The sequence below is a fragment of the Prinia subflava genome, chromosome 5 (genome assembly GCF_021018805.1).
Source record: "Prinia subflava isolate CZ2003 ecotype Zambia chromosome 5, Cam_Psub_1.2, whole genome shotgun sequence".
Lineage (NCBI taxonomy): Eukaryota > Metazoa > Chordata > Aves > Passeriformes > Cisticolidae > Prinia > Prinia subflava.
The window spans coordinates 36,841,294-36,894,382 of record NC_086251.1 but is presented as its reverse complement, the minus strand read 5'-3'; the positions used below and the strand labels follow the sequence as shown (position 1 = coordinate 36,894,382).

General features: G+C 40.0%; 1 long non-coding RNA gene across 1 annotated transcript; it reads right to left on the bottom strand.

Moving 5' to 3' along the window:
• Nucleotides 1-12,715: 12,715 nt before the first annotated feature.
• LOC134550598 (uncharacterized) lies at nucleotides 12,716-50,941 on the bottom strand. Its single transcript, XR_010080368.1, has 3 exons — nucleotides 50,611-50,941; nucleotides 19,063-19,133; nucleotides 12,716-14,182 (listed from the first exon to the last, which is right to left on the bottom strand). It is a non-coding gene; the product is annotated as an uncharacterized LOC134550598 (long non-coding RNA).
• Between the last annotated feature and the right edge of the window lie 2,148 nt (nucleotides 50,942-53,089).

Here is a 53,089-nt window from a genome sequence, read left to right as displayed (position 1 = left end):
GGAAGAGGAGGGGCAGGCACTGATCTCTTGTCTGTGGTGACAGGGACAGGACCCGAGGGAATGGCCTGAAGTTGTGTTAGGGGAGGTTTAGGTTGGGTATGAGCAAAAAATTCTTCACCCAAAGGGTGGTTGGGCACTGAAGAGGCTCCCCAGGGAAGCAGTCACAGCACCAGCCTGACAGGGTTCAAGAAGTGTTTGGACAATGCTCTCAGGCACAGGGTGTGGCTTTTGGGGTGTCTTGTGTAAGAGTTGGACTTGATGATCATTGTTTGTCCCTTCAAACTCAGCATATTCTGTGATTTGGTGAAGTGTTTGTTCTCCTGTGTCAGGCAAGGTTTACTCCTTGGTTCTTGTTAGTTTTCAAAAATACCATAGTCATCTTCTTAATTCTTCTTTTAAAAATGCATTTTTAATAAATGTTCCAAAAGAATGTAAATCTGTGGTGTGTTTTGAAGCACGATGACCTTAGGGCATTTCAGTAACATATATACTGTTCTTATAGTCTTTTACATTTTAATCTAAATATCTGTAGTTTAATTCAGTTCAGACTGTTTCTTTCTATGCTATGGTCTAACTGAGCATTCTCCATTTCTTCTCATTCAGATTCTTTGACTCTTCATACTGCAAATAGAGCACTACCTTGATATGGATATCCAATTTTCATTTTATTTCTTTGAAATGCAAGCTTTTCAACTTTCTTCCCTATTTTCTAATTAGAATTCTCCAATATATACTCCCTGAGATTGAAGAATTAGGTCCAGACCTGGCATTAAAAAGTGCAAGTCCAGATCTAGACACAGCCAGGCTGGGAATTGCTTCAAAAACTCACTAGCACTTCCTCAGGACTCAAAATGGTGCATAATTCTGATCATTAAGCCATTCTGATAGTGGCACAAGTAACAGTGTAAATTATTCAGAGGTAAGACAAAGTATTCATTTACAAGAATATTTCCTGTTGCTGGGATATTAAAGTGAGGTAGTTCACCTGTTCACAATCTCTTGCTTCTCCCCACAATTAAGATTTTTTCAGTGAGTTCATGCACTTTTGATGTGCCCTGAAAATCGCAAAGGTTTTTCTAATATGGTGCATTTTGGAAATAAATTAATGGACAGGTAATAGAAATACAATTGTGAAGAACTGCTTGACTATGAAGGTTTCCTCGGTTCATCCCCCTACACGGAGGGTCCTCTGACTGTTTCCTGCTTTTGTACTTTAATATGTTGGCAGAGTTGGCAGAAAGTGCAGACGTGGTACTAGGGAAAGCCAGCACAAAGTAATGTAAAGAAACCTGCTTTTGCTGTAAATTAAACTTCCATTTTTCTGAAAATAGAAACAGTAGTTGCACTGATCACAACATAGACCAAAACCCTCTGATTGTCAAATCCAGGTCTTAGGACCAGAACTATTAAATTCATGGATCAATCCATGTATTACAAAGCAGCAATGACTTAAAGTTACGTGTTAAGTGTTTTAAGAGTACCATCAGACATCAGCTTGCAAATGATCACAAGACCATCCCTGTCATAACGTTTAGTCAATTTGGACTAAATTATCATTTCATTTTAAAAGATCAGATGTTACTGTAGATGAGTAAAATAAAGCTATGTTCCAAAGTTCTCTAAACAAATTTTAAAGTTTTTTCAACAAGTACTTCTTCTAAAATGCTAATAAAAATCGGATTTCTAGTGGGATTGCTAAAGTCCTTCAAGGATCTATGCTGAACAAAGAAAACTTATCTTTATAAAGAATAAACATATCACAAAAGGAATTTTTATCTTTGTTTTTTTATCACCTCCAAAAATTATACAAGCCTGTAAAATCACATTCTGATACTGTCACTACCATCAGGTTTTACCCAGTATTTGACATTGACATAGTTCTCACAACTTTATTTTCAAAAATAGAAATAGTGAAAGTCTCAAAAAAGAAAAAAAATTGGCTCAAGCATAACCTGCTAAAGACGGCAGCACAGAAGTACACAGGAAAGAGCAAAACACTTAACTGAAGCTTTCTTTGAACTCTAAGTAGGACAGTGTCCTTTTATTTGTCAAAAAAGTGGTTAGCACAGGAACTTACTATCTTCTCCTCATAATCTTCCAGGTAAATAGTATGGAACACTTCCTACTGTCTTCTGCTTCCTAGAAGAATGTGCATATTCTTTTCATATGAGGACTTTCCAGCCATGATGTAGAAATGTAAACTTTTTTGCTCCTACTTATGGTTTTTATCCAAGTTAAAAGCCTCCTATCATTACAAAATCCCCAGCTGCTGCTTTAGAGAGCATTTCACCTGGGTATTTTTAAGTTCAAAGAATTTTTTCATGCAGCCCCATGGCCTGGCAGTAGGGCTCTGTCTGTGACCTACTGTCACAGCAATACTTGTCATGTTGAATTCTTCAGTCTATTAAGCCTGGATTGAACGGGATCTCAAGGTGCAGAACTGACAAGGCTAAGGAGACTTTCTGGCCTTGTTCCAGGTACCCCCTGGAAGGCAGAAACCAACGGCTTCCCCTTCTTCCAGAAGCTACCTGAGGTCAAACAAGCCCCTGCACAAGCTAGAACTCTTCCACAAAAGCAGGAAAACTACAGATCTTGCAACTGATCGGGGAGTGAATGACATTCCTGGTTTACTCTTCCATCCCCAAAGTAATCTTGACAAGTCTCCTTGGCAGGGATAGCAAAGTGAGGTACAAAGTTGCCTTTGGGGCACCTCAGAATTTCTTCATGCCAAAGGTACCCTTAATAGTACATTTAGAAATGCATTGGAAATACTTTATGTCATTTTAACATGCACTGGGAATCTGTCAGGAAGATGTGAGGATTGCATCTGAAAGGTCAACAGACCTAAACCATTCCTCTTAAATCAAGACCTCCTTATCTGGCAAGAGGTGACTTAGAAAAAGGATCAAGGTTCATGGCAAATAATGTCTGAATACAAGTTTCAGTGCACTGGTCTAAGGTAAACTTGTACAGGCAGGGAGCTACCCTCAATTATCCACTCCAGCTGACCCTGCTTTAAGCAAGACATTGTTCCAGACCAGGTCTAGACACCTCTTCCAAACTGCATGATTCTCCAATTTTACAAATACGCATCAATATAATAACATTGCTAGTTCATCTGAACTCATGTTTGTAATGAAATTACTAGAAAATCTATATACCTGTTCAGAATTTGCATTATGAATCAGGAAGGCTTTGGAAATGCGTTACAAGCTTGGACAAAAGCCTGAAAACCTGTCTTGCCCTTGAGACTTCTCCATCAGAATAAGAGCCGTCTTGCTTATGCTCTCTACTTGCTTGCACTGGAGAAGACCTGTATAGTAAGGGACCCCTTAGTCAAGAAATTAGGAGAATTCTCAAGTAATCAAGAGAATTGTGATTACAGGTTGCTGATGTTTTTATTTTAGTTATCAATGCATTTGATGTGGTGTCTGTGCTATGAAAGGAGCTGAGACCAGATAACACCGCTTTCTGGTCTTAAAAAGTCAGTGAATCTGGCCAATACAATTCAACATCAAAAGATTCCCAGCAATCAGCCACAAGTGCTGAATCAGTTGTTGCAGAAGACTAGAGCTAGTGTTTCTCTGTTGATTTTTACGTCCACAGTTCACCCTGTCAGAATCATATCTCAAGCTTTCATTTCCAGAGAAGAACGAAAATGGAACACAGTGCAGATAGGAAATCACCCAGAAGAATAAAAGCTTTATTTTGTGACTAAGCATTAAAATAGTGGCAATAAATATTTACAATAGACTAGTCCTGCAAAGACTTGACAGTCCATGCCAGCTGGAGACTTTGCTTCACAGCAGAGTTATGGAATTTCACACTCTACTTCGATTTATTCATGCAAAAATGACTAACATTACCATTGCACCACAGGACTTCATTGTATTTTACTGCAGATATTTATATTCATTTTGCTTTGTTCATTATTGTGACAGTGTAATGTATACTTTTGAATATATTAATCACAGCTGTAATGGGACATAAAGGAAAGAGAATATGTTCCTGTAATAATGTATTGGAAATTTAATTTCAATTTAATATGCTCTAAAATCAGACAAATTATAGATACAAAGCATTTAATTAAACTGATAACTCTAGCTATACCCATTCTATCTCTTTTAACTGCACACAGATGCACATATCACTTGCCAGACTCAGTCCAGTGCCCTGGCCTTGGCAAAGCCCATAATGATGTCCATCTCATGCTTTGGAAGGAGCACCATGAACTGTCCCACAGGTCATTGCAATCTACAAATGCAAGCTTTTATACTGTGCAAGGCTCAGTAAATTCTGCTGCCACAGCTCTTGTGTTAAGAGAAAGGATAACTTTTCTTTTGTGTAAAGAGGAAGAAAATTTGATGGAAAATAAACCCCCTTGCATTCCAGCTGGTCCTCAGATGTTAGTGGCTGGGCATCACTGGGCTTACATTCTGAGTGACAGCCAATTCAACACTAAGCAACAGAAATGGAGAGCCAGTGTGGCCCTGTAAGTCTGATCATGTGCAATAAGAACTACCATGAATATGGATTCACAAATAATGTGATGCACTCTAAGCCTGATCGCACTCAAAGGACTCTCATAGCCAGACTAGAAGTCCAGTCACATTCCATATCTCTCACGTCCAGGTGCAAAATAGTGTAGTTTATTGAGCAACAGAAATGCAGGTTCTCACTGTATTGCTCATGATATACTCTCTGCAGAAACTCACATGAATACATGAAATATAAATAATCGAGCCAGTGACAAATACATTAAATTGCAAGGTGACTATATAGTACTGCAAGCTGGACCACAAACACAAGCTTGCCTTCTGAATTTCCTGAAGAAGCACTCAGTACAGCCAAGTGTTCAGGTCCCACCATGGGAAAGGAGAAAGGTACAGCCCATCAGCTGTCCCAGGACACAAAGGAAGAGCCCTCTCTGCTCCCCTTCCCCACTGAAGCTATATTTATATTGGGGTTTTTGAGAGAGGAGAAAATGTAAAGTTGCAATTGATGTAATTTCATGTTTAAGTGGAATTTTAGTGACTTTAGTCACACATAAAAAGCATGTACAAGTTTTTACTTCATTAGCATACGCAGGGCATAAAAAGCAACATGCATTTTGGAGTTATTGAAGCAACATTCAGCACTGGGTCATTCCTTTGATGCCATTACCTTCATTATTTTAAACATAGTATGACTGCAACACCTCCATGCTGATCCACCCTTTATTTCATGCCTCTTTCAGGGTGATACACCAAGCTCCTTCAGTGTTTCTGACCCTAAAGTGTGCAGACAGTTTGTCCCTGGCAAACTATAGCCAACACATGCATTCCTCCTTGCATACTTTGTTATTTGGTATTTTCCCAATAGATATCTCCTGTCATAGCTCCATTGTGCTTTCTATAGTCTAGATCTCTTTATTTTTGTCATCCTCCAGGCTCCATCCTGAAACTGAGGGACAGCCAACCTACCTTAGGGCCATCCTCCATCTCCATCAGATGTCTAGGCAAAGGGGAGGGATCCAGCATGCCCTCCCTGATCCATACCCTCGGGCAGGAGAAGAGCAGACCTGCCTCTCTCTGTATGCCAGGCTTTGGGTATAGTCCAAAGTAGTCTTACCTTTGCAGAGGGCCAGGCATGAACAAAAAAAGATAGCATGAACCATACAGCTCTCCAGCCTTGCCATGGCCAGAAGCCTTTGTTAGCTACTGCTGAGCCTGGACAAGGGTTAAACTTCCTCTCTGCAGAAAAACTGAGGAATGTACTTTCACATCCTACCACTTGAAAAGGTACACCTACAGCCAAGTTAGCAAGCCCGTAGAGGATGTCTGCTCAGGGTGCTTCAGTGTTTTCTCACTTTCAAGTGGCTCGAGTGCCATGAGCAGCTATACTAATCAAGTTCACCTTCTCCTGTCCAGCTATTCTGCACCTTTTCGTTGCACATAAGGTCACGCTCCTTTCACAACAGCACAGAGACATTCCTGATTTCAAGTTCTGCAGATAGCACAATTCCTGAGCTATGGACCATCAGTGAGGGTCCACACACCAAGTTACCAACAACACAGCCTTCCCAAACTTCCTTATTCTCAGAGGATACACATTCGTGTAATGGTACTAATGGAGTGCTTTACCAAGGACCTGGTAGCATGAGGAGCTAGGAGAAAAGTAGGTGGAACATAGCACTTATCTAAGCCTGCACATAACCCTGCTGTTGTCCCTTCATCTGAGATCCCTTCCACAGAAATAATGCAGCAGTTGCAAATTTGTCCTGCTATCCCAATGAGTGGTAGGAAACCCCTTTTTCCTCCCTAAAGCTATCAGATATTGTGCAGAACCATACCTTGTTTAATTATAAAGCTGTCAATGCAGAGGAGAAGTGATGAGAATGTGACAAAAATCGTGAGTAGATAATCCTCAGGGGGAATGACACTGACTTCTGCCTCAACAAGTCCATGAGTCGAGCCAAAGCCAGAAGGGGGAGGTGTCTGGGAGATTGTCTGCTTAGGGTGGGGAGGGCCTGATCAGAACCAGATCACGCCATGTAATCACAACAGAGTTCTGCCAGGTAATTGTTTACCAATCTGAATGGAGTGTTTGCTTTCAGCAGGTACGTAGGACAACTTGAGCATGCTGCCATGGCAGCTAATCCAGGCTGGTATAGAAAGGGGAAGGAAGGTTGTGTGTACAAGCCACTTGCAGATGCCTGGGAAGGTCTATGTGCCTTGAGAAAGAAATGCTTTCCAACACTGTATTTATAAACTAACTGGACACGGGACTCAAAGGTATGATAAGTTTGTTGAAGAAAGAGTTTTAAGAGGAGCTGTTGACTCCCTCAAAGGCAGGGGTCTCTGCAGTGAGATCTAAACAAATCAGAGGGCTGGGCAATCACCAACCATATGAAATTTAACAAGGGCAAGTGCTGGATTCTTCACCAAGGATGGGGCAATCCTGGAAGTACAGACAGACTGGGAAATGAGAGGGTGGAGACCAGCTCCACAGAAAGGGTGGGTCTGGAGGGTCCTGGTCAGTGGCAAGTTGAACATGAGCCAGCAGTGCCCTGGCAGCCAGGAGGGCCAGCCCTGTCCTGGGGGGCATCAGGCCAGCTGGGCAAGGGAGGGGATTGTCCTGCTCTGCTCTCAGCTGGGGCAGCCTCAACTTAAATATTGTGTGCAGTTTTGGATGCCACAGTATAAGAAGGACATTAGACAGTATAAGATAGAAAAGGATATGAGAAAGCATTTAAATGAGGGCTACAAAGATGGTGAAGAGCCTAGAGAGAGAGCATACAAGGAGCATCACAGAGGACATTTGGAAAAATGAAAAAACATTGCTGCTAAAAATATTGCATGATTTTTGCATGATTGCAAAAAAAGGTCTGCCCACAAACTTCAGGTCGGCCTTGTCTGTCTCTCGCCATGTGCCTGCTGATACCTGTTCAGAGTGGGCTTCAGGTTATGGATGTCAGCTGGACAGTAGGAAGAGAGCACATCCGATGCTGGATTATTTTGCTTTTCTGCTCTCATTCCTCATCATGAGAATGATTTGTGTTTGCCAGAAAGAACTGTCAAAGGTAATGAAATGTTAGCTTGAAACGAAATAACACAGGAACCTATTGCAGGATGCTGTTCAATCACAAGTGGAGCCAGAAAGGCCTTCAGAATAACTGTATTTTGTTTGAAAAAAGGCATGTTAATTTCTTGTCTACATGATAGGCAGAGCTGTAGTTGAGCTCCAGAAAAAAACAAATTTCTAGTCTCAGCTGATGTTATGTTCACAAGGTATCAAAAACACAACACCAAGAAAATCATGGCATTGTGTGAAACCAATCCATATAAATATTTTATATTGTATATATCCTCCCTGGGATGAGTAAAAAAGATATGTGGTATGTCTATTGTATTGCTGAATTGAATATTCTTTTATATTTATTCTCTAGCAGACAGGTAGAGCATACTGAATTTATAAACTGAATTTTGCTTTTCAAGCTTGTGAGCTCATAATATGTGTGTAAGATATGTCCACTGTAAAAATACTGGAAACAAACTTGTAACATGTCTTACAAATATGGCTTTAAAATTAAGAAAAGTGTGGAACAAAATCGTACCTTTTTCAAGTTCATCATTATTCCTTTTCACCAAAGTTTTTTTAAAGGGTATGAATAATTTTCTGGACATTGCAGAAACTGATATGGCTCAGCTGTATGACATTCCAGTTAGTAACAGTTATGGTTGGGGGATGGGGGCTGGTTCTTCAAATACTCTTATAATCAGGTAACATATTTATAACAATTAAAGTAGTACTTTTTGTAGGCTAGCTCTAAATAGCTGGCAATTGACACAGTAAACTCTTGAAGATGATCTTGAAATTTCCTTGAGGTTGGCTCTATCAGAGAGAAAAAAAAATTGAAGAAAGAGAGGGTTCAGAGAGGGGCTAGAGATAAGATACCAAATGAAAGATGAGCGATGGTTAGTGCAGGAATCCTCCAGAAAAGTTAAATGCTGGATTCACTGACCTGCTCCTCTGCTTGATTCCTACCTTTTCCCTGAAAAGCCCGAGTTTTGCCATATTGTCTACTGCAAAGACAGAAACCCCGTTAGCTTCTGCTTGCAGACTTTTCCTTAGTAACATCTTCATGACTGCATTTGCAGTACTTTTGTTGTGATAGAAGGTAGCATGAAAATGAAATGCAGAGGAGAGACTAACCCTTTGGCCAGGTCATTGTAGATTCAGGACATTAATTTTCTTTCTTCTAAGGAAAGCATTTTGTTTTTCAGATGGAGTATTTGATTCTTTTCTACTGAAATGAACTCTCACAAATTCATGTATTAAAGCAACGTTGAACTTATAGCCACACTGTCTGTACACCGTATTTTTTTCTCTACCACATGCCTAATTTTATCATTATGTTCACTGTTACTGGTGGGGTTTTAATCTTTGGTCAGATTAGAAAGTTTGATACAAAGTATTTTTGATTTAAATTGATTTTAAATGGACATTATAAAAAAATTTGCACTAAGTGTTGATTGAGAAAGTCATATATATCTCCCTTGGGAAATTTTTTGTACCATAGTCTATCAATAGGATGTTCTTAATAAACACGATAGTTTATTCTCTTCTAGGGATTTTTTTCTAAACTCTTCATTCAAGATGTTTCCAGAAGAGGAAGAAAGCTTTTAAAGCATCTACTCCCCCAGCACATTTATCATGACTAATATGCACCTCATGCTCTGAATGATAAAGAAGCAACTGCACAGTGATTTGCTCTTTTCTTCTAAAAATATTTGCCATATTTTATTTCTAATCACCTGTCTCTTTTCGTAATACTCAAACTATTGTGTCAATGGTAACCAACTACCCTCATTGACTTCCACCAGATTCTTTTCTCGTGGTGATAAAAATCATGCATATTTCCAGTTATCTAATTTAATATACATTTTTAATATCTTTATTGCATAACCACAACACTTCTTTAATTCACATGAACACTTTTTATTGTATTTTTTTTATTATTTTTATTAGAGTCTGATGGCCCTCCTCTCTACAGAGTGCCACTGTATTTACATTCCAAAATATATGCAAATTTGCATGCAGAAGATACATAGAATACATATCCCAGGGACTTCAGGGGATTGTATTCAAATAAACTTTTCTTCATTTCAGGGAAAAAAAATCTAATAATAAAATTGTTAAAAGGTCCTTCAGGCAGATAAGTGTCTTCTAATTACATTAATATGTATATTTGCATTGCTTTACTCAAGTGCAATCTATTTACGTAGGATTAAGCTCCTCAGTTAAGTAAAAGGTCTGTGAAAGATTGTATGTATCTCTTCTGTCCTATTTTGCACACAGAGAGAAAATACAAACTAGCCCAGCTTGTTTCTGTCACCACACTTGTAGGACAGGTGCCCAGATCTCGGTGAGCAGGGTGTCCCCCCTCGCTGCCAAGGGTGCCCACCACGGGCTGTGTGACAGCGCCGTGCTCTGCCACCTGTGCTGGCCAGCCCCTGTGGTGTGGTGCTACAGACGGGTGATCTGGCCTCACAGAAATGGCTGCAGACTGGAATTCAGGCCATGACAGTATTGGCACACAGGCTGAACCCAGAGCTCTCCTACTGCTCCCATCCTGGCTTGCCAAAGGGATGACTCAGGCACGTGTGGAGAAGATTCTGAGCTCAAAACCACTGCAACACACACCTGCTGCTACAGGCACAAGCACCAAGGAGCAGTGGACTTTGGCTCAGACACAGCCAATATCAGTTACTGGGACTACTGACTACTGTCACACCTGATCTCTATGTCTGTCCCTCCTTATTTACATCCAGCCTAGAAGCTCAGCTGTAGGCTGTAGGGTGAGTTGGGCTGGCTTACTGCTTCAGCAGATATCTGACTAAATTAAAGCAAGACCTAAGCACAAAACAACTAAAATACTGGCAAACCAGTGATTTGTACTAAGTCACTTTCCAGCCTAGACTTGAGGGATGGAGTGGAAACATATGGGGCAGGGAGACAGAAGAGGAGTGTTGTTTGTAACACCTGACCATAGGTGACCTGCCTGGTGTGTAACAGGCAGCAGCAGCGCCCACTGAAGGGGGCCATGAATGAACTGCACACAGGATGTTTTCAAAGCACAGTTCTACAAAATCTCATCCCCCCAAACGAAATCCTCTACGTTCAAAATGACCAGAAGTCAAATAGCAGAAATTTAGAAAAGCTATTAGGTTGAAAAATAACAGAAATGTATATATGCAGCAACAAAAGACGAATCAGAATAATTCAACAGAAGCTGTTATTAAATAAATAAAGTGCATTTAAAGCCAAATTCTCACCCTTGGACAAAGCTGAAGTAGACTTAATAAATAATCTGCTGAACTGCATCTTCCAACTATGCTGAAATTTTCACAATCTGTTGCAACCCAGAGAGAGAACCAGTAAATTTGTCCAGTGACATATATTTATTTACACAAACCACATTTTTTGCCTCATTCCAGTGTCTGTGAATCAATTTTAAAAGGAATGACCAAAAATAGCAATAAATGGCATGTATGAGTGCATCTTCTTTCACCATGGCATCCCCTACACATAGCACTCACAGTGCAAGGTGCTCCTGTCTCAGGGTCCTTGATTACATAGATAAGCTTTCAATCCCACTATACAGCTTTGGGTCACATGCATCTCACCATATTACTCAGAATTTTGATGAAACACCTTTAGCAATAAAAATCTATCTCTAGTCACAGCCCTGGAGAAGAAAGCAAAGTTCAATTTTAAAACAGACCTGGTAGAAGGTTGTTCTTTAGCTACTTTTTTTCCTACTTTTTGGTTATTCAGAATATTTCTTGTAGAAGCAAAGAGTTGTTACAGAGAGGAGCTCATAATAATTCAGAAGCTTTCAAAAAAAGGAGGAAGTGCCTTTCTTCTAAAACTGACAAATTTGGATCATGCAGCCTTTTAGTGTTTGATATTATCCTTCAGAGCAGTCTTTGTGCTGGAGAAAATATTCCATGAACACTGAATATTTTAAGATACTTCTAAAACAAAATAAAAATAAGTAACTGTAGAAATTTGCTACAAGCTCCAGAGCCACAGAAAAACAAACAAAAACGTTACTTCAATTCATGTTTACATCCCTTCAGTGGCAGGATAAAGAAACTCTCTTAAACATGTGTGGCTTGCCTTTTATTTCTAAACAAAGAAATTTTTAGATCTCAAAAATTACACCCCTTCAAAGACATCCTTGTAATTTTTCACCACAGTGGCTCCCCACTATGATTGTCAACATCAGAGCCCCAGTCACCAGACCCAGGAAAGCACTTCTGGCAGAAGGTTCTTGACTCATCTCCCACAGGAAGTCAGAGGTGACCTTCACCCATGAGTTCCCCTGTAGATGACTGCTCTTTGAGACCATTCCATCAACTTTTACCTGGGCAAATCTCCCACAGACTTCCCGTGGACACTGTTCTATCTGCATAAGCACTTCAGGCCCAGGATCTGGATACCAATATAATCCTTCACAGTGAACAGTGGCCAGTCATCCATTCACGAGTTCCCAGTGTGTCTTTCCTTATGATGTCTAGTCAGCAAGTCTAAGATCAATAAAGGAATTTGCTTGGCACTCAGTTTTACTTCTATCATCCTATGAAACAGTTACTCTAGTTCCCCTAACCAAACATATCTTGAAGAAAAATTGTGTATAGTAAAAATTTTGCTGACATAAAGGATCAATTTATAGGCATAGATAAAGTTTTATTTAGTCACCAGAGCGTGCAGCAAGGGTTTATGATTTTGGGGAAGATCTGATCCCAGGAGAAGTGCATGAGTGCATTAGCTTGCTTTTGGGAATTACAATCCCAAACTCTTCAGCTTTATTCTGCAAGGCCAGGTGATGTGAGTGGAAATGATGCTGTGATTCAGAACTGCATAACGAGACCTGGGTTCTGTAAGAAAGCATTGCAGACTCTTCCTGTGACAGCCTTGTGCTGTCCTGGTTTGGGGTTAGGCTGCCAGAGTGCACTGCAGGTGTCCATACAGCCATGTGCCACCATTGATACAGTGATGAATGTCAGCTCTTTGATATTTCCAGCCCTCATCTTACTGCCTCCCTTTTGTCCCCTGCTCTGTTTGAGCCATGAGCTTTGCACTTTTGTCTTCATGAATACAATAAACATATAAAAGGTTGCAAATAATCTGAGAGCTTTTTAAGGCTCAAATATAATTAAGATTGGGGTAGGAATACCCAATATATTGGTGCAGACTATATTGTTAAATGAGCTCCATTTCTAAAAAGAGTGACTATGCACACTCAGATTTGCTATATGCATCGTAATTTAAAAATCTATAATATTTGTGAATAATACCTTGATGATTAGAACCACTGAAAAAGAGAACAGGGGTGGAGGACTATAGTAAGCCCAGATGGAACTTCCCTTGTGACTGTGAGTATAGGCTCTAAGGACAAATTTTGGAGCCTCCTGAGAGGTGTGGCACCTCCTGTCCTGTGAAAACTTCACCACTGAGAAATCGTATATTTTGTACATTTTCTGTGTATATTTGTTAGGTGTGCAGCAACACAGGAAACAAAAACCACTATGGTTTTACAAAATGCCTGTGTGCCTACTTCCCAGTAAAAAAACAGTACCAGACATGCAAATGCTTTAAAACTATAATAGTACACTCCACAGTAAACTATTTAAGGCTTAAGTACCTGTAAAATCTGTCCCTTCCTGCCCAATAAATTTTAGAAAACCTTTTAGCTACAGAGATGGATTTGACTCTCTGTTGTAACTGTCAGACCAGAGCTGATATTCCAGCCATATTGCAGTAAATTTTCCCTCGTGTTAGTCTTTGTACTGACACTTTGATAAACTAGACCTCCAGCTCTGTTGAGAAGTGGTGTGATAGTAATCTCTGGCAAACATCCACAAATGAAAAAGAAAAGTAGGAACACTGGTATAGTGCATTGCTTCCCAGCATTAGACAGAGCTCCTGCTAGAGACAGCTGGGCAGTTCAGCATACTTCTGTCTCCTTTGCACTCTCCCCTACTCTGCTTCTCAAACACACTTTTAATTTTGGGAATCAGAAATGTAATGAGATGCAACCCATAATTTACCATAGCATTAAAACAGGAACTCTGAAATCAATGGTATCCCTCATCCTTTGTCATAAATCAAGAGTATAAAGCTGGAAAATCAGACCCTATAATCACAATGAACCAGAAACACTGAGCTTGATCAAATCAAATCATATATTTTCAATTTATTCTTATAAGTAATATACTTGATTTTTTAAAAATTAATTTAATTTAATTTAATTTAATTTAATTTAATTTTATTTTATTTTATTTTATTTTATTTTATTTTATTTTATTTTATTTTATTTTATTTTATTTTATTTCTCTTATAATGGCTGTTTTGGCAAATCACCTTCACCAATTATGCAGGATGTTTATTCAACCTGCTGAACTGAGGACCAGATCTAAAGTTATTTCTTTGGTTGACCCATTAGTAGTATTTTTTATTAAAAAGAAAAATTTTTAGCTGTCCTTTCCTCAATGTGTGGTGCAATCAAGCTTCTCAGGGGTCTTGTAGCTCTTAGCATGCTGTTAATTAAGGCAGGTGACAGTGATGACAGGTACACTCCCAAGCATCTTCCCATCTTCCTCTCTAGTGATGCACACAATTGAGGTGCCACCAACTGCTTCAAACATCAAATAGAAAAAAAGAAGGAAATAAGAAAAGAAGGAAAGAAGAAAATAGAAAAAAAAGCAAAAAAAGCAGAGGATTGTCTGGATAACTGTCTCAATAACTATACATTTTGTGTGTTTGTTCCTTCTACTGCACTTTGTAAAAGATGAGAATAAAGCCCATGTACAGATGATATAAGAACCAGTGTCTGTGGGACATAAGACTTACATTCTGAGTTTAGATTGATTTATGTATCTATGTGTTCTTTAAATTAGTTCCTAGCTTTTAGAAGTAACACATCAAAATCATGGAAAAAGTGGCTACAGAGTAAAACTTTATGAGAACATCTGAAAATTGACTCAGCTGAATTTTCAGTTCTCTGATGTTTAAAAATGTTTAAACATAACTGAAGATGCATGAAGGCACCTGTTACTGAGCTTTTAACTATCTACATCTGTTGAGCATTTTTAAGCATCCCACTTGGGTCCAGATTTCCAAAAGGACCACAACTGTACCATTTCTAAAAGAGGTAAAGCCCTCCAAAGAAGATATATCAGTCTGTACATGTGTGCATTCTGAGATGAAGGGATTCTGGAATTGATGTAAGTCTTTTAGAGCGTGTAAAGAAAATGCAGGTTAGTTACAACAAATCTTGATCTACAACTGAAAGATTCACCATTGCTAACTTCACTTAGCCTGATATTTTCTCTAAGTAACTTCTAACCATTCATCACTAGAACAATAAATGACAAATGAAAAAATACTTAAAAGGTAAGAAACATTTCATACTTACCTGCAGTTAAAAAAAATAGTATTAAAATAACTCAAATCTATTTTGATTGATAAGAATGGAATTCTTAGATAATCTTGCTCCATATCTTCTCTAATAGGAAAGGGGCCTTTATTAATATAACTCAGAAGAAATAAGACATCAAAATCTAAGATGCATGTCTCTCAAACTTGTTGCAAAATAGTTATTTTCCCCTGTTGAATCCTCAGTAAAAGCAGGATTCCCACCTCCTGCGTCTCCAGGTTTCAGAAGGAGTTGTGAAGATGCCAACAGAGGAAAATAGGAAGAAAAGGAGAGTCTAAGCTCCATGCCTACTCTTGCTCAGCTGTTCATCTCTTGTCAGAGATGTAGAGCTGGATTCTGATTTTTGTGACTGCTCAGGTCAAGGTAAGTTCACAGTAACTTCACGGAAGGGCATGGAGGGTTCCCCTGGCTCAAGAATCAGCAATGTGTCTCCTTGCTGGCTGAAGAGAAGGGAGAGAAATGTTTGCCTTGAAACTAAGAGGGAGAAATGAGAATGCACCTATAGAAGTGTCTTTTTGTTAATGCAGCAACTCCTTGACTTTCTGCCTCCCTCTGAGACAGAGACACAAGATAGAAATTAGAATAGAAAGGAAAACCATGAAGTGTCCCCTGTTTAATCTTTAACTGACTAGTGAAGTCCATTTTCTAATTTTCATTATCTATGTATTTCACTAATACAGGCTAGTGAAGAATTTGAAGAAAAAATGTATTAAAATTATTAAATTTAATTACTCACCAGCTTTCATTAACATTTTAAATGCATAATTTTTATTATTTCTGAATAAATGCAGACAGGACTACATTTTTTCTTATTTTAATGGTCTCTGTGTAAAAACCTAACAGGAATGCTTTCATTGTAAAAAAAATACAAAAGAAATTTTCTATATAAAAATTACCAAACTTTATGTCTATATAAATTACATCTGTGCTCTGAGAGCCTCTTTAATTGTTAAAGTAGAAACAAAATCTTCCCTGCCTCATTCAGAAGCAGAAGGCTTTCTAGCACTTGGATTTCTAGCACTGAGGTATGGGTTATTAAAAAATTATCAACTTACAAGAATAAAGCATAAAAAATATTTATATTATTTTTATGGGTGAGAAACTCCTCTTAGCAGTCCACCCATTTACATAACTTTAATAACTTCCAATTTAAACTTGAACTACTTCTTCATTTGTCTCTACGTTCCAATAGGTAGATCTGAGTACAGTGAAATAAATTTTTCATATTCTGAGCCTGCTACTAGGAAGAACTCCATCTCACACTGCACCAGCTCCATGAAGGCTGCATGCTTGAGCAGCATCCTGCTGCAGTGCATTGCAGCTCATCAGAAGTCCCCATCTCCCAGTCCTGCTAATATGTTAGCCTGGGAGAGACTGAAAAAATTATGAGAAATACAGCAACTTTCCAGTTGTGTGTATCTTAAACCTTCTCTGAGCAATTTATCACCTCTGAAAAGACCACCCTGAGCTAACTCCATGCAGAGAGAGGTCCAGTGTTGTTCAAAGGCTGTCAGAGGTTCAGCCTCCAGGACTTTCAGGAGGGTCACTCCTTGACACCAAAACCTGTCCCTACCAAGTGCACCCACAGCTGCTGCCAGCAGAGTGTGGAGTCAGTGTCCTGTCACAGGAAGGAGCACCTTCCTGAGGGGGCACCAGGCAGAGGCCATTCCGAGCGGGAGCCTGAGCAGGGTGTGGGAGAAGGGCTCTAACAGGAACCAGCAGGTGAAGAGGTGCACACGCATATGCATGTGTCCTGGGTGGAAAGAAAAATGTAACCAAAAATGCATATTCTCTTTTCATCTGTTCAAGTCGGTTGGGAGATATTGTTCCTTATCTCTTGTAACTCTAGGGGGGAAGAGGGGGGATGCCTTCTGTTAATGGGACACCTGATAACACCAGATAAGGCAGTGCCTTCTTATCTCTTCCTCCACCATCCTCCTCCGAGGGACATCCCCTGTGAATGGGCCATTTAAGGCCTCTCACATGACTGATAACATCACCTCATTCCACTGGGAGATGCTCCACCCAGTGGGAGGAGCCAAAGCCTTTCCACAGGTATAAAACCAGCAATCCCAAACACCAAGGGAGCCTGTTTCCACTGGATTCCCAGAGGATGACTGGGCCCTTTCTTGAGGATTATCTCTACTTGAATGGAGCCACATCTGTCACTCTGGGAGGACTTACTTCAGGCTGCTTCCAACACCCTGACCAACAGGGTGTCAGGTCTGCATTCTGACTCTTTCAGTAGTCCTTTTTACTATTGCATTTGTCTTATTTTATTTTTATTTTATTTTTATCTTTCTTGTTGTTTGTTCTCTCTCTATTAAACTGTATTTCTGACTTGGAGTCTCACTGGTTTTGCTTTCAAACCAGCACAGCCTGCTACACTACCATCACTACATCTTCTTCCAAAATGCCCATCCAGTGCATGAGTTTTCTGTAGATTTTAGAGAGGCCCAGCTTTAGAGATTTTTTTTATTTCCAAGCTCTTCCTTGACCTGTAGACTTTCTGCAGTGTTTTAAATGCAGATGTGTGGGAGGAGGGAATGAGCTGGATTTTCCCTTCCTAAATACCCAGGATCCATCAAAAGGCCTTGCTGCACCAGACAAATTAAATAGGTATGCAGTTCTCACTAATATCTTATTAACAGCCATTGTATTTTTGAAATGTAAAAGAAACAGACTAGTGAAACATACTTTCTATCCCTTTTGAAATTTTACTTAATCCTGTTTAAATTAAATTAATCTAGTTTAAATGCTGACGTAAAAGGCACAAAAGGAGCCCCCAAATGCATTTTTATATCATAGCAATTCTTTGGAGCAAAATTATAATAATCCTTACTCATTTTATCATCATGCTAGCAATTTATTATTGCTTTGCTCAAAAGGATTTTAATACAACATACAGAAAGGGCCCTTCACTTCTACTAAAATCATATTTACTAAATCCACCAGTTATTTTCTCAATTTTATTTAATAGGTTGCATTTTTTCCTCCCAGTTTCAGAGTCCTATTTGCACATGTACTGTACATTGACATGAAACAGGAAAATAACAGCTGACAGGCACTGTAGGATTGCAGTAATTATTTTAAAATAAGGCTGATTTGTTCTACTGCTTCTTTCCCTGAGGCCAATAACTGGAGGCTAGTGATACTGAAATTCAACAAGCCAGAGGAAAAACACCTGTTTCATATGATTATTCTCTATTAAGATACAATGAATAATTCAACATTGATATTTTAAAAATTAGCATCCTTATCATCCTTCTCTGTTCCTAAGAAAGTGTCTGTAGAGGAAGAGAGAGGGGTCAGGTTAACCCAAAATATTGGCTGTGTCCTATCAGGTATATTAGTCCACTTTCTTACGCTTACAAAACACACAATTGGGCTTTTCCTGATCATTGAGATAGCAATGACACAGCTTCATTAGAATCATGGAATGGTTTGGGTTGGAAGAGACCTTCAAAGGTCATCAAGTCCCACCCCTCTGTAAAGAGCAGACAGGTCTTCAGATAGGTCAGGTTGCTCAGAACCCATCCAAGCTGACCTTGAATGCTCCCCAGGACAGCATTCTGCTGGTTTTCTACATTGTATTATTATATACATAGATGTAAGTGAAAAATACCCAGCTGGGCATGGTGATGGATTTGTGCAGTGGTCATTCCAAATAAACAATTCTGAAGCTAAGACAAAGTCATTAAGGTGAATTCTACAGTTATATGATCAGTGTTTCATCTGAAATAATTTCCCATTTCACTAAAGTCAACTGGTGAGTTCCTGTTGGGTGCAGTGGAACCTGGACAGATACTATTTAGCAGGTCAGTGATTCAGAATGTCTTCCAATTATTCCTGTATTGCTGAAATTCCATGAAAGACAAGGTAGATCTTGTGCACTGGCACCCCTTTGGGATTACCAAAGCTCAAAAGATTTTAAGGAACTCAAATATGCCAACTGACTAATAAAAAATAATAAGCATACACTTTAAATGTATATCAAGACTGCTTAGCAGGTTGCAGCATTGGGCTTGCCTGAAACAAGAGAAAATTTCTTAGCAGTACAAATATACATTTCTTACCAGTAAATATACGTATTTATTTCTTCTCAAACAGCACGTGAGGCAAGTTGCATGTTTTCACCTTCAAGGATCTACAGAAAGAGAGAAAGAGAAGCTGTATTCATTATTACCAGTAACCATGAAAATAATTGTTTTACATCCTGTGCACAAGCTCCTTGAGCACGAGCTAAGCCATCCAGACTCTGTCCTCATTCAATTTTACCAAGCATCCTCCTGAAATTCAAACTCGGCTGCCGTAAATATAAATCACCAGAACTTCCACTTCTAAAAGCTCATTCACTCAGAATATGACTTACAGGGACAAGTTATAATATTCTCTCTATAGCTCAACACATTTACCAGAAAGACAATCAATAGTACTCATGATTCACATGGGGAAATAATGCTTTTGTTCAGATCCTGCCTACTGGCAGATCAGGCAATGAACTCCGTAGTATTTTCAATGATTTTTAATATCCTTTCACAAACCAATCATTAAAGTCATAGCCTCAGAGGATGGTCTAATCCTGATTAGACCTGTACAAAAATGCTTGTATTCGGGGGAAGCAGACACATTATAGCACTGGGAGTGGTATTTCCAATGGTTTCTGTGTTTTGCAGTACTTATTAAAAAATACTGTAAATATATAAATAAATACTAATTTATTTCTGCAAATCAACATTTCTTCTCAATTCTGTACAAAAAGCTTTCCAGTTGGGTAGAAAATATGTTATCAAAATTCTCACTGGGGAACAGCAAGGAAGTTCCACACAACTTTGTTACTCTTTTTCTACAAAATGCTCACAACTACTTTGCAGGCTGTGTCACAGCACTCCTGAAGTATTGTAGCAGGCTTTGCAATCATAAGTAACTTTAAACCAGCTACAGATAGCATCTCTGGAAATGGCAAGTTCTGCTTTTTTTAGATTTAGGACTTTAAAAACTTTTCACACGTTTCAGTTGGCCTGGTGAGAAGAACTGTAAATGGTCTCTATTTTAATTTTCACAATTTTCTCTAAGATATTTCGAGCAGTATTTTATGATCATAAACATTGTTTGCATGGTTCTTCCAGCAACCAGAGTTTTCATGTTATCAGCCTTCTCTCCATCAGAAAAATCCATATCAGGTCAGAGTGAAGTCAAGTTGAACGAACTTTACCTAGGTCAGGAGTAAAAGGAGTTCCTAATGTAGATGTTGGATTTACATAATCATGTTAAGAAGATTCCTTATTTTTCATAGATTATTTCAATTTTTTTTAGGATTAGACACCATCTTCAGTTCTACAGCTGAACTTGCACAATTGCACAAATTCCTCTGGTTTGTTTTAAAACCTTACTTCATCAGGATCCCCTGTATACTAATACACATATTCACTGAGTCTTTCTCATTTTCTTTTCCCATATAATTTATAAAATTGTGGTCATCTATCATCTCCCAGAAGTTGTCCTACTCTAGCCTCACTCAGAAGGTATGCAAAATATATGGGTCTATAGTCCTGTTCAGTGCTTCTTTTCTAATTCATCTGTATTCATTTAGATATGAAATCACCAAACTTACAGCAATAATCAAGATGTGGGAATATCACATATTTTGTGATACATTTGTTTTGTTCCCAACCCCTTTCCTAAATTTAATTAAATTCTCTTTGCACTGTTGTGCTGTTTTCACAGAGAACCCAACAAGTGTTTCAGAGTATTCTCCTGTGGCACTGTGATTCTGTCCCTTAGATGTCTCTCAGCAGTCTGCTTTGCCATCCAACATCCAAGTCCTCATCATCGCCACAGCATCTGCACTTCTGGTGAAGCAAAGCCACATAATGTAATCTTGCTTCCCAATTGTAACATCTCCCCCTGCAGTGACCTCCTCCATGTCTCATGAGTTGGTTTCACTGTTCTAGTTGATAGGAATATCACCATAATCATGTATGGAACTGTCACCAACCCATCTTTTTGAGTGACATCGTGTGATGGCTGACTCTGAGCATCCACCCAGAGCTTCTAATGACACACACACAGCCAGGCTGCCAGTGACACTTCTTAGGATGATTCCTCTTACATGAGAATCTTATATTTTGATATTTTAAACAATAAGAAATCACACTCTATGGCCTAAAAAATTATATCCCTAGAAGTTCAATGCGTTTGAACTGCTTATTCATAGTAAGGACAGTGGGTTTCAGCTATCACCTGAATCACAAACTATTTCCATGACATACAGATGAGATCATCATATTTCTAGTACCATTACTTTTCCTAAAGAGTTTGGCTGGCAAAATACTGCTGCAAGCTGTGAGTTACAAACATGTGAGAAATAAGAAATACACCACATCATTCTGGACTCATTTTACCCTTCCTAGATTGGTTTGTATTTTTATTGCACCCTTTGCCATTAAATTATTTTAAAAACAAAAAAACAAAAGAACAACAGTCTATCAGAAGACAGCATCATTATACAATAATACCAATTTAAAAATCATTTTGCCTTGAATCAGTTTATTTGGAAAAAAAGAGTACTGGATAATATAAAATAGTGCTTTACACTGAACATCAAAAAATATATTTGGAAGCAGAATTTTACCTCCCTAGCATCTGTGAGGTTTACCTAACTTACTAGTCACAAAGTTCTACCACCTTCAGTATTCTTCCTCCTTAACTCAGTGAAATATTAATCCCTTTTCTGTTCCTCTTTGGTTCTCCTCATTCAGAATATGCCATACATTGAGAACACTATCCAATTTCCTCACATGGTTACAAAAGGAAGGAACCAACCCAGGTTCTCTAGGGCACCTCAGTGCCCCAGGCTAGAAGAAATGGCATGTGATTCTTCTTATGCCTTACAAGAAGACAGTGGCTACCACAAATTTATTTTTAGAGGGGTCAGTAGTATTAAATGCATTCCAGAAATACCTACAGCCTCAAGCCCTTGAGAAGGAAAGTGTCTACTCTCCAGTTTGTGATTTTGATTACATCTGATCCCAGAACAGAGACAATTTGGTGCTTGTACCAAAAAAACCCCAAAAAAAACCAAAAAACAAAACAAACAAACAAAAAAACCCACCAAAAACCCCCAAACAAACAAACAAACAAACAAAACCAAAAACAAACAAACAAAGCAGCCTGGAAAGCTTTAAATCAAAAGATAATAATTCTAGTATTTTCAAGATCAGCTGGCAAATTAGGCAAAAGTTTTAAGCACTAAAATGTTGGATATAGGCATCTAAATTCCACCAAAAGTGCCTAGAAGTCCTTTCTTGGGTCTGGCTCCATATTTCTTTAATTACATGAACCGGAAGGTAGGAAGTCAAAACTTCAGGTGCAAATGTGTCTGGAAATAGAGTTAATCCATCACATGCACATTATGTCATACTGAAACAATATAAGAAGCCTTCTCTTACTTTGAAGAAATCCCAGCTGCAATATTTTAGCTCTACTTTGCAGGCTTTTATCACAGCTTTAATGAAATATACTTGGTTTTGAAATAAAAGTCTGTAGGTTTTCATTAAAAGAATTAGATTCTTGTCTTGCACCGCCTGATCATCTTTAAAATAGGACTTTATTCTCATTATCCTCTGAACAATATATTTCACAGAAATTCATTTTAGTGATACATTTTAACCTGATGTCACGACAGGCTCATTATCAGGAGTAGTATGCTAGCAGGCAAAGATGGATTATCTAAAAAGCAGGCTCATGGGAGGGAAGTTTAAAAGATTAGGCTGTCTCCTGGGTAAAGGGTCTTTTCACCAAAGTCAAGAGCCTTTGGAAATGCTCCACAGTCACTTTTTAATAGAAAAGATTCTGTTCTACAGAAGAGGTGATAAATACCACAAGTGTAACTTCTTAGACCATTATTTATTAGTAGGAGGTAAACACACATCTAAATAGAAGGCAACCCAGAAGGTAACTGCCTGCCTTCTGTGGCCCCAGCACTCTGGCAAGCACCATGCTCTCTGAGTGGGAAGAGGTCAGTTTCCCCTGAAAATTTTACATTTTGATGAGATACATGGAACACATTAGGAGCATTAAAGAGAAAATCGTTGGAGTTTACTGCCCCTGGTTAGAACTCTACCACTCCAGATAACAGCCTACTGAATTCCTAACCGGTCAATTCGCACCAAATCCCATCCTGCTACCTTTGGCAATTACGGTGTTGGCTTTTGCATCCTGCCTCCTGCCTTTGGCACTTTGTGGCAGGGCTCTTACACGGACTTCTCCTGCAATGGAGATGATACCCCTGGGGTTCTGACCCCATCCCTCAAGCAGGAAAATGCTGCCCACCCTGTGCCCATCTGCCAAAGCGGCAGAGAGCACCAGCAAAAGACTTGAAAGGGTCGTTCCTCAGAGAGCAAGACTACACTCTCCACTGTCATCAGTGTCTGTGCACCAATATCCACGTTTTGTGCAGTTCCACCACCCTCAGCCAAACTTCATCTGAAAACTCATAATCAGATTGAAGGCTGTGAATGGGGTTATTCATGGCTGGTGAGGGAAAAATTGATACCTCACAATACTGTGCAGCCAGCCCTGCAGTCTCTAGTAGCAGTGCCTCTCTAGAGGGAAATAGGGAGAAACTTCAATAGGAAAATATAGTATTTGCTTTAAACAATCTTAACTGAGGAAGAATTACTGATGCAGCCTAGTGACTTGATTAAATTGGAAATTAAACAGGCTTGAGAAAAATCTGTCTCGGGCAGTTCTTCAGAGAGAGAAAAGAGCACGTCAATATTTTTGCAATCTCTCCAGCACTGTGAACCACTAGGAATCAGAAGACTGTCCTTATAAAGATGAAAGTGCAGGGAAATCTATGAACTAAACCTTGATGACACAGAGATTGTTAAATTAAAAAAAAAAAAAAATTAAAAAAAAAATTACAGCCTTGAAGAAAAAAAAAACCAAGAGAGAATATTTAAAACTTTTTAAAGTATTGTTGAATATGTATGGTTTCCATAGGAAAATAATAAAAACAAATTTAAAAAACAAGCCACACTAGAAGAAAAATACTTTTCAGGAAGAATCTGGAGAATCCAAAATGTCTTATGGGAGAGAGACATGAAATGTCTTCTCTACAGAAGATTTATATAACAGGGGAAACTCCCAGCAGGAGACCACCTCTGTGATTAAAACCCAAAAAAAACAGTATCAACAAATTCCACTAGTTGTCAAATGTTTTTCATTACTTCCGCAGTGGAGGCTTCTGCCTTGAACTACAAAAAATGCTTTGACAAATAGCTTCCAAACACTCAGCTTGAGGAAGCTACAAAGTTGTTTCATTTATAAGCAGAGACTACAAATTACTGGCAAAAAATGTGGCTCCCCAGCTGCAAGACAAAACACCCCAAAATAGCACACTCAATTAGGTGGGATTTTTGAAGGAGTGGTTGGTGCCCAGCAAGAATAAGGGAGCTGATTAACATAATGTGTCAGGCAAAGCACACTGAAGAGCCAGCTGCAGATTTTGTAACAGAATGAGGCAACAAATTTGAAAGGATCTCACTCTTTGAGATCATAAACCATTGAAATATTTTATTGATGGTGGTGGTTAAACCTCTCTGCAAACTCAATGAACACTAGAGACTTCTGTAGAAAATATTTTATCAGCAATCAAAGCAGAGATTTCTCAACTTTCTGTCTCCCGTTGCTCCTTCTCATTTCCTTTGCCTTTCCCTGTATACACATGAAGTGGAAAAAGGAATAAAAAATCTGGATATGCAGGTAATGCCCAAGCATGCGCGTAAATAGCTTGTATTAACTTTGAAGAGCACTGCTCAAAAATAGACAGTTTTATAGAGATTTAGATTTTCTGAATGGATATTTTTCCATTGGAATTTGTAATCAAACCTTAATTTAAAATGAAAATGCATTAGGGTTAATCTTGATCTGTAAGTTTTAGCTTCTTTCAGAAAGAGTAATAAAAAGAACTAAAATTCTCACAGAAATTGAAATAAAACTAGTATGAACACAAATCCTTGTGTTGTACAGTTAACATACTCAGTTACCTTTTAATATCAGGAAGCTCGTTTAAACAGAGTGACTGGAGATCCACTATCTTTTCTAAAAGTTAACCACAAACTGTCTGTGAATTTAGGCCAAAAATATCCTGAATGGAGTGACAAACTGTGGAATATTTAGTCTCTGTAAAGGAGAATGTCTATGTTTGTTCTTTGAATTTTCTCCAGTTTTGCTTCCAGGCACCAATTTTGCACCCTTTCAGCAGAAATTTTGAGAATACAAAATAAATAAATAAATAGCAACCCAAATTCCATAAATAAAGCATGACTTGCTCAAGATATTTAATTTTTTAATCAGATTTTCATTGAAGAGGTGTCAGTAGAGAAATAGTGCATAAGAACAAGAATGTGGTTTATTCTGTGACCTTGAGAGAATTCTCCCTGACTTTCTTTGCTACACTTCAACTCAGCAATACTTAAGAGAACATCCTTGAAATGCCTCTCTACTAGAACTGAATAACAACAACTCCTCACTTGCCTGCAGATGCTGCTACAGCCAGCATCTCTGCCAGATACACAGAGAAGTGTTGCAAAACTTGTTAGGAGGATACAAAAGGAAATTTTCTCATTAGGGTCAGGGTTGATATTACACAAAGATAATGGTAGGATTTCAAACTGCAGCAGAAAGTCCATCAAAGAAATTGCCATCTATTGTTTTCTTTTGGATCTGGAACAAGTGATGTAACTTCCACCACAAGAGAAATGAAAATATTTAAGAGCAAACCTATCCAATTATTCAGATGACAGAAAAAACAGCAGCCAACACAGAGAATACTGCTAAGGAACAAGTGACAAAATGAGATCTAGTCAAAACCACTTTTCCGCTGACCAAGATTATTTAGAGGAAATTCTGTGTACATAAAGAGAAATTTGTGGCTTTGGAAGGAGACAAATTGTAAGTGACATTAGCCTTTCAAGCAAAAAGACTGAGAGAAATTCCACTGATAATTCAGAAGCCTGCTATTCCCCAGTACAATAACCAATTGATATTTTAACCAAATAACTGTTAAAGCAACTGGACAGAATTCTGTTTTAAGCTTGGTTTTGTTATTAGTGAAGACATTCAGAAAAGAATTTGGTTGCAGGAACCTGTGAATTGAATGGTCTGAAGCTGATGCCATTTAAATGGAATGGAAGAACAAACAAGAAGCATGGGTTGTAACTCAGTAAATTGTAATAAACTGGGGCATTAGCAGAGGCTGAAATAAAGCACCCTGGAGCTCAGGGCAGGCTGCAAAACCAAAGATATTGAGTTAAGTTTGTCTAAGCAGAACTAACTGCTGCAGTTAGAGCGGTGCAAGAGTAACCTAAATCAAAGCTGCCAGGAATGTTTACATTATTATTACTGCAAGGGTTGCAATACTCATAATAGTGACATCTCCAGGCTTAGAAGGACAAACGTGAAGGAAGTGAGGGGACTAGTGAAATCAGCAAGGCAAAACAGCTCATCTCTATCTTCAGGAAGGTAGGAGTGTCACTAAGTCAGAGGGGCCAATCTTATCTGGAATTTATATACTAAGGCAGAATTTTGTAAGAAAAATCTCAAAAACATTACTGAAGATAAGGAAATGACAAAAAAAACCCCAACAGTCAGCCAAGAAACGAATATTTTTCTGGTCAGGAGATGTAAGAATACAGTCAATATATTCAATATTCAAAGAAAATTAAAAGAATGTCTTTTAGTCATAAAACTGAAAAGCAGAGAAAGAGAAAATTAGGCTGATTATACATGAAGGGAAAGTTATTAAAGGACACATAGGTACATTCCTAAAATTAAGTAAGGACAGGTCAGAAAAAGGGTATGGAACTTGTCTTGGAAGTCAACGTCCACATCTGAAGGGCTCTATCATCTCTTTAGCTGAATTTCAAAAGGAGGGAGACAGAAAATTCCAGATCTGATACCAAATATTAGGAATAAATTTATTAAATTGGATGCTACTAATTAACCAGAAAATCATGTATGAGATAGGTGTACATGAAGTAGCAGGGAAGGAGAAAAAGGAGTGGTTGGGACCACCATGACACGCCCATTAGACTGAGCCAAACAAAATGCAAAGCTGTAAAAAGAGTTTTGAAGGGGAAAACAATAAGACTTAAAGGTGCAATGAAAATGGAATGGAATAAAACATGAGCTTACTCAATAGTTAAATGCTAACAAAAGCTTATCTTCCTTTTCCAAGACAGCCAACTCTAGCCAAAGGTAATGCAGTACACCCACCCTGATTAGAGGTCAGTAAAGCAGTTGATTCAAAAAATCAAATGAGAAATGACTAGTGGTGCTAGAGAAAATGTTCCTTTTAATGGAACTAGTACTGTTGATAATGATGTGTAACAATCTTTTCTTCTGAGAAAGACACTCAGAAAATGGAAGATCAACTCATAATTCCTGGCAAAGTAGAAAATTATTTTGAAAGCAATGCTCAGCCTGAATTTTCATCGTCTTGGTACCTGAATTCCCAGACAGAGAGCAGTTGTCTTTAGTAAAGGCAGAATTTGTTGCTGTTTGCATACTTGATTATGACCACATAAGACACAAGAGGAGAAATAAGACTATTGTGCCAATTATAACAGAGGTACTGTTTATTTGGCTTCTCCTTCCTCTTCCCATTGTTAGCAGAATGCTGTTGAGGAAACTAGAATTTACTGCCAGTTGCTCCAGCTGTTTATTTTCTGTCAAACACTTCAGGGGAAATACTTACCCTTTGTTAACACACTTGTTTGATGCTCTACCCAGACGTCCATGATGGCACAGCCTGGCAAAGGTGGTTGACACTGCCCAGGATTTCTCTAGCTGAGGCAGCTGGCTCTTAGCCATGCCTTTTAGCTCACCTGGGGCTACCAGTCAATGAGAGGAGCTAAGGGTAACTCGAGCTGTCACCCATACTTAGCAGAGCACAGACCTGTCTCCCATTGAGCTCCCTTTCTAAATGTCATTTATTTATCTACCATTTTGGAGGAGTAACAACTGTGAGAAAACCCTTCTAGGGACTGGCAAAATGTCTCTCTCACCCTTGTACATGTTTCTGTTTGTCCTAATTTCTATGTGAGAGCCACAAATAACAACCAATCCACCAGTCTGGGCACGTTAACAGATTGCCAGGCAGAGGACTCGATGTGTATGCAGCTGCCATGGAGCAGCACATCCCTTCCACAGAGCTTTATGATATCACATGACTCACTGGAATTTTTAATTTTTAATTCCCTTAAGAGAGAAGAAAATAGCCATTCTGCAAAGAAAATAATGTATAAATGCATTGCTAGGTTTTACTTACAGAGTTGAGCCTTTGTTGTACTGTGAGTCTTACCAAGTACATACTTTTACAGTTACACATAAGTTACAGCAGCATTCACAAGGGGGCCGTGCACACTGACATTGAGGTAATGCAGCCATTGCTGGCATGAATAAACCAAGGAAGTAAAAGAAATTGCAGATACTAAGAAAAATGTCCTTTTTTTCCCCCAAAGAAAACTAGAACATAAAATAATACTAGGAACACCTGGAAGCAGAACATCTCTAAGGTAGGAAATTCCTCCTGAAAGCAAACTTCCCATTTGGGCTAACCCTAAATTCAGAAATAACCCCCCAAAAGCAGGGGAATTTAAATTAAAGCCAGAGTAACATAGAAAGCCTCTGGGATATATTGTCAAAGTGACTCATGAGGTTTAAAGTCAATAGAAGTTGACGAGTGAGATCAAAATTCTATGTAGTAGTTTAAAAATATACCCTAAGGTACTAAGCAAAGAAATCAAGAGCTAATCCCTGCATACAAATACCATGCTGCAAACATTACTTCTGCTTTTTTTAAGAAAAGGTCACAAAGATTAGACTTTTCTGCCTGTCCTGGAGGGCAGAAAATATTTGGAAAGAAGCCTGGCCTGCAGAGAGAAGCAGTCCAAACCTGATGGTTTAAGTGAAGTTTTTGTAGTGTCCAGGTCTCCTTTTACTCTTCTTCTCTTCAGATTATGACAACCATTACTACTGATATGGCTATCTGTAAAGCACTGCACACCTGCTGCGTATGGACTTTCAACTTCTCAATCCATGTACAAATCTAAGATGGCTTTTCTTCTCACTTCTCCCTTCCCTTATTGTCTTAAAGCAGGGACATGTAATAAAATGATCTGTGGCTGAAATCTTTCTGAAATCAAGACACTTCATTGTCAAACATATGGAAAATATTATTTGGTTTACAACTGATTTTTTTTAAGTATTTATTTTTTTGGATTGTGGCACAATCAGGGAACCAAATGAAATTTCAAGTAATAAAAAGCCCAGAATGCATGCAAGCATCTAACAAAACCTATTCAACTGTTTGTTCTTCTGAGTCATGCTGCAGTTGGGAATGAGGCAGAGACAGAAAGATGACCTTTCTATTTACTGAACTCAGTGCTGCTGGTGCTTAACAGAACTTGTATCCTTTCAGTAACCATTTTACTTCAGTATCATTTTCTGTGCTAATTTCTCACACTTCTTATTCAACATGGTCAGCAGTACGAAACTGGGACACTTCCTTGTGGACAGTTTCACCTGCCTCAGTTCAAGTTTCCCATCTGGGCTCTCAGGATGCTGACTTTTGGCATGGGAATGGCTTTCTGGGCTGTGTTCAGCCCAGGCTGAGATCCCCGGGCGATAACTGAGCGCAGCCCTGAACAATGGCTGGCTGCCTCTGCGGGGTGGGACACACGAGTGGGCTCCCTCTCCCCTGCTGAGAGATCCTGACTTGTTTCTCTCCAGGAATGTACTGTGTGTTTATAGAGCAATTGTTGCAGTGGATAAATAAATAACCACATGCTGCAGACTTTGGGGCAGCAACAGCATAAATGGTCACTTCCTCAGTTACTTCCTATGAGCGTGGGCATGTTATCCTCATCATAAGGACTATAGGCAATGATAAAATATACTGCTATTCCAAAAAGCAGGAAAACTTCATTCATCTTCCTAAAATTCAGGATCATGTCTTTAAACTTTAAACTGCCTGGTTATTTTAGCTGCAAATTATTGCTTAAGAAATTGTTCCGGCATGAGGAATCTCTCATAGGTTGCTGCTGTGATAGTCTGGTTTTGAAAAGCAACATTTGAAGGACAAAGCCAAGCAAATTACAGCAGGACAGCACTCCTCTAATGGCAGCATTTCCATCTCTTACCTGCAAAGGCACTTCTTGAACTGGACAGGCACTGAGAGGTTTTCCAAAGGAATATTTCTAGATAATATTTCTAGCAGGGCTTTAGGATAACGTTTTCTCATAAAAGGAAAGTTTCAGTTATTGTCTTTGTCCAAATCCCACTCAGATGAAGCTACTAAGACAATGTCCTTGATTTAGACTTATAAGATTGTGATATTCAAGTCACAAAGGAGCTTCTCTGACATACAACACTGGCATAAAAGCCATTAGGTGGCCAATTAGTGAAGAGTAACAGAGCATGCAGTCCTGCCCCAGCTGCTGTTGGACGTACCGGGGCATGGGCACCCAGCCTCTCTGCTCTGTCATACCCCAGGGGCCCTTGGCACAGGTGCTGCCTCCGCTGCCGAACCCTTGGAACACAGTCCGTCCACAGTCCCTCTGGAGAGGCGCTGAGAGCTGGGGCGGGCAGCCCGTGCAGCACGGAGCCCTTCCACGGGAGCTGTGCACAGCAGCCTCGGGAGCAGCAGGTGCCGCCGGGCGCAGCAGCTCAGCTCAGCTCCCAGGGGATGGGCTAATTGGGCCCTGGCAGATGGCAAGCCACACGGAGAAGGAGTTGCCACAGTTAATGGAGTCCAAGCAGGCTTTAACAAACAAGTGCTCTTAAGACCATTTTATGCACGGCTCTCTTATGGGCATGAGTTTGTTTTACTCATGAGCAGTGCTAAGTGTTGCACAGGAAATTCTATGTAATGCCCCAAAAAATCTATTAGGTAAGTTAGACCACTTTTCTGTTACTAATCCAACTCACAAAATACCATTCCCCCCAGAAATAAAAGGTAAATTGATTTCACCATACACATTGCTCCTAGTTCAACCTTGGTGGAACTAATCTGCTCTCCCTGACAAGTGCTGTGTGTAGCCTCACTAGCACTTGTGCAGCAAACACAGCAGTGTTACTTGGACAGTAAAAGCTCTGCCCAGGCTGACAGAACTGTGCCATGGAGTTCAGGTGTGGGTGTGAACCCTGCAGGGCTCTGGGGCAGCAGGTTCCCAGAGCCAGGGTCCCAGGCACGCTGTAAAGTGGAGTGCAGAGGCTGCTCCCTGTGTAAAGCAAAGCCAGCCTTTAGCATCTAGAAAGTCTTTTTGTTGCGTCACTGATTAAATGGTGATTGCTGCAGACATGAACTTACAGGAAGCCTGGAACTGACACAGTGAATATTGTTGCCTGGAATTAATGGTGAGATTCCTGATAGAAAGAAAAAAAATCTATTTTAATCCATTTTCTAATCCATTATTTCATTTCAAGTACTCTATCCTTCTACTTCATTAGCTATTATTAGTGACCCTTTTACTTTCTGCTCCATTCAAAATGAAACAATGTTTACACTGATTAAATCCTGCCAGCAAAAAGTTTGCATACAGGGAGTACTTGAGGCCAGCTTTCACTTATCACTTCAGCAGAGCTCTTTCTCCTACATTCAGGCAGATGTTCAGCCTTTCCATACTACCATTATGAATACTGTAATCATAAATATATATGTCTACATACACATACATAACTTTTGTTTTACATGTAAAATGACTAAATGGAATTTTATTTTTAAACAACAATGTTAGCTTTCATTTGCAGTGAGGCCTTCTACCACACCTGGTACATGTGAAAGGGAAAGAAAAGGAGACTTAGAGAACAATCTGCAATAGCTGCAAAGCTACAATAGATGACTAAGCTAATGGATGTGCTGTGTGTAGAGTTATATATATATATATGCTTGCATAATGTATATGTATTAGAATATATAAATATATTAGAATAAATAAGTTTATGAATGCTAAATAGCATCTAAGTTTTTACTTAAATATGCATGATAATGATTAGAATCTTTAACTAACATTTATGACAATTAACTAATGCCTAGTTATACAAATTAATGTCTCTTTTCTCATCTATAAGTGAACAGCAGCTTTGTTTTCAGCTCTCTTACAGTTAAATTACACATTTCAAAAGTAGTTTTGTATACCTTTGTATTTATTTACTTAATGCATTTAAAAGTAGACTGTAGTTCTTCCCCTGCATTTGAAATGCAAAGACTTTAGAGGCAGTCAAATATTATTGTGATTTTGTGATTAAAAATTGACATTAATTTCCCCACAGACCGTTCACCTCTAGGAAAAAAGTTCATACAGTCGGTATTTTCTCCCCTGCACAGTGATGTTCTTATTTTATCTGACATTCACTAAAAATAAATGTGAGTGAATGAAGGATTTAGGTCACCTAGTGACATTACCGGTGCTAGAAGAACATTCAAGAAGAAGAAGCTGCTGCTGGTGCACAGCGAGTTCACACTGTAGTTGAAGTGCCAGGCTGGGCGCAGTGCTGGGCTGCAGCACCGGGGCAGCCGAGGCTGCGGCGGGCACTGCACTGCCCAGGTGTTCTGCCAGCTCCCTTCGCAGTTTCAGAGCTTCCTGTGGAGTCAGGAGCTGTGCCAACGTGCACATCTTGTTTGCAATAGACAAACCTGATATGGATAGTTTTATTTATTTGGGGAAGCAAAGACTTCATCATAAAGACAACAAACTGTTAGCTATGACACTGGGTCCAGATGGGGGAACACTGATGAGCCTTGACCTTCGTATCTGTGATGAGTGAGCAGTGTGTAAAGAAGAGGAGGCCTGCTCCCTGAGTGCAATGTATTCTTTTTAATAATCCTTGCCTCCTTACTCAACTGGTCTTTTATCATGGCAACATTCCGTGTGTTTGAGAAGACTTGTTGTTTGGTGTTCCTTGTCTTGCACCTGTGACTCCAAAGGTGCAGTGTTCTTGCTAACAGACCAGTATGTTCTGTGTATAAAACTCACACAAGCTCTTCTGAGTTAGGAAACAAGTTCAGGATCCAAATCTAGTTTCCTGCACATACACCCCTGCCAGTGCTTTGGGGAAAACCCTTCCCAATTGTAATTCTTGCAGTGCTTTTACAGACATCTCTGGATTTATGCCATCACATTCATCAAAGCTGCTGCACACTGAGTTTGTAGGTGTGGTGGTAAAACAGCATACACTAATATCTCACATTGCTGGAGCTGTCACGCCAGCCACAATTGGCCCAGCTCATATGAAGCATTACACAGCCACAAAACAATCAGAGTGACCCAGAAAAACTGCATGTACAGTGATCTTTATATAGCCATCACACCAGATCTGAATTCAGCCCTGTGCCTGTTTGATAAATGATGCGCTTCATATTACAGTGTTTGATTCACTGGGACGAGAGTCACGTGCTGAAAACTCTGTGAGTCAAGAAGCTTTCAGCACAGGGAGGGAACGCATCAATAATGAGAGAGCAAGGACAGGTCGCTTGGAACAGCAATGTGGGACCTCACAAACTGCAGGCAGGATGCAACACTTTTGCCAAGGTATAGGAGGGGCAGGGATCCTGTGTGTGCTGTTCTGTACTAGTTCAGCAGTGTGAGAGATCACATTTTCTTTGCGTGCTGAACAAAAATGACCTGTGAAAAATTGGGAAGGGAAGACATTCAGCAAGGAGTTTTCTGTTTTCTACCTTTCACACCGCAGATATCCAAGAAGGAATTAAATCCACTCACCATGGGAATCATTTGTAGCTCTGTATCAGCCAAATTAATGTGAGCAAGGCAAGCGAAAGCTACGCATGCAGATCTGCTTACCTCGATCTACCTAGTGGGCAAAGGTGAAGAAGCCTCCTCATATCAGGGCTCTCCAGGACTCTTCCTCTTGAAAGCAAAAAATTTCACTGAATATACACCAACAGGTTTGGTCTTCCAACACCCTTCTCAGGAATTTTACCAATGGAATGCAAAAGCAAGTGCCAGAGAGTGCCTCAAGGACAACTTCAATCCACCTAAGTCTTTCCCCGTTTTTCCTGTTTGTGTGTTCCTAGCCTTGATCAGCTTGACCAGAAAGCTAATCTAACCATGAACTAATGACTTTTCCTGTAGGATGAGTTTTCATCACTTCTCTGGAACTATTTGTTCTGCAACCACATGAGCAGCAGGGCAAACACAGGGTCAGAAGTGAGCACAGGATGTCAGCAAGTTCAGTCTATCTCCTGAAATGTTCTGGATGGGCTTATTCAGTCTCTTCAGTTTCCTAACACTTTGTAAGGCAAAGTCATAACCCGTCTCAAAGAAATTTTTCTCAGTTGTTGCAATACACAGCTCATCAGATAACTGATCAGTGCTCATACACATTAATTATTCTGAGACTGTTCTCAAAAAATGAATGTATTTATGACCTGGTTGTCTAATGAAGCTCATATGAAATTAATAAAAATGCAAAACATATACTCATCACAAAGTTGACTTGAACAGAAGAATCTAATTTCTTTGGCCATAGCAAACTTCACATGTCTCCTGGCCAGCATTATGTGTGTCTCAGCTCTGTGCACAGTGATCTTTTCACAGCACAGCAGCTGCCATGCTGACACGTGCAGTACCCTGACCACCAAAATGACTGTCTGTCCTACTGAGGCGCTCCCACTGCCCGTGAACGCTTCATTGAATTCTGATGACACAAGATTTTATTGTGATCCTGATGGACTCTGTTGATTGTTTTGTTTTTCACAGAGGTGAAATCTAAAACAGAAATTCCATTCTGAACCTCAGATACATAATAGCAAAAGATCTGTAGTGAGATGCTACATTTCACAAAACTGAAGGCTGTAAAAAATCAGGCTTTAGAATCCTTCTCTCAGGCATATAAATTCCTGCCTGCAGTTTTGTTTTCATTTTAGTGATCCAAACAGTTTCCAAAAGAAGGACAAAGCTGAAAACAGAGTCCTTCTGTTTAATGCTGTAGGATGTTTTTAGGCAGCTGCTAAAACAATGGCAAGTATCATCTCTGTACATGAAGATAGTTTCTGGACCTAATGCTGCTATAACTATCAATACTTTAACCATGAAAGTATTTGGTATGAGAGGAGAAAAGAGGGGAGACAGAGGGCATGAGGCCTGTCAGAGAAGAGGCATTATACATTTTAATGTAACCTGGCTAAGGAGAAGGAAAGCTTCCCTGAGTGACAAAAATTTTTACTAAGTTCAACCTTTTGGAAATAAATTACTACTGTGCTTCACTTTAAATGACTGTATAAAGTTTACAAGGATGTTTTAAGGTACCTTGTTCTTTATTTCCTGTGGCTGTAAATGCCACTTCAAGAACCAGAAAGTAAAATAAAAATTCTTGGTAATTTTGCCCAAGGAAACACTGTTTTTTATCCAGCACACCACTAGAGATGAGTTTAGTCTTTTTAGCTGTACTTTAATAGTGCATAGGCAGGAATAAATCTGTGAGGGGTTTTTTAAACCAGTTTATACATTTAGAATTAGATTTGCTAAAAGTCTTCAAGTGCAGATACGTAAATGAAAACACCCAGTGTCACATGGACATGAAGATCCTGTTCAGCAGTGCTCTGCAAAACAAACCCAAAAACCCAGGGCCTGAGAAAGCATCTACCTTGTGGCTAAGAAACCACAGCACCCCGCAGACCCTCAGTGTGTTGGTGCTGAGCACAAGCTGCTTCTCACTTCCATATTCAGTGCATTTCTGAAACTCCCCTGCCAAAATAGCACCCATTTCTCTGTCCAGGGTAAGAATTCATGTTGCATGTAACCCATTTTACTCTCTTCTTCTGTGTATGTGTCTGAAGCAAGGCCAGGCAAGTGGAAAGAAAATGTATGCTTCTCCTTACTGAATCCATTTACAGCACTGGGAGAAGCAGAAAGCAGTTTAGCATCTAAGCGATTTTCCAAACCCTGAAGAAGGATTTCTGTGTTGGAAGCCCCGTTTGCTTTCCTTCTGTTCTTAGACTGCCACAGCCACAACAGCAGCATTACTACAGCAGAGCAGATACATCATGTGCAACATAACCACAGCACACACATAAAACAGCTAACTGCACTGAAAGGAGCACTACACTGAGAGGGATCCATTAGATACCTCCCAATAATATTAATTACATTAAATAACAATATTCATGCAGTTCTTCAAGGCCTGCATGTAGGAAAGCATTTTTAGAAACTCAGGAACCTGAACGTATTAAACCAGGTATGGGTGGTCATATCTATTCCCAGGTTTGTTAGATTTCTTGCAAGTTTGGAGGGCCTGCAAGGACAAAGCTGCAGCCTTGCACAGGTGTCTAAGCAGCCTGCAGAGCAGAGGAGGGAAGAGGCCTTTCCATGCAGACCACAAAGCCACAAGGCAGCTCCTACACCCTGCCCTGCCCTGCCTCTCCTCCCTGTTCAGCAGGGCAGGAGCTGTGCCCGGGCACAGGGAAGGAGCTGCTTCCCAGAAGCAGAGGATGTTGGCAGCTCGGCCAAGCCCTGCCGTGGGGGAGCAGAGGACACACGGGGAGTCTGTGTCACTGCTCAGGTCAGTGCTGTGTCTGTGCTGCTGCCTCCAGTTCCCACATACACACACACGGCTTCCACGTCCTTCATCTTGTCTTTTATGAGATGGGCTGAATACAGCTGAAAAATGTGTGGTTTGGGGTTTGCATTGAGGCCAGTAGATTTCAGCTCCTGAGAAGTCAAGATGAGGAGAGAGATTTAATCTGTACCCACACGATTCAGACACAAACACACACAGATATAATATAGCATGCTGACAACAAATGTCAACATTTAGCTATTCCACTCATAAAGAAAAGTAAACCTCTTTCAAACATACAAAAGATCTTCTTTACAAGCTTATTTTTTTCTTTTTTATGATTCACTTAAAGAAGTGATCAAAATTATTTTCTTACTCTCTTCCTTCTCAAGTACTGTTCTTATTACCAGTGTTTCTCATTATCAGAGCAGATATGAAAGAAGCACTGTGAATAAACAGAAGGGAATTTGGACTTCAGGACACACTTTACTGCAGGCTTTTATCATCCAATATAGTTTGCTAGAAGGCATCTTTTATGCCACTATTCTTTCCCCAAAGACATTCCTCATTACTGAATGCTACATGTTGCACTGTTGGTCTGGAAGAAACATTTCATTAGCTACAATATCACTATAGATTGCATCTAGTTGCCATAGAAACTTTAGAGAAGAAGCTTGGGTTTAACCCTTGGAATAGACTGGATTTTTCATCCTTATAGCATTATAACTTAAAAAGATACCATGCCTTTTATTGACCTATATTTTTCAGTATAAAAGCTGACAGCTGCTGATAATTCATATAGAGTTGATGACTGTGAAATAGTTTTATTACAGTAGCTACTACTTAACTGAGACAATGCATTGAGAGACAAAATTGCTGTTGACTTCTCTGCAACTGTGATTTCAACCCCAACCACTCAAGGTAGAAGGCAGCTGTAAAAGTGACACAGAAAACTCCTTTTACTGGTATGTTTTGGTGTCAGAGAGAGCGAGCCAGCACATGTGGGTGCTAGGCATGGCTTTCCCACAACTTCCGTTGGTCACAATTTGTTTGTTGAATGGGTGTAAGAACACTGCCAATTTCTGACGTGCTTAGAGATCCTCAGGTAGAAGGTGACTGCTTATGGACACTAGTTTGTTTTCTTCACATAATAGAGGAGGCTTAAATAGATGTTTTTCTTCTGCAAGAAAAAACAGCCCTTCAGCCCAAAACTACAGATTAATCCACACATCAGGTTTGCAGCTCCCTAAGCAGCAGCACGGCTACTAAAATGGCACTTTTTATAACGAAGACTGCTTCCCAGTGTGCATAGAGACACTAAACTTCATGGTATTTTCACACTGGAGCAATGCACTGCTGTGCTCCAGATCACACCCCTTGATCTGATAGCTAAATAGCTTGCTCAGCAGAGAAACATCAGCTCTCTCTGAAACTGGAGCCACAGTTCCATATCTGTCTGCACTTCAGACCTGAGCAACAAAGCATTTTTTCTTTACTGGTTTCACTCCCGTAAAATGACAAGCCTGAAGATTATGGCACTATCCCACTCACATAAACGTATGGGTAAATTGTGCAGTGGATGCTATTATCACTCAATAAAGAGTTCCTTCTGCCTTACTAGGCTACATAAAAATGTGAAAAGCCTAGTCTCCAAAAGGTCTCAAGTTCTCCATCTCCCTTTTTCTTGTGTTCTCGTTTCTTCTTATTAGAAATACACCAGCATCAACAAATGATAGTTTAAGGTTACAGCAGTGGAAGGGCCTGGCTTTCTCTCCTGCCAACATTCTTTGCAGGGTAGCTTCTGCACACTAGCACTTTTGTTCTTTTTGCTACAAGCTCCTTTCAATTTGTAAAACTCAGACTCTAGTTACAGCTGGTTTTGTTCCGAAAGAAAAACTGGAGGGGGATGTGTGTGCATGTGTAGAGATGGGAGAGCTTGTGCCCAGGCAGTTTTGTGACTATTCTATGGCAGGATTGTGGTGGGGTTATATTTAGCTTGATAACAGAGGTTTTGTTATTACGATCCTTTTAACTACATTGCACAGCCCTTACTCATGTTGGTGGACCAAGTAGCATCACTGAAGTCAATGGGCCTGTGGTGCTTTATTATTTCAAATCACATAAAGATCACTGAAATAGGAATGATCATAATGAAACACTTTCATCGTGAAGTCAATGGCTCTATTTGTACAAATGTTCACAAGCATGAATGAGAATTGCACAATTTAGGCCAATACATACTTTTTTCTGACAAGTTCAGTATCTTTTCTTGATAAAAAGTCCATGAATAGCACTGTCTCACATGTGCAAACTACACAATAAACGTGGTTCTGCTTGGAATATCTAATTTGTTTCAGTGGCATTGCTCCAGAGGAATGTATTTAACTCTTTGGAGACACTATTGGATTAGGACAAATCTGATGCTTTTAGCTGATTGACTAGGGAAGATTCAAAATAAAGGATTTTCTGTCCTTGAGAAACACTGGCTTTAAACAGCACTATGTCATTTACAATGCCTTGCAGCTGAAGCAGTACCTTAAAATGGCGCACCTATGAAAATTCACATGAAGGAAACAAGACCCGGTATGAGAATTCCTATTAGAGGACAGTTATATAGTTTGGAATAATGAGGTACCACACTCAAAAGCGGCCAACGAATACAGAATGCATTTGCAAGTAGCTTCATATTGAATTAGCATTCAGTGTTTTGAGGTAGGAACACAGCTTTCTACCCAGTTGTACATTCAAATTTAGAATTACAAACACCAGCAGACGTAGTCAGCTCAGGAATCCTGTAGGGAGCTATCCCACTGAAGGTAGTCCCTTGGTAATGAATAGGTAATTTGGCTGTGACAGTAAAACTGTAAACAGAGAGCTGCTTATCAAACATCCTACTCTGGATGAGGCAGATTCTTAGGTTGTGACAAACATGCACCTTATTTTTCAACAGCATTTCCCATTACACATTGGATAATTCAATGTATTTCCTTTCTCCTTTTCTACTGGCACCTAAATTTCTTCCATCTTATTTTACTTTTTCCTAAAATGACATAGCTTGAACAGAAACTTGTAGTTGCAAAAGGAAGGACAAACTATTGTAACAGGCTTCATGTTTTGAGCAAATAACCATCTGAAAGCAACTGAGGCAGCTTCACATCTGGCCTAGCTGGAATGGGAATGCATGACCCAAAGGACTGAGACTACAGACAAGCAAGCCCTTCCACACTAGTTAAGGAGATTCCTTTTTCTGCTGGAATGTGGGATACAGTGGCCTTGTTTGCTTTGAAGGGTAGCAGAATCAGTCCATGCAGAAAAACATGGCATTATTTCTCGTCTCTGACTGCAGGAAGACATCCAAAGAGGTTCAAAAAGCATGAGAAAACCACACAGTTCCCTTCATGAGGGAGGCACAGTCTCTTTGGGTGGCTGTGGTATGTCTGAGTTACTCTAGACATGTTGGGATGTAAGAGGAGGACACAGGCTATTTTTCTGGATACCTGGTATCCTGGCTGGAGCAGATAAGAACTAAACATGATCAGGTTGACTCTAAATGACTCTAAGGTCTAAATGTATTCACAGTAAATCTGACATATCCACAAGTTGGCTTTATGGCACATGAATGACATAGTGAACACACAAATGTTTTCCATGTTGAAATCCTGGACAGAAATACGAAAGCCCCACATTTTGGAAAGAGGCACATTCTGTAGGGTGAAACTCGTAATCTCTGGAAACGTGAAAACACTCCAGTGGTCTGCAGATACCAAGGATAACCAGATCAGTATTTGTGGCACTCTCTGATTCAAACACAAAAGCATTCTCTGAACCAGTGGAAGTTCATCCCATGATCTCACTGTGTAGGACAGAGCAGTGAGGATAAGCACTGTTCTGACCTTTCCCATGCTCATCCATCCCTACAAAATCACCAACAACCCTGGAGCAAGTAGTCTCACAGCCAGGCAATTGAAAGAACCTCTAATGGTGCTCTCCCTGGCTCAGGAGTTCTCCATTTTGCCTTTGATTCAAGTCTCCTAGAAAACTATTCAGATTCTCAAGAACTAAATGTTATAACAATGATTAATCTAATCTGTCCTTGTACTTTCAAGATGCAGCAGAAACATCTAAGAGAAAAATCTGATCTGAAAAGTTCCTAAATTCTTGCACTCAGGAGGATGTACATTTAATACCAGTCAGGATTTGTGAGCTTATAAATCTGTTGTCTGCCACAACTCTAAAACTTAGTGTACTTAAATTATCTAACAGATGTATTTCTGCAGCAATTCTACCTGCAGACATCCTGCCACAGAGAGACCAGATGCCAGTTCAACATCAGAAGAAACATCTCTGAGCCCCAGAAGTGCAAATAGCTCTTATACAAAAAAGGAAGAACATCTGTCTAAACAATCTTATAAAAACACTACAGCATTCCAGAAAAAATCGCCCAAAACATGTAGCAATTACAGAATTCTACTACAGAATATTATAGGCTATTATTTTCAAGTTACTACTGTTTGAGTTTTCTAAAACCTGTACCCTTTGGAATATTATGAAGCATCTTTTCACAGAGTCCATGCTCATATCTATTAAAGCCTGGTACCTCAAACTGGTATCAACCAAAATCAAGCCGTTTGTGAAAATCAATTGCTTTTAGTATTTCTTTTTCTTCGGGACAAAATTATTTTTCTGTACATGTGTACTTAAACTAATTTTAATAACAAATTGGTAGTTACCTTTAAGATATGACAGAAGAGCTTGTTTATGGCTGATGTTTGAATTGAATTTCATTTAAGGACAATATATACACCAGGAACACTGAACAGTGTAGTATCTGTTAGATGGTGGGGTTCCTGACTCTGTACAGATTTGCAGGTGTGCCTGCTGTACAGCAGAAGGCACTCAGATCTGTGCTCCCATTTCCCATGAAAAATAGGGTGAGCTTTAACTAGGCATGCTCACTAAGGTTACACGAATGAGAGTGTACAGATGAAAACCTTCCACTGAAATGAAGTAATTTAGAACCGGAATTGTATTACTGATGCTAAATTGAATTAATGACATTTTTTCACTCAAGATGTCCCCACGTATGGAAGGGGTATTTTTGTCTCACCCCACCTTTAGACCTGGACTCTGACAGGTTCAGAGCAAGTATCTCAAAAAGGAATATTAGGAACTTGGTAATAAATTCTAAGGGATGGAGATTCCACAAAAATAGATATCTATGTGTATTTTCTTAGAAACTGAAAAACAAGTAGTTAAAATTGAATCCTCTTTCATTTGCCTTTTGTTAAGTTCTCCTCTTATTGACTAATTTGCACAGCATAGACATCCAACTGTTGTTTGTAAATAAATGGTTAAGGGATTAGAAACATACAGCAGTCACCCTGCCAGATTTATTGATGAGTCCTCAAACACGCCAGCCCTTGTAGAAGGACTTAAGTAAACAAAAAGCATTATGTATCTATAGAGACTGAGACAAAAGCTAATTGCACTTGCCAGATTGCAAACAGTGCTGCACAGAGGAAATAAATATGCGTTTAATTTCTAAAGGTGAATTGGGTTCAACATCTTAACCATCCTGCTGCCTAGTCACTCCTGGTCCTAAGCCCACTGTTTCACATTTCATAGAGAGAAATAGGTGCTAAAGAATAGCGTTCACAGACATCAGCTGACAGTCCAAGCAACAACCTCAGCTTTCCAGCCAGGAACACTGCAGAGGCTGGAGCTTGAGGGCTCATGAGCTTTCTAAGCTGCCACAAAGACCCACATTTAGATCCTCTTCTAGACATCAGCATCCACGTCACATCACTCTGTCTTGCAAAACACATCATAAAACTGGTCAGGCCTTCTGATATTCACAGCGTGGCTGAGCTCAGGTGAGCAGTCAGCAATCCAGAAGGAGCAACCAGGGCAAGGGCAAGGGCCCTTGCTTTTCCCTCTTCCCTCCACCACACACTCTTCATATCAAGCTCTGCCCAAACAGTAGACCAAGAAGAGAACAAAGAACAGATGGAAAAATAAAATAGAAAATGGGAGTAGCTTCCACCTACTTTTTGCTACTACCTACACTAACTACCTTCTTCCTTCTCAAAGCCTTCCCTGGCTGTTTAGTAAAACTGTTTCCTGCTGCTGGAGAGACTGAACGAAATAGTCTGAATAAAGCACTTAAATGTTCAGTGGGACAAAGAGCTTTAAAAAACAGTCTAATAGCCTTAGTAAAGACACATCCTGGGAAAAAATAGACTTCAGTTTCTCTTCCACTAGGGATATTTATGTGTAGTAAAGCAATGTTCAAAGGAAAGTTCAACAGGTCTGTCCTGGACTATAGATGTACAGACAAATGACATTCACTCTGTGCCTCTTCACAAGCCAAAAGAAACCACAAAAATTAACAGATTAAGCAACATCTTCAAGTTCTCCACATGGTGAAAGGTTGCACTGAAACCCTGTCAGAGATGTACAGTATCCATTAGCAATCCCTTTGGAGCTTTTCCCTGCAGGGAGAGCAGCTCACCCTGACTGCACCCTCAGGCTGTCTTGTCGTGACAGAGGTTGTTTTCCACGGACATCCTTGCTCTGGCACAGCCCTTGCTCTGAGCACTGCAGTGCCCTGCTCCAACAGCTAGCAGGGGACTGTCATACCCTGAGTGCTGGTGAGCAGCATCCTGCAGGAGAGCCCACAGGGCTCATCACATCAGCAGCCATTTCTTGGGGGGATAAAAAAGGCTCCTTTGTTCCTCCTTCTTTATGACTGGGTTGAAATCATCCAGTAAAATACCTACAAAGGTAACTCTTGATTCACCAGAGGGGCAAAGATTTATTCACAGTGTTAGATTTTTGTTCCATGCTTCTCCCTTTGTTGTAGGGCAAAGAACCATTACCACTCTTGCTAAATGATGGAATTTCCTGTTCTGGTTAGAACTGCAGTTAAGGCTTTAAATTAACCCTCAGCTGAGTGTTTTCCAGATTTAATTGCCAGGCTTTGAAAAGAGGCCTCGCACCCAAGCCCTGACAGGAGTGCAGCTTGCAATATCCAGCTGGCTGCAGTCCCGAAGCAGTTAGAGCAGCCACTGAGGAGAGAGATTTACACCCCTGTGGGATGAAATACTTGTAACTTCTCTTGCAGAGCTCTACCATCCCCTGCTACTGTAACCCGCACTTTCCAAGTGACCAGGGTTTTTTGTAAGTCTTGCCAAGCCTTGGGAGAGCTGGACGGGCAGCTGGCTGCTGTGTCAGTCTGCAAATGCTGCTGGAGGGCTGGATAATGCTGGGATCTGCCCTACATGCAGCCTTGCCTCATGCTGGCTGAAAAATCTTTGCAGCAGAGTTTCTTCATGAGGAAGGGTGCTAGAGAACAACAGTTTCTGATTTTCTTTGGTTTAGACAAAGTATTTCCACTGCTGCTAATGCATAAGGTTCACTAGTTGATCTACATCCAGAAAAAAAGAACTCACTTCTTATTAACATCAATGTGATGGCTAATGTGCATTCATTCAACTTGATTATGATGATGGTATAAAGCCTCTGTTACTCTTTTCAGACTCTTGCTTTTTAGGCACAGTGCTTAATTCTGTCCCCAGCTCATTTGATCACTGTTATTTTATTCCTAAAATGAGACTGAGGTAATTATTAGGGGCCATCTTTTATTTCTGAAAAATGCTCAGTAATATTAGTCTCCTCTGGCTTTTTTTGCTTCTCCTGGGTTAGAAGGGGTGACAGAGAGAATCAATTATTCACATGAAAAGGCTGTAGCAGGCTCAGATACTCCTCTGTAGTGCATCCAGGGCTGTTGTGCCAATGTTACCCATGTTGTCCCAGCCATCATTGTACTGCCCCATCTCCTGAGCACTTTCCTGGGAAGTTTTCAGGGAGCTAGTGGAGAAAATTTCCTGTGCAAACTGTGAGCAGACCCCTACAAAGTTATGGCAGCAATCCATCAGGTACAGTGATGGTCACAGTTGTTCTGGGGGCCAGGTCCAAAGTTTTCCTGGTGCTTGCACAGACTGTGCCTATTTCCCAGAGCTGGTTTTACCAAAGAAGCTGCTTGATTTTTGTCATAGTGGTAGGGCAAGAAGAGTTGACGTCAAGAGACTTAAGCCAGAAGCACCTCTGGTCTGCACATCAGTATTTAGGACCTGGGATTGAGACCAGATCCTCAAAACACTACACCTGTTGTTCAGCCGTGCAGCTAAGACAGGATGCCTTTTCTCCAAGAGGCAAGGAAGTCTCTCAGCCCTCAGAGAGCTAGAGGTCCTTATTAAAAGAATCTGACCTTCTCTTCAAAGGCAGCATGAATGGAAAAGTACAGGGGTGTCAGTGCCAAGCTCCTCAGTTTGCTTGGGAAACAGCTGTAGCAGTTCAAGAAGAAAATATGTCACAGCTGCTCCAGACAGTAAATTCCTAGTGTTTCAAAGTGATGAGAAGCAGAAGATGAATGCAGGAAAACACTTTGATGCATTTCACTACAAAGTTTAACCATTACCAAAATGACACAACCTAATCTGTCTGACTTGGCATTGGAGGAGGCCAGGAGGACTCATCCAGTCAACCCAAAATGCTCCTCAGCTGAAGGCCAGGAACCAGTAGCTGAGAGTTCAAGGACACATCTGTGAGTAACTCCAGTCTATACAACATGCCCTGATGATTCTGAAATAGAAGCATGGCCCTGACTTGGATTTTTCTTTTACCCATATGTTGCACAGACAGTGTGTCTCAAAGGATAACGAGAATGGATGCAGGACATTTAAAAGCTCACTATGCCCCAGCCCTAATCCCAGACCAATGGACATAATAATGTCTTTAGATGTTCCAGATTTACATCTTTTAAAGGCTCGTATCCAGGTGATTAATTAGCCTACAAGGTTAGGCTTTTAAATGAAACATTTTAGGTTTAGGCATTTAAATTGTATTGAAGTTAGCATCTTGGGCTTTATTAAACTGATTATCTGACATCCAGGCAAAATACGGACACGACTGGAGTGGGCTTACGGCTATCTGCTGTTTGCTGCATATGCCTTTTCTTATGAAAAGAGACAACCAGAGATTTCCTCAAAGAACATGGAGTGGGAATAAAATAGAGGAGATCATGTTCACCTCAAGTTGCCTTAATTGCTGAAGATACTTCTGGTGAATGTTGTCAAAGAAAATGGCACAGAAGATTACACTGAGACACAAGATGTCCCAGAGAAAATACTGACAGATGGGAACTCAAAGTTTTAGAGACGGAGCAGAAGCAAGGCAGAGGAGCGTGACTTGCTATTTGTGCATTACTGATTTTGAAAAGCAACTTATTGACTTTTTTTTTGCAGGCCACATTGTTGCAGGCTGTTACCCTGACCCTTGGAAAGCCAAGTAACTCAATGAAATGCCACTGCAAATTATATTTTTGTCAGCTCTCAAGAACATTGCCTTCTTAAAACAGGAACTGGCAGAGTTCAACACGCAGTTATGCGGGGGAGGGCAGAAGCAGTGTCCAGAAGGGAAGCGTCTTGAGGCACTGGTTCCAGGGAAGAGCCTGAGAGAGCATAAGAATAGAAAGCAAAACCAAGTGCCCCAGAAGAGGAAAGCTCTAGGCAGTGCCTGCCAGGAGACAGACCTCTACAGATGAAATATAGGCTTTTTGCACCACTGAAGGAAGATGCTCTTCATTTTATCCCCTGGCTGCTCTCTCAGAGAAATAGCAATAGATAAAACAACATACATAGGAAGATGCATAGGAAGGAAAAACTTAGCTTCCACCTGGGAGTATTTCTCTTTCAGCTTTGATGCAAAGTCTTACATTTGGGAGCAACATAACTGTGGAGCAGTATTTAAATCCATTGAGAAAAGGAAAACCTCTGGACAAAGTAACAATTTCAGAGACATTTCACCCCTGTTGGCTGAGTTTACTGTTCCTCTTCAACATATTTGAGGAACGGCGTTCTACATTTTGGTTAGGCGGATTTAAAATGTGCATAGAGTGAATACACCTTATATGTTCATTCCAACTTCAGTATTACCACAGCTTGCAGCTGTGGGTCAGACAACTATTAGCTCAATTACTTAGGCTGCATCAGGAAAATAAGGGAAGGATAGAAAGTGAAGCTTAGAGAGGTCTGTGCCTGACGAAGCCATGGCCAAAACCCAACTGCATACAGAAAACACACTGAGGAAAAATTAAAGAGATACAGCTTTGGGAAAGGATGGGACAGGAGAAATGGGACAGTATAATTGAAGATGGGGAGTGAGCATCCTTTTCTGATGGTGTTTGGCTTTCATGGAGAACAGTGATCAAAGGTGTATGGTTAGGGAATCATCTATTTCTCCCAGCTAAACAAGGTGATTAAGTATAGTTAATACAGCCATTAAGAACAAATACAGCTGACTATACTGAGAAGTTATGAAAAGTAGGAGTGAATCAGGCAGCAACTAGAAGGCCGTTAATCTCATCCCTGCACAAGCCAAAATAGATGATAAATGAGCCTCCATGAAAGGGAAGCAGCTGAGCAATATGTAGTGCAGTATAGACTCTAATGTTCAGTGATAAGAAAGCACAAGCATGCAGGATATACACAACTCGTGGGGAATGTCTGTGATATGATAATGAGTTTGGCAGCTCTGCACGTCACTGAAAAAAGAAGTTTCTCTTGTTTCTGTTGCAGCTTGTGCAGTTAACACATTCCAGGGCTGATAGTGGGCAATTCATTAGGGAAAAGGATATAATTTGCACACAGCCTTTGTGCCTCATCACTTTTGCTATTTATTTAACTCTGATCCCTTCTGAAGCAGATAGCCAAAATTCCCCAGAAAGGCAGGTCCCAATGACCCTACTGATTTGTGTGCTCACATTCTCCTTCTTTTATACTGAAAAATGTTTCTTACTGTGACTTTTTGCTGTCCCTGTTACATCTAATGCAAATGAGGTCCAGAAGCTTGCACTATTAATGGAGCTCATCAAATCAGATCAATCAAGTTAACATAACCTTGCTGTGATGGGTAGAGTCAATGCTTTGGCACCAAGACTGTTGCCTTCCTCCTTGGAAGGAGGAAATTGAAATATGACCAGACACAGACCATGTGCACACATTTACCAGTCACAGGCTGTAATATTTCACACTGTTCTTTCCCTTGCCTGCTATAAGCAGTACAAGCATGCAAAAAGAAAAAGGGGCATGCAAAGCATTGTTCCAAAGGCAATCTGGATTAGAGGCTTGTCATTAACTTCCTTATCTTTGTCCTTAACTTAAAGACAGTGTTTCATCCAGGAGATGGTTCTGAAGAAGATTAAGTAAAGTCTCTGTTAGCTCTGTGACTACTTAATTATTGTATACCGTTCTTTCATTACATATTATTATAAAACACAAAGTTTGAACCAGAATATAAGTATCTGTACAAACAGAATGATATCTACAAAGAAAAATCATGTGAATCTTTTCTAGTCAGTGGCATCTACAGTCATTGTCTGTAGAAAAAGTCCTGTGTTTATTTCACAAACGATTTCACATTTATACAAGTTACACCTCCCTCAATTTAGAAAAACAATTATGAGTATATTGGGCAAATGTATCGACCTTTAGAAAAGTATTTATACTACGTATTTCTAGTCTTTAGTCAATGTATATCTGTGTGATTTTCTCCTGAATTAAAAGGCTTTTTTTTTTTTTTCAAAGTCTATGAAAAAATAATTTTTGTTTATTACTTTTTATTATGTGTAACAATGGAGAACATTCTCTGCTCAACTTTCTCAGGTATCAAATGGTTATAATTATGTTCTTGCAATGAACATAAAGTCTGCCTGTTTTGGTGCTGCCGTCACTGTGGGCAGGATAACATGTTTGAGCCTGTTTCCATGAGAGACAGTAGAGAAAACTTCCCTGAATTTTCATGGCACAGAATGGAGACTTTTGAGGATGATCCACATTGCGTGGGTGTTAGATCTTTATTCAGTCTCTGAGAGTTTGAAATGGACTGATTTGGCTGGCTTGAATCAATTCATTAGCATGTTTTCCAGTCAGAAGTACATACCCATAGGTTTTTTAGGATAGGATATCCATCAGGATAATGTGACATTTTGAAGGATGTCACCTTTTCCCAGTGATCAACTAATGGCTGACACTGCAAGTATAATGCTTTAAAAATCACCTGATGCAAACATCTCATTAAGAACACAGTGTGTGTAGCAGCTTTCTCATTTAGATCTTCTAATGGCAGCACATCATGAGGTTGTTTCCTTTGGGTTTTATGTTTGTTTTCCAATTGCTGATGCAGGCACAAAGTCCTGCTATTGAGCCAGTGTTTGAAGAATTGGTGCATCCAAGGGGAGAGAAATGGCAGAAGAGAGCATAATAGATGAAGGGCACTTGGATTTGTGTCGTATTATTTTAGGGAATTCCAGCCTTACAACACAGGTGACATCCCCTAATGATTGAAGGTGGAAAAAAGATAGGCAGTTTAAGTGCAATTACTACAGGCAACATTTGTAAAAGTACAAACATTCACATCACTTGTAGAACTTAACCCATGCTCTATTTTTCTGTTACCAGCACTTATTCCTATTGATACCTATTGAGAAAGGAAAACCTCTTCTTAAAATAATGAAAGCAAAAGTGGAAGCTTGGCATTGCCCATATCCATTAATATCACCTGTGGCTCAGAAGGGGATTTTTCTGCTTATCTGGCAAAGAAATAATCAAAAGTATTTTTGTTGATTAAAGCAAAGATGGTAGTAAAGTGGAAGTAGTGCAACTGTGCCATAGAAACAACCCCTGTCACATACTAGCTCCTGCATTATGCAAAAACCAAGAATAAGTGAAATCTACTTGTAGACACCTTAAAACATCTGCTCATAGACAGGTAATTAAAAGCAGATAGTTTAAGTAATCCCAGCAACCAACCTAAGGAAATACAAATACACGGGAAGCTCTAAGAACATACAACAGCTGTGAGCCTTGGCAAACTTGGTAAAATCAGCTATTGACAGTAGTTCATGATAAGGTAAAGCAAGCATTGATTCCAGTGAGGGAGAAAATCTCTGTATTCCCTACTGGCTCTCAGCTTGCTGATTATGGGTTGGCAGATCCTTACAGACAGGCCAGGAGAAGCAAGCAGAGATGACAGCTTTGAAGTGGAGTAGTTTAGGTTATTGTATGTCTTTCTAAATGTAATCCACTGGTTTTTTTCACCAGCTGAACTTTTCACTGTTATCTCTGTGGGTTTGTAACTTGTACAGTATATCAAAAGTGCTGCCACAAATAATCACAGAAAAGCAATTTTAATCCATGTTCTTATTCATTCCTAAAATCTCAGCTTATGCAAATTTTTACTGAATTTAATAGGACTTTCCCCTAGGTAAAGGTGAAAGCACAAAGAGATTGAATATCTGCTTAATCCCAAACTAGTTTTCTTCTGGCTTTAATTGAATGCCCATACACCTGCAGGAGCTGGATAAAGAAATGTGCTTCACGAAACTCCTAAACTGTTCCTTGGGGTTCAGGTGTCTGCAGCTGAAAGCTGCCATCACACACCTCACAACACCTCGGGGTGCAGCAGAAGCTGCAGAACCACTGTGAAACTGGGCAGTTGTTCCCTGCTGTGCTGTGGTACCTTCTGAGGTGCTCTGGCTGCAGCTGCACGAAGAGATCCCCAGCAGTGACCTGAAGGACCATGCCCTGACCCAGTGAAAAACCTCCTTCTCCTTGCAACCATTTTTGTCAGCTGCTCTACAGAGAGGAAACCAAGGAGACTTCCTGCCCAGAACTGCCATCCTCTTCAGGGGAAAGGACCTTGAGTAGGAACACAGTATTTCAATGTAAGTGCCAGCCAGGGTGGTGGAGGAAAAAAAGAGGAAAGCTTTTTTTTCTGGCTCCCACCAGAAGTCATGTTTGAAATAGTAATTATACCAGCACTGTACCTTTCTGTATTGCTCCTCATTGACTTCCAAAGTGGTTCCTTTTTCCCCCATTTCCTGGCATTACTGAAATTTTGTAGTATTCAAATAGGGTTCACAAAGGGTTTTTTTTTCCCTCTGCATACTCAATTATTTTCTGTTTGAGAACCTTGCTTACCTTTTCAGAAGTGCTAGAGGTTCTCCTAAGTTTCCACATCTCTGATGTCCACTCTCAGCCCTGTGTCCCCGCTTCTTCTGGCAGAACAAAACATGTTGAAGGTTCCTTAGGAGACCCAGAACTGAGCATCAGTCACTGAGAACAGCCACTCCTGAGCAGAGGAGGGCTCAGCAGAAGGGCAACATAAGAGTTTTCAAGGTTGTTGCAAACCTCCCAGGTTGGTGATACTGCACAATAGCATACACTCCATTTCCATTTACTGATGGCCAGGTGCAGGTTTGGGTGAACTAAGGGAGGGTTGCACCATTCCTTCTACACTGAGAATGGCTGGAAATAGTTTCTTGCTCTCACCCTGGATCCTTTATGTTTTCACCTTACAAGAACACGAGAATGAAGTCTCCAGACTTGGCAGTGGAAACAGAAACTGGGAAAAACAATAGTAGTAAGAGAAACCTATCCAAACAGGGGGTTTGCACATATTAGCTTTAATGCAGAAGCCCAGAGCTGTGAGAACACATTGCATTGCCTCCTTCCTCTCTCAGTCTGTTCTTGGTTTGTTATTTTTCCTGACTGTTGCTTCATCAAAGCACTCACAGTGAAAAGGGCCTGGCATGACATGTCAGGAACAAGATTATGCTCAGGCATGAGGCTTTGATCTTGAGGATTCCTCAGCTGTGTACAGTGCACAAAGGTGCAACTTGGTACAAACTAGCAGAGAGAAAATATTCCAGTGGGGAGTTGTGTCTGGTGAATGAAGAGTTGGTGCAGGTCAGTAGTAAAGGCTGTGTGCGTAGTTTTTTGTTGCTGATGCAGTTTTAAAACACTGAGCATATGCAGAGGAAGTCCTCACATGGTGGTAAGTTGCTGCATGCAGACCTTTTTCTTATCTTTCTGTGTATTTTTAGATATGTACAAGAAATTAGATCTTCAGCCAGTAGGATGTGTGAAAAGAACTTTAATTGCAATATGTGTTTGTAAACCAAATATGTAGAGAAAAAGATATAAAAGGTAAAGAAAAACGTTCACTTTTTTTCAGACTCTTGCACATGTATTAATATCCAACTCACACTGAGGAGATTTTCTCTACTCACTGTTTCAGTATGCTGTGCTTTCCATGCTTCTTTGATCTCTTGATTTACAGCCATGGGGATGAAAACCAAACAAATACTTCTCCTTTGTTTTCTAGAACTCCTTATTTTGTTCCATTATAAAAACTAGCCTGGCAGACTTTTATATCACAGAGATTTAAAAGGAGATACAGAATGTACTGTGTGAACTGTGAACTTCTCTAAGGATAGGTGATACCTCTGTGAAGTAAACAAGCACACGTCCCCCAAGGAGGTGCAGTATACTTAGGAAAGCCTGGAACCTCACAGAGAATTTTTCAGTAGCATGAGTGTGATGCTATCTGTGAGCAAAATCTGGCGTATATAATCCTTTTTTTCTTCTGCTTTTTATCTTGTGGTCAAGGATGGACAGAACTTCAGCATCTTTAGACTATCATCAAGAAACCAAACTAAAACAACAGCTACAAATGTCACTGTGCACATCACATCAGTGTTTCTGTAAAAAGCAGGTGTGTACAGAGAACAATGTAAGTTAAGCTTAGAGCATGAGAAATTTGGTACTGTACACTTAACTCCATAAAGGCCACTACATGTATCTTAAGACTCAGAAAAAGATTTTAAAAGGTAAGGCATCACTCTACTTTTGCACTGGACAACTTCCACCTTTACAGTTACACTTACATGGTGACACTTTCTAGATTAGAAAACATTTTACAAGTTGGAAAAAAGAGAGTATGGCTGCCAGAAGTGACAGTGTGGTAATGTCGACATCTGATGAATATAAAATGCAGGGGGAATAGCTTGTTGCTGAAATACATTAGATCGCAGCAGCAGCAAAATGTAGCAGTGAGACGCCACCATCATCATTTCAACGTCTGTTCCATATAATTGCAGAGTGACTGCGAGCTAGCAGGGAAAGCTATCTGTCTTTGGGAGTCTTGTAAATGACATGCTATTTAAAATAAAACATCAGGACTGTGAAAAAAACATTCAGAGGCTCTTCGACATCTATTGAATTGTGTACAGTCTTCATGGAACATCATAAAAGCAGTTCTCAGAGGAAGTAAATGGTTGTCTGAAGACACATCGCTACCAATGCCATTAACACAACTCATCAGCTAACAAGAGCATACTCATCTGTCTAGACACTGATCATATTAGAGGAGTAATCACTATAGATCATATTCATGTCCCATCCTGAAGGAGCTTTGTGTGGTTTCACTCTGCCCCTGCCCCACAGTCCGAACGCAGCGTCCTCGCTCACAGGCAGTGTCAGGTACCCAAGCCCTGCATGAGCAGCAGAGCTCCCACAGTCCAGACCTGATGAAGTATCTGTCTGGTGCAGATAGAGAGCTCATTGCCAAACCACAGCTTGAAAATGCTAAGGAAATAGCTCCTTGTCTCTCCTTCTC